We start from the raw sequence: 72,089 nt of genomic DNA, 5'->3' as shown, positions 1-72,089 counted from the left end.
TTAGCGTGTACTTCGCAGTTGTATGTGCCCTGCATACATATACATTCACAAGTTAAGTACGTAGTGATGTGTAAAACTGGTTCATAGTCAGCAAATCCATGCTGCTCAGTTTTTCGTACAATTTCGGTCATCTCCGTACTGCGGGCAAAGGAGTGAATTTCTGCACGAAAACGGAAAAATACGGAAGGTTGGCAGCACTGTGTTATGATGAGCATGACATAAATATGATCTGAATAGCTTGATTTCGATGATAAAGTCAATACGGTGCAGCACTGCCGGAAATGCGCGTTCCAGGCAGGAGTGAATTATTCACACCTTCTTGCTGGATGTCTGCAATGTTGTAGCATTTTCGCACCTCGTACCTCTGCAACGCAATGTAAAGAGTAGCTTTAGCTTCAGGTGGGTGGAGAACAGAGAGGTTGGGCGGCTTTTTCTTTTTTTCTTTTTTCTCCGCGCCCCTTGTCAGTATTGTGCCATTTTATCCCAGTCGCTGACTGTATATTACCGGTATGATCTGTTTGCATTGGTGGACAGTTAACCCTTTCACTGCTGGCCTAGTTTCCCCCTGCCGGCTAAGCTTTCAGCGCACTTACTTTCATTTTGAACCCTGCATGAACGTTGCCGAGCAAAATCTTTCGCAACTTTTGATTTCATTGATAGATTTCCAATCTATGGCTTGTTGGAAAGGCCTGAGCCAAGCGAGGACTCCATGGTAGTTCCCAGCTCCTTATGCATGCCAGGGTCTCTTCTATGTGCTCTAGAAGATGCCCTTACATGTCTCAGAATCGCTAAACAACTTCATAATGCATTTTTGTTCGCCATCTCGATCAAACTAAACCAAACTTCACGATTCAAACTGCGCTGCAAAGCTGGGATCCAAGCGCTTTGTTTGATGTCCAACACGCATGCGCTGCAACAAAGGGAAATCCCCTAAAAAAAGCGAGTCGCGTGCAAAAAGTTTGAAAAGATGGCCAGAAAGCGTATTTTTGACTTTTTGCAACTCTAGTCGTCACCGCTCACTCAAATCTAGTCATATCACAAATAATGTTATATCACTGGAAAGCTGAGCTCAATACCTTTCCAACGGTATTATCGTGTGTGAAAATCGGCCGCCGTTGACAAAGGTTACGATAGTTTGTACAGTGATATATGCACTTGGTACTATTGCGTGGGCAGTGGAGCGAAATATCTCGTCATCTGCCGTTCAGGTACACTTTACAGAGCGAGATATCTCGTCATTAGCACTGAAAGGGTTAATTATAACTCGTAACATTTTTACTTGTTTTACTAGTACAGTGGAGATCGGATATAACGACCTTGCGTAGAATGACAGATTGAGTTTAGCGACACAATTCTGTTGCCCCAGTCGTTTAGTAAGTCCTTTGTAAAGATCGGGTTTAGTGACAGATCGAATATAGTGACATGTTTGTTCTCTCCCGAAGGAGTGTCGTTATATCCAATCTCCACTGTACCACACTCCAACAAATCGTAATTTTATACTGTCCAGTAGATAGCTTGATGTCGAAGGGCAGAACTACATACACTAGATTGAAGAAGGTGAACATTGCCGTGGAAGTCTGATTTCCATGCACAATGCACGATGCGCCGCCCAGCTCAGGTCTCCTCTAGATTTCCCATTGCTGTTCATTTTTGGAATACTAAAATCAAAACACCATCAGCGCGCAGACAAAAAAGAGATCAGACCAACAGGGATAGTAGTAACAAATAAACAAGGATGTGAGAAGCACGACAGTGGCGAGCGAACATCACACCAAGGGACAAGCATGCAATTGCAAGTAGAAAGACGCAGAATTGCGCACTCGCTGTACAAACGCTGTGAAAAGATATCTGATAGCGTACCCGTGCTACAAACAAAAACAACCAAACTCTTTACCCGATCAAACCCATACCAGTTGAAACCCTATCCCGTAGATTTAGTGGTTGATAGGATTTACTCCAATGATGTCAACCGGCAATGCTAACAAGGAGCCTACTCCGTCGAAATGATTCTCTGACATGTTTACGCGTTGCTCTGCGTCCAGATGTTGATGAATGTTCTAGCAACAGGACGTCGGTTTGTGGCTCAAATCTCGTCTGCTCCAACACAATGGGAAGTTTCTATTGTACTTGCAATGCTGGATACCTGTTGGACAAAGGGGCTTGTATTGGTAAGTGCACTATATCTATACAGTAGAACTCACTTATTGTGGTTGTTTGTAAATTTTAAAGTTGGGCTTCACATCCATTGTTTTACAGGGTGTCTTTTTAAGAGAGCATGTCTGAGGAAACCAGAACATTTTTGCAAGTCTATCTCTCAGATTTCGCTCAAATTTTGCAGTTAGGTTTAGTTTGGGGTGTAGATCGACATTCCAAAGCCCGGGCAAAATCTTTTGAAGGAAACCATGAAAATAGCATACCCGTCAGTATTGGCCCAATATTGGCACAATGTATAGGTCTAGAAACGAGCCACGGCACAGCGTACAAGATCAAAGCTACGAACAAAACTCCATCAAGCCAACATTACATAACCTAAGAAGAGTTTTTGGGGCAGCACCGCTTAGCTACGCAAGCATCCCAGAAGACGAGGGCAATCACCCCTCGATGCCACAAATGATCGTCTTGAAAAAAGCCAAATTACAAGCGCTGATAAAACTGCGAGCTACGTCCTCAATTAGCAAACACTATACACCGGCAGATAGTAGAACACCTCTTCTAGCATTGAGGACATGTCCCCCATCATCCTTTTTGGGTTTTATTGAAATAAACAATTTTGAATTTTTCCACCCGACCATTCTGAAATACGTCCAAACTCATACCTGCGCAAGAAAGCACACCCCTCAGCGACGTCTAGTCAGCAATTCTACTCCAACACCACTCCCAATGCTGCAGAACCAAGTGTATTGTTGACTCTGACAAGGAAAAGCAGCGGTGATTACTTGTCACTAGTCCAAACGACAAGCTTCACCTTGCTCCACCAACATTTTTCGGAGCAAAAGTTGTGGCAAAAGTGACTGAATCTTTGCGTGAAGTTTTTGGATTTTACTGCAAGAGGAATGATGAAATCACGTGCCTTGTGACACAAGAATGCCAGGTCCCATGCCACATTTTTCGGAACAAAAATTGTTGCAAAAGTGAATGAATCTTTGCGTGTAGTTTTTGGATTTTACTGCAAGAGGAATGATGAAATCACGTGCCTTGTGACACAAGAATGCCGGGTCTCAAAGATCACGGTTCAGCAGTTGTTCCGAGTCACCTTTATCAAGCGCACCTGCACTTACATGGATCACCCGTTCATCTAGATCGGATCAAGTGCATCTTGATGTCCAGCTCAAGAGCACCCATGTCGTGTTGTAGGCCTTCCAACCGGTACTTTCCCTCAACATGCAGCACAGAGACTAGGGCGAATAGGGTCAAATCAGGTTGTTCATGACGTAAGAAATCTGCCATGTGGGCGCGCCACATACCCCATGTAACCAGTGTAGGCCGCACGCTGGTCAACTCCAAGCGACCTTGATGGCATGGACCACGGTCATTCTGCGCTGTTGCAGATCTACGTCGATCATCAGCATGTAAACTAGCCGTATTTCCTGTTGAACCATGTTCTGGATGAGCGAGGTTAGTGTGAGAAATGTATTCTTACTGCAGGAGGAAATATCTCAAAGAATTCTTACCAATGCAATACTATAATGATAGTTTTTGCATGTTCTGAGCAGAGCATGCAAGAAAAATAATGCATCTTACCTCCTCCATGCATGATCCGTTTCGAATAGCGCCTCAGGAACGATCGTGATCGTGTGCATTGTGTCGTGCACCAGAAAGCAATATTCTATGTCAAGAGTCACGTGCTTTCATCATTCCTCTTGCAGTAAAATCCAAAAACCTACTGCGTTCCTCAACATCTGACAGTACTGCAACAAGTGTTTTTGCACTGCTGTGTGTTCAGACGTTGATGAATGTTCTAGCAACAGGACTTCGGTTTGTGGCTCGAATCAAGTCTGCGCAAACACAATTGGAAGTTTCTATTGTACTTGCAATGTTGGATACCTGTTGGAAAAAGGGATTTGTGTTGGTAAGTGCACTATATCTATACAGTAGAACTGCTCGCTTAGGACGAGTGGAAATGTTTCGGGTTTAACATGTTTGTTTCTGTGTTCATTTTATTTTGTACTTCACCAAGTGAACAGGCATCACTGCCTTCTCACCAGGTCCGGAGACCTAGTTCCGACAAAATGATGGAAGATTAAAGAAAATGTGTGTATAAAATGATTAAAATCATGCAGAAGATTGTAATTATGAAAGCGGATAAAAATGATATAATAAAAAGACGTGGAGCATGAATTTTATGGAGTATGGTCACAGCCCATTCAGAAGATTAAATGAAAAATGATGGGTAAGAGGATTAATGACTGTAGACATAGTAGTTAATAAGTGTGGAATGAGTGAAAATCAGCCTTGGGTCGTAGATATAATATGACAGAGAGAACAAAAGAAGAAAGGGATAAAACGAGGGGAAAGTGAGTGAGAGAGAGAGTGAGAGTGAGAGAGGGGGGGGGGGGGGGAGAGAGAGAGAGAGATCGAGAAAGACAACGATCAGTATGTGAGAGTAGCTGGTCCCTGTATTGCTCCGCTGAAATCAACTCTAGATCTGGTGCAGGTGTTAGAGCCTGGAAAGTCCGCTTTTTGATCCTCAGTTCTGACGCTGACAGGAAGAGCATTCCACCCTACACTTGCCCCGAACCGGATGGAACGTCTGCCGAAGGGATAACGGAGAAAAGGCACCCGTAGCAGATTGGACTGCTGCCTTCGACTTGCCCGGATGTTGCTTGGGACACCAACTGGAACGGTGCGTGTGAACATCTTCTGAAGCAGGGAGCTAGCTTTGTGGCGGACGCACCGATGGACTAGGACCAGAAGCTTTTGATTTAGCAGTTGCAGTAGGCTGAGGACACTGAGCAGATGCATTGTATTACTCGGTTTGCATTTTTTATAATATTTTGTACTGCATTTCCTCCATTGCACAGTCAGCACTCTGTGCACTGTGGAGTCACTGTTAATGGTGGACTGAGCTCAGTGAAATTCTAGAATGTTCCTTCCTCAACACCGGACAGGACTGCAACAGGTGTTTGTGCATTGCTGTGTGTTCAGATGAGGATGAATGTTCTAGCAACGGGACACAGGTTTGCAGCTCCAATCTCACCTGCTCCAACACAATGGGAAGTTTCAATTGCAATTGCAATGTTGGATACCTGTTGGAAAATGGGACTTGTGTTGGTGAGTGCACTATAGCTTTGCAGTAGAACTACTCACTTAAGGTGGCTTATACCTAAATCGCAAACAAGTCCTTTGAGTATCCTTCTGCATAGGTTTTTGAACCGTAGCAAATTTGAGGGAAATCCATAAAGCAGTTACAATTTTCTTTTTCTTTTACCGAGTTGACGGTTCGATGGACTTCTCGTGTGCTCTGGATGGCAGTCGTGAGTCAGTCAAGGGAGAATTCAAGCCGGCAGGAAAACCACGAGCTTCCATCTAGGGAGCAACACATTCTTCCCCTACTATCGCCGAAGTCGCGCCAACCTCTTCTACAATTTTCTTGATGGCAGTAATTTGGAGATTTGCCACAAAATCGACGAATTGAGAGCACTTGACAAAGTATGCTTCTGGTAGCTTCCGCTGGGATATACGTCTGCAGACTCTTCTCATTACTATCTAAAGTTCGTTCCTAAATCCTCTCGGAAAAGTTGGAGACTCCGAAAAGTTCGAGAGCTGTTCTTATATCCTCTCCGACTTTTCGGAGGCTTTTCAAAGCGCTCCAATCTCTCTAAGCTTCAGAGGTGGTTGGAACTGGGAGATTCCCGCAGTCTGGGATTAGAGCATGTGAGCTACGGCTAAAAGCCACGTGTTGAACATGAGTGTATGCATTTCCCTTCTCGCATGCGCAGTTTATTAGGCACCGTGAATACTACATTCGTGGCACTCAATATCGCGGCCTCTTTGGCACTTCATATTGCTTGACATGTGCAAAATATCTCCGAATTCTTCGACGCCTGTTCTTAAACTGCTGGGAACATCTTATGGAATCAGCTCCCCGCTGCGGTCAGTCAAGAAAGAAAACGCAATCGCTTTAAGTCAATGGCTCTTGCCTTTTTGCTTACCAGATAAATACGCCTCTTTACAAATGCTGTATGCACTGCTCTTTCCGTTATTTTCTTCCTATGCAAGTCGCAACTCCTGTTTTGAGTTGTTGTTAACATCCAACAGTACTGCAGCAAGTGTTTGTGCCCTGCTGTGTGTTTAGATGAGGATGAATGTTCTAGCAATGGGACATCAGTTTGTGGCTCAAATCTCGTCTGCTCCAACACAATGGGAAGTTTCAAATGTACTTGCAATGCTGGATACCTGTTGGAAAAAGGGACCTGTATTGGTGAGCGCAATATATATATATATATATACAGGGGGAAGTGGTCCCGTCCACCGCAAAGAGGGCTCAACAGCGCTGGGGTGCACTGGAGCTAGTACACAATGGAAGCGGTCCTCACCAAGAAAACACAATCCGTTGCTACTCCGAGTTTCTTGAGTTTTTCAATCGTCAGGCAACTTTTCTAACTTTTTTAGCAGAAAAGTTGCCTGACGATTGAAAAACTCAAGAAACTCGGAGTAGCAACGGATTGTGTTTTCTTGGTGAGGACCGCTTCCATTGTATATATATATACAATAGAACTCGCTTAGGACGTGTGGAAATGCTTTGGGTTTAACATTTTAGCGTTGTTTTTTACGTTTTTTATATTTTGTACTGCATTTCCTCCATTGCACAGTCAGCACTCTGTGCACTGTGGAGTCACTGTTAATGGTGGACTGAGCTTAGTGAAATTCTAGAATGTTCCTTCCTCAACACCCGACAGGACTGCAACAAGTGTTTGTGCCCTGCTGTGTGTTTAGATGAGGATGAATGTTCTAGCAATGCGAGGCCAGTTTGCAGCTCAAATCTCTTCTGCTTCAACACAATGGGAAGTTTCAAATGTACTTGCAATGTTGGATACCTGTTGGACAAAGGGACTTGTGTTGGTGAGTGCACAATATCTTCACCGTAGAACTACTTACTTAGGATATTTGAAATTTTTAATTTGAGTTCATGGCAGCACGCTCAGCAATTTGCAAAGTGGCAAGTGGAGTAGTCGGATACACACCGAGTAGAAACAAGCTACCTTACGGTGCGGATAAGGTGGACAAACTCTCAGAGTTGCAGAGGAAGCTGCGTATGGATCTTAATAGCACGCCAAACATGAATAGAAGAAAAGAGCTGCGAGTGCAGCGCATCAGAGTGCAGAGAGAAATCCGAACCCTGTCTCAACAGCTGGCGTTGCAGCATCTTGACAGCCGCATCAGAGAAGTGGAGTAGCTCAAGAACGGGCAAATGAAATTTGTTGCAATAAAGCAGCTGAAAGCAAAGTAATTCTTTGTTGCCATCTTCCAAAGCAAAGTGCCTGCGAGACTTAATCCTTGACACAACAACGGCAAGGCTGTGCTTGGGCGAGGAGAGCAAGCGGATATACTCACAGCTGGTTAGTACGGTACTTTTTCGGCACATGAATTGACCTGTCATAAGCAGTGCATATGAACACGCCATGCATGGGTACAACACACAGTTATAGGACATTGCACTAGTGCATGACGGGGGGGGGGGGGGATGTTTCAGCATTTCCCAATATTGATAAGCTGTGGGCCACTGGTGACAGGAGAGGTTTCTACCTCTGCGGGTCCTCGAAGATGCTACGTGAATAGGGAGAAGTGTGAATTACGTTGCAAACCATTAATCCAGTTACGATACTACACGACTCATCCGAATCGACTTGAGTCAACATATTACCACTCATTGAGAACATTGCCGTAGAAGCGAGTCAGCATAATTTCTTTCCCATTGACACCGCTATGGACATGATCTCTTTCCCATTGTCACCGCTATGGGCATGATCTCTTTCCCATTGACACCGCTTTGGACATGGTCTCTTTCCCATTGACACCGCTATAGACATGATCTCTTTCCCATTGACACCGCTATGGGCATGATCTATTTCTAGGGCTGAAAGTTGGCACTGAGATCCCGAGTTCGAGTACTCTGATTTTCTCCGATCGAATATTCGAGTATTCGAGTATTCTTGATATCCTAAAAATCAGACACCAACCGCCTTAAAAATCACATGATCCAACCCTGATTGAACCGAATGGCAGTTCTTTTTGTCGGGTGTATTGGTTGGTGGGTCATTTGGGCTCTCTTGACTCGTGTACAAATGTTCATTACACAGTCTGCACATCAATATCTGCTGACTGCTGCTCTGAAACTGCAGACTTCTCTGGTAAATGCATGTACCATGTATGAGCGAGTACTCTGATCTATTCCGAGTACAATTATATTTGAAAAATCCAAACGAGTATTCGAATATTCGGTATAATTGTTTCACCCCTATGACTCTTTCCCATTGACACCGCTATGGACATGATCTCTTTCCCATTGACACCGCTATGGACATGATCTCTTTCCCATTGACACCGCTGTGTACATGATGATCTCCCTTCACCACTGTGTACATGATGATCTCCCTTCACCACTGTGTACATGATGTCCCTTCACAACGGTGTACATGATCTCCCTTCACTGCTGTAGTACCAGCGTACAGTATAGTCAGCACTACCAGGAACGCTGGGCTGAAGAACAAACAGGCTGGAATCTCACCAAGCATAGCATGCCGTGCGTGACATACGCAGGGATGCCACTGTGCATATAGACCCCTGTACATAAAATATAAGAATGGTCTAGGCTACGATTTGTTGTGCTGCTCACGTCACCAAGCATTGGGAACTCCTGCAGTACAAGGCAATCATTGTCGACGCCAATCAGGATTTCCAGACTGAGCAACTCTAGCATACCATACCACCGCTTTCCATCAACATACCATGACATTGCCCTCATACTCATACCGCAACATGAAATGTTTCCCCAATGTCTTAGAGCTTGCATGAACGAGAAGGCAAGGTACGCGTATGGAATTTTCGTGTTGTGCAGTTTTCAAAATAGCTCGTGAGTTTGCTTGTCTTTCTTCTTTTGCATGTTGATGCAGTGATTCCAGTAACAAAGAAACAACTTGGCCAGAAATCAAGCATCACAGCTTATACGACTGGCATAAACAAGAACCCGAGGTTGTCAGTGACTGATGTTGTTAGCAGCCCTCCAGGAGACGACAATTCTCCCTCCGACAATGGTGGTAGGTGCTAATAGTGCACTGCCGTAATCTCTGTTAACATGTCCACCATGATCTCCTACCTTGATCAATCTCATACAATTTTGTTCTGCAAGCTTAGCAAGCCGTGCGTGTGATTAAATGCGTGCTGAACGGTGTGATGAAAGGTGTGACGAAAGTGTGGTGACAGGTAGGATGAAAGGTGGAATGGAATGTTCAATGAAAGGTGTGATGAATGATGATATGAAACGTGGGATGGAATTTAGGATGAAATGTGGGATGAAAGATGGGATGAAATGTGGGATGGAAGTTGGGATGAAATGTGAGATGAAAGGTGGGATGAAATGTGGGATGGAAGTTGGGATGAAATGTGGGATGAAAGGTGAAATGATGAAAGGTGTGATGACAAATACGATGAACAGTGTGTACAATGAAAGGTATGATGAAAGGTTCTTTGAAAGGTTCGAAGAAAGGTGCGATGAATTGTGGGATGAATCTGAAAGGTGGGGTGAAAGATCGGATGAATTGTGGGATGAAAGGTTGAATGAAAGGTGTGATGAAATGTGTGATGAAACATGTCATGAGAAGGGTTTAAAGACATGTGCGATGAAAAGGTGTGATGAAAGGTGCAATAAAAAATTTGATGAAAGGTTTGATGAAAGCAAGAGTACATGAAAACCAAAGTGTGCAGCTTGGGGCCTTTTCTGCTATGGGTGTCTGTCACGGCGGAATTCCGTGATTACATTATATGGCGCAGATCTGAGGCGGGAAATGGCGTAGTGCGTACAACTGAGCTGCAGTTGTGCAGAAAGAGACCTGCTTGAATCCTGCTTGTACGCACTACATCACTAAAATGATGTAATCACTGAATTCCGCCGTGACAGCACCCATCCGAGCTGCACACTCTGGTTTTCATGTACTCTTGATGAAAGGTGGGATGAAAGGTGTGCTGAAAGATGGTGTGAAAGCTGTGATGAAAGGTGTGCTGAAAGGTGCGATGAAAGGTTGGTTAAAAGGTGTGATGAAAGGTGTAAAGAAAGTGGAAATGAAAGATGAGATGAAGGTTGCATGCGATTAAAGGTATGATGAGAGCTGAGATGAAGGGTGGGATGAAAGTGTGCTGAAAGCTGCGATGACAGATAGAATGAAAGGTGTGATGAAAGGTTCGATGAAGGATTCGATGAAAGGTTCGATGAAGGATTCGATGAAAGGTTGGATGAAAGGTTCAAAAAAGGATGAGAGGAAATGTGTAATGAAAGGTATGATTAAAAAAAGCTCTCTCTCACTCTTTCTCTCTCTCTCTCTCTCTCTCTCTCTCTCTCTCTCTCTCTCTCTCTCTCTCTCTCTCTCTCTCTCTCTGTCTGTCTGTCTCTCTCTCTCTCTCTCTCTCTCTCTCTCTCTCTCTCTCTCTCTCTCTCTCTCTCTCTGTCTCTCTCTTTGTCTCTCTCTCTCTCTTTCCCTCTCGCTTTCTCTCTTTCTCTCTCTCTCTCTCTCTCTCACTCATTTTCTCCCTTTCTTCGTTTGTTCTCTCTGTCATAATTATTATTTCTACGACCCAAATTTGATTTGTCACCCTTCCGCACATCTACTGCTATGTCCATAATCATTAATTAATCATCTTACCCATCATTTTTTTTTCATTTAATTGTTTGCATGCTCTGTGTCCATACTCCATGAGTTCATGCTCCACGTCTCGTGATTCAATCATTTTTATCCGCTTTCATAATTAAAACCTTCTGCATGATTTTAATCATTTCGTACACACATTTTCATTGACTCTTTATCATTTTGTCGGAACTAGGTCTCCGGACCTGGTGAGAAGGCAGAAATGCCTGTTCACTTGGTGAAGTAAAAAATAAAATAAACAGCACAACACATCATAAAATGTGGGTGGGAAGGTGGAATGAAAGATGAAATGAAATGTGGGACGAAAGGTTGGAGGAAAGTTCGGATGAAAGGCAGGATGCAAGGTGCGTTGAAAGGTGTGTTGCAAGGTATGAGCAAAGGTGTGATGAAAGATGTGATGAAAGGTGGAATGAAAGGTGGGATGAAAACGGGATGACAGTGGGATGAAAGTGGGATGAAAGGTGCGATGAACGATGCAATGAAAGTATGGGTGAAACGAAGATGTCAAAGGTTCGAAGAACCTTCATTTTCATTTGAAACAAACCTTCGTTTTCAATTCGAAAGAAGGTCAACACACGATTTCTGCACACACACACATGCACTAATCTTACTTGTATACAGGACGTACTGTACTGTAGTTTATACAATCGACTAGCTTTGTGTCCACTTGGCTCCCGGTAGGTGCCACTGCAAGTCCATAGTAGGCCACGGACTGCGCTTGAGCGTGGCCATTCACGGCCAAGGTGTGCAGAAGTAGTCTTGGGCAGTTTGGGGTGCAAACTCAGCGGCGCAGTGCAAAAGCTATGGGCGTGCCAATTGTGGTGACTGCACAGCACACCTGTGCTCATTCATGTACTTTGTAGGGCACATGCACAGAGTGTGCTTCAACAGGAACTGTGAACAGGTAAAAGAATCCTTCAACACCTTTGTTCGTTTTCATGAAGAAAGTTCATTTGGCAAATTGAGACCTTCGTTTCACCCCTGAATGAAAGATGTGATTGAATGTGTGATTGAAGGTGTTATGAATGGCGTGATGAAATGTGTGATGACACCTGGGATGAAAGGTGGGATGAAAGTGTGATAAAAGCTGTCTTGAAAGATGATATGAAAAGTGATCAAAGGCTCGATGAAATGTGTGATGATGAAAGTTGGGATGAAAGGTGAGAAGAAAGGTGAGAAGACAGGTCCGGTGATATGTGGAATAGCAGGTGTGATGGAAGGTGCGATGAAAGGTGGTTGAAAGGTGAGATCAAGGGTGGTTTGCCAAGTGTGATGAAAAGTGTGATGAAAAATGTGATGACAGGGGTAATTAAATGTGTGGTGGGAGATGTGGTCAAAGGTGGGATGAATGGCGTGAGGAAAGGTGTCATGACAGGAGTAATGAAAGATGTAATGATGGGGGGGGGGGGGGGTGAAAGGTTGGATAAAGGGTGAGAGAAGGGTTGGGTGGAAGTTAGAACGAAATATGGGATTTAATGTGTAATGAACGTTTGGATTCAATGTATGATGAATGGTCGGATGGAAGGTTGACTGAAAGTTGGGATTCAATGTGTGAGTAAAGGTGTGACGTAAGGTGTGACGAAAGTTGGATGAAAGGCGGGATGAAATGTGTGAACAACGGTCTTGTGAACGGAATAATGAAGTGTGGGATGGAAGGTGTGACGTAAAGTGTGATGACAGCTGTGTTGAAGGTGGGATGAAAGTTGGATCCCCTCTATTCGAGACGGCTTTGGCCGCTTTCATCGCCAGCTGCTCCAATCTTAAACTTCTGTACACACTGTATATTTTGGAAAAATTGCAGCCTGGTGATTATTTCGACTTTCAGTGCTTGCGTACATTTTCATTGTATTTGTGTGTGTGTGTACGTGTGTTTTGTGTGTATGACGGTGCCCGTGTCAGAGACTGTGCCTATTTGTGCGTATGTGTGTGTGTGTGTTTTGTGTGTGTCGGTGCGTGAGTCAGTAACTGTGCCTGTTTGTGTTTGTGCATCTTCATGTGCGTGTCTTCGTGTATGTGTGCGTGTCTGCGTGTGTGTGTGTGTGTGTGTGTGTGTGGGTGTGTTTAACTCTGCAGAGAGGTCCAACCCACGTAAACTGTCCAGTGGGCATATATGGCTGATAGGTACGCTTGGCGCATTCATTGCCGCTGTACTCACCATCGCCAGTCTACTAGTCTTTTGTCGTCACAAACCAGCGCGGACACAAGCAGGGTAAGAAGTTTTCGTTTTTGCTTTAAAGGATAGCCATAAGCCATCATGGCGCAAACACCAACAAAAACGGCATGTGGAAACATGTACCGGCAAGAGTCCATAACCCAAGAGTATGCATCTGTGATCTCTTTTCTATGGGCCAGATGCGCGGCGCGCTGCCTTCGTTACATCACTCAGCTGCAGTCCGCGCACTGCGGAAAATCAAACACCGCACTTTCCCCCCAGTTTGAAATGAACTTTCGTACGGAACTGGAGTTCACGCGCCAGAATTCAGAGATTGTGTAGGTACTGGAACGAATCGAGCAAAAACGGATGGGCTCGTGCGAGAAATTGAGAGTTTGAATGCATGCTTTCAGTGCGTGATGAAGGCAAGTTACGTAATGAAGGCAGCGCACCACGCATGCACCCATAATCACAGTTGCATACTCTTGGGTTATGGACTCTTGGTACCGGTGGTAGCTAAAGGGAGAAACGACCTCCGTATCAACATTGCTCACTCAGCTGCACCAAACAGAATAGTACAAATGTAGGCCATCGATGTCTGAAGACACCGCTTAACGACCACCCGTAGGTGCTTGGCCTAATGTTGACAAACAAAAGTCGCGTCACCGGCACTCGTCGTGTTTCCAGCAGCATGCAGTGAACGCAGCTACAGCATCACGAGGAGCGCGCAAGCGAGATTGTTTATTTCAGAGAAACTTCTACTTGTTGCCGAGTGTGTAGTTTTCACTTTGTAGAGAAGTCAGATGGAGAAGCCGTAGCTGCTTTTGTGCTTGGCCACTGATGTGTCTGAACTATCGTTCGGCTTTTTTTCTTCTCTACAACATCCAAATATCTCCAAGCACTGGGATGAATAACCATGTGTTTACATGTGGTCACCGCCAACGAAGCAATGATGGGTGTCTCCGTTCTTTTCTATCAATCTATACGTCTTGAAGCAAAACAAAATTTGAACTCGCTATCTTGCACGAGCCCGTCCAAGTCGAAGTGTTGCCGTGCCCGTTGGAAACACAAGCGCAGGTGACGCGACCTTTGTTTGTCACCACTTGGCCTTGTAACGACGTGTAGCTACTAGTTTTCAGGCAGCGTGACGCCGGCACTTAGACAGCCTATTAATCTGGACATGCTGGACCTGCCACTGTGTAGCCAATGTCAATTGGCTGACAAATTGGCTGACAAATTGGCTGACAAAATTAATAGCATTTTATAACAGTGGGGGGCACTTCTCCAAAAAGCAAACCCTAAGCAAAACAGGAAGTTTTGCTCCAAAGGCTCTGAATTGGGAAAATCCAGGCCGTTCACTCTACTTGGAGCAGTACATTTTGCGGTTCGAACCCCATTGATGTACTTTAATAGTTAGACCTTTTCAATCCAATACACCACACCACCACATTGCGCTCTTGGTCGATCCACACTCTGCCCTCACACCACCATCACCACAGCGAGGACAATTCCGGTATATAGGTTGAGAATGACCATGACCCTCTAGACAGCTGTTTCGCTCCTCCTGAGCTCATCAGTGGAAGCATATGATGTTTAATGAAATAATACAGTACATCTTTTCAAGTTTCAACTTTCGGGTCACTGTCCTACAAAATCACCAAAAACAGGAGTTCGCCAGAGCCAGGGCCCATCTTTTTATTAATGAACTGTTGTGTAATATATCAGTTCTATACCTCATCTTCCATGCTGCTGCCATTGGTGGTGCTGGTGATGCTGTTGGTGCTGGTGTTCGTGTTGTTGCTCATGATGTTGGTGAGGTTGGCGAGGTTCGTGATATCCGTGTTGTGCTTTTCTTGTGTGCCCAGGCCGATGAATACGATATCAAGTGATTTGCAACAGTCCACTACTCGCACCACACTAGCTGATGACTCGTCTCTTCTGAACGAGACAGGACATCGAGAGTCTGTAGAACAGTTCAGTCAGCCCATCAGTATCACTAGCAGTGCAGTGGATGACATTAGCGAATTCGCCGTGGCACGCAAGAAGAATCGCACGAACAGCATTGACTCATCGCATCCGTTTATTCAGTCTGACAGCATGGCCAGCATCGGCTGTGCGACGTCCGTAGCTAGCAAGTGCGGCAGTGCATCCACATTCCACACTCTAGCACTCGCCGATGAGCTTTCCGAAGAACAACACTCACCGCCTGATTGCTTGAATCTGTCAAGCCGCAAACGACTTTCCACCGTGGCCGCAAACACCAACAGATCCGGCAGTACCAACAGCATGACCAGCACTAGTGAGAGCCACGCAACCTGCTCGACATTAGGCGATAGTGTTGTGACTGACCAGCGCCATCCCACTGCATCCACTCCAAGGAAACAAACTACCAAAGAACTTCGAAATGGCAAGGCAGGTACAATTGGCCAAATCGGCGGTGATGACATGCACGGTATGCAGAATGAGATCAGTGAAGTTGTTGGTGACAGACTATTTCACGATTTACAGTGCTCAAATCCAACCTGCCAGACTGTGAAAAGTATGAATGACACTAGCTATTGCTACATATCCACAGATGTTACTAGTTGTCCCGGCATATTGATTTCCACCTCCGATGTCAACAGCTCACATGCCTCATGCCCTGACACTGGACCCACATCAGTGGGAGGTGGGTGCACGCCTGGCCACTGTGTGGAATGCGAGGAGGACTTGCAGCCGGATGAATTTGTTAGCGGTGTTGCTTGGCAGAACACGGCTGTGGAGTGTGCCGATGGTGACCCAGGTTTAGAGTCGTTCTCAGGCCAAAATGACACACAGTCGTCGACTAAGTGGTACAACAAAGGGGATACTGAGGTCACTCATCCACCTGACAATCATCGCATGACGATCTTTAGCAACATGGCAAGGAAGATATGGGCAAGGCGACCGTCACGCGCATCAACCTTCGGGCCGCAGATTCTTAGTCGTAGCGACACCATTGACAGCACCATCGACGCGAGTGGCTGGAACCTGGAAGACAAAAGTGGTGACGTGGGAATGATCCCTGAAGCAGAAAGGGGAGGTGAAACCACTGATGGTGAGCCGGGGCTGTATTACTCGTGTGTGGATTCAGCACTCGCTAACAATGGTGGTCAACAATCCAAAGCAGGAGACCATGCCTCATCAGCGGATTTCTATGGAGAAATTCCAGACAAACCCTCGCAGCAGCAGCAGCAACAGCTAGACTGCACTGCTGGAGACTTTGCTTACAGCACAAGATTTAACTTAGATGGCCTCGCCTGCTCAGTTCAAAGTGATAATGAATACGAGATAGGAAGCAGAAGAGGACTGGACCTCTACAATGCTGTGCCCACAAAGAATGGTGGTCAACAATACAAAGCAGGAGACCATGCCACATCCTCTGATTGCTATGGAGAAATTCCAGGCGAATTCTCGCAGCAGCAAAATTGCTCTGCTAATGACTTTGTCGACAGGGTAAAATGTAACTGTGTTGCCCTCGTTGGTGATAACGAGTACGAGACGGGAAACAGTAGAGGACTGGACCTATATGACGCCGCATCATTTCACCCCTCGCGGTTGGGGTTGCTCAGGCCTGGAGAGCCGCTAGCGACGGGCTCCGACGATGGTGTTTATCTCCCACTGCACGGCTCAGGCCAGGGCAGGAGTGACTATGATCATATCCAGACTCAGGTAAACAGTGTAGCGACGGTAGTTAGTGGTAAAGCACTTTCCGCATGCCAGGTCAATAGTGACGCGGTGTATTCTGAGCTGCCGGATGTCCTGCAGTCTTCAGTGTATTCTGCGGTGGCCACTTGCAGCCCCATTTGTCAGTCCTCTCCATCATCAGTCCTGACCACCCGCAAGGAAGCAGTCGTTGATGTGACCAAGCCTCTCACTACCGCTGGATGCTTACAGTCATGCGATAGTCCTGATTCTGCAATGTCTCCCGAAACCCTGACTACATGCTCCGCAAAGACTGCGGGCCAAATTAACGACGGCAGTTTACGCAGTGATCAATATTAGCAAGGTACTTCATGCAAACACAAAGTAACCGGCAAGTCCTCATCGCATATATTACTGGAAGCGCCTGACAATGGCACTGGACTGGAGTATTCCCACACCAACAATGACACTGGACTCGAGTATTCCCACACCAACAATGACACTGGACTCGAGTATTCCCACACCAACAATGACACTGGACTCGAGTATTCCCACACCAACAATGGCACTGGACTCGAGTATTCCCACACCAACAATGACACTGGACTCGAGTATTCCCACACCAACAATGGCACTGGACTCGAGTATTCCTACACCAACAATGGCACTGGACTCGAGTCTTCCCACACCAACAATGGCATGTCATCAGAGTAGATCATGAGCACCCCGGCCAATGGTGGACTGCATAGGTCATTGAAAACGATTACCAAAGCCCCTTACACAAACCACGAAATAGAATCAAACGGAGGCTGATGTAAGCAGAACGTCACATCGTCTATGCATTGTTCCCACCCGACGTATGTGAATGACAGCAGCAACGAAGACGAGGGGATTAACAGCGTTGCTGATGGGCCCCTGCCATCCCAAGATCTGTCAACATAGGACACATATGACTGGAGAGGGTCTAATCTGCAGCAGCAGCAGCAGCAGCAGCACACACTCACTAGAAAAACCACACATGGCAAATGGTGTTTGCTGCCACAAACCGATGATTCCAGACACGATAGGATCAGCGACATAGCAGCAGCAGTGCAGAACCTTTCTACAAGATTACTATTGGCCAAACAAGTGAGTTCAAGTCCCAGCAATGCTTTGCAGAGACTTGAACCCAGCGTTACGTCCATCATACAAATGTTCCCTCCCCTGGCCAAAATTGAATACCACAATACTGTCCAAGTCCGCAATGTCAACAAATCTTTATCTTTTCTGAACTACCGTAAATCGTTTTATCTGATGCTACCTTACAATGCGTGGTCTCACAATGACTCTGAGATCTGTTTTGCTGTCTATTATTATATGACACTATTAATTAAATTTTATACATGACACTATCTATACATGACACTATCTATACATGGCACTATCTATACATGGCACTATCTATACATGACACAATCTATACATGACACTATCTATACATGACACTATCTATACATGACACTATCTATACATGGCACTCTATGCATGACACTATCTATACATGGCACTATCTATACATGGCACTATCTATACATGGCACTATCTATACATGACACTATCATGACACTATCTATACATGACACTAACGCATGCACACACCGCTACACACCCTGGTACGAATATTATTATTATGCAAACCTGGACAATGCTCACATGTACACAGAATCAAGCACATGCGTGCACACACACACACACACACACACACACACACACACACACACACACACACACACACACACACACACACACACACACACACACTCTCTCTCTCTCTCTCTCTCTCTCTCTCTCTCTCTCTCTCTCTCCTTGCGGCTGGGGTTGCACGAGGCTGTGCACTACACTCGCACATTCAGTCTGTGGAATTTTTCCTCCATATCAATATCACACTGCTTTCTTTCAGCTCCATTATCAGTAGCAGGGTCAATGCAAAAACTCCTGGAATCTAGCGTCCTCTCCTGTCCAGGTAATACTGCCCTGTCATTCAGCCCTAGCCTCTCCCTGGAAAACATATTTCTGTATCGTGACCTCCGTACCCTACTTTTTCACATTCATGTACTTTTTTTCTCTTCTTCTCCAATGATAGGGTATCATGCCCTCCCCTAGGGTATTATGCCCTCCCCTAGGGTACTATGCCCCTCTGGAGCCTCCGCTGCCATTTCGCTGTTTCGCATTGTTTTGCATCATTACAGCTTTGAAGTTCTTTGTTGGAGAATCTTCACAGCAGCATGGCTTTCTTCCCCTCTCAAGAGCTACACACTGGAAAGTTAGGGGTTAGTTAAAGTGACTCCGATGTTTCATCTTTCAAGGTGCTCAAGCTCCAGTTCAGACGGTTTCTTGGTCTAACAACCAATCATCAGGTGACAGTGGATGAGGTTGGAAGCAGTGCAGCTATAATTATATAGCTAAGCAGAGGAGATTGGAGCGGGGATCGATTACGTGCAACATCAAAACAAATGTGTCTTTGTACTTGTAGTCACTAAATGCAAAACTGCTATACGTTAGCAGTGCACGGTTCAACATCTCCGAGTGCTGGCCCTGCTGGGTGCTGAGTAGCGCCCAGTAGAGCTCCCAGCTATGTGTAAAATTTATTGTTTTATTTTTTTGAAAAACGAAAAATGTTTGGCACCTATGAAATCAGGGGCTGGCCCACGCCTGGTAGAAAAAAACAAAAACAATGAGGAGCTACAGTGAAAAAAAGACAGTGATAAAGGACCATCAGTGAAAAGGTGTATAATTAGAAAAGTAGAGCCCTGTTGGGTGCATGGCAGACTACAGTAAAGCGTGACATTTTCGCGGCGTTTTTAGTTTGCGTTTTCAGAATCCGGACAGGTTTGCGAGGTTTTAATTTTGCGATTGCAGAAGGGAATTCTTGCTGAAACCTGTGGCATTCTTGCTAAACCTTTCAAGGATCTCCTTTTCGCGCTGTCTAAATTTCGCGATTTCAACGCGGTCGCGAATTTCGCAGAAATTAGACCATACGGCAATAATCATTTTTACGGTTTACACTAGTAGAATGTAGTTTCTCAGCAAGAGTACTAGTACATTACTTTCCGTAAGTGGAGTGCAAACTCGCGAATTCACGGGTTTTCCCCGCCCACTAACGTAAAGTTGCTCAACTTTACGTAGTGCGGAACCTCTCTATTGGTATTTCGCGAGTTCGCATCGCACGCGTCCGTCGCAGATCGAGTCGCATCGCGTGTCGCATCGCAAAAAAAGCTTCTGTGAATCCCGCTTTACTCTTGATCAGAGTGATTTTTTTACTATTAACACAGCCTTATGGGTCACTCACACGCACTACACCCAACGTGTTTCCTGCGTGATGTTTTCGTCCGGATAGCCATGACAACATGGAACGTTGGCGGAAAATCGTACCCCTGATACAAAAACGTATACGACGTATCCAGACCCCTGTACCGAGTTTCGTTCTGTCGTTCCTGGCAGTTTGTGTCCTAATGGGCCATTCCCACCTTGCCCAAAACGTGGCGTACGTGACGTTCTCGTCCGGATAGCCATGACAACATGGTACGTGGCGGGAAAATCGTACCACTGATTCGAAAACGTAGACGACGTATCCAGACCCCTGTACCGAGTTTCGTTCTGTCGTTCCCAGCAGTTCAAAAAAGAAAAGAAGCTGGACACACAGCTGTTCGAGCACCATGTACGTTCCTGTGTGAATGCACCTGCATGAAAACGACGTCTGCCAGTAAGTCGTATTCCAAAACGTGACGCGCATTGTAACGTAGTATGAATAGCCTTACTGGAAAATAGGTGGAAAACAAAAAGAAATATAGGGGATATAGGGACGACGTGCTGTTGTGCTGGGAGAAACTCAACCGACCGTGCCGAATGCGAACTGGGCCTTAGGTCCGTCCGGGGTCACCGATTTTTTGTGCAACACGAAACGTTTTAGTATTATTCAACCCCCACACACCCGCCCACCCTTTCTGCAGGTAAAACGCAATCCAACAAAATAAAGATTTCAATCTTCAGCGCCCAGAAATAACTGGGCATTTTTCATGTACTTCAAAGTACATTCAACACCGTGAATATTTTCAAAACGAAATTCCTAAAACCCACTGAGTTTACAAGAAGACAGTTGACCAGGGTCAATGGAGCTTTTTCGCCTGTCACGCTTCTGAACTATCCCTAAATACAAAATATGACATGAGATCTTATGTTGCTAAAATTCAACTCAAGTCGTGCTAGCCATTCTGTGAGTTATCATGGGAAGCGCAGTGTTCGAAATGCTAAAAATTTCCAAGTACGAATCGGGAGCAGTCGGCGCACGACGCCGTCTCCTGTTCACACTCGAATTTCAGCCGTTTTGTACGCTTGCGTCCCCGTCTACGCCCGTCTACGGTATGAAAAGTTGGATCGATCCAACTCTTCCCGTCGCTTCCCGATCTGTACGGTAGTACGGTTGCGTTCCCGTTCCTGGTGTTCACATTGGACGCCGTCTGACCAACCCGTCGCTTCCCGTCGATCCTTACATAGCATCGCCGTTGGCGGTGGTCCGGCCAGGGGGGGGGGGGGGTGTCCGGGGGATGTGCGCCCGTATATTTTTGAAAAGGGTGCAAAATCCTGCATTCTGGGCACTTTTGGCATTGTTTTACTATGGTGGTCGTGGTCGAGCGAAAAAGTGGTCCGGCCAAAGCCGGACATGCCGGAGCGGCTGCTACGCCCCTACAACAACAACATTCATTCCCATACAAAGTGAACTGAAATGGATTTGCCTGTTCACCGGCGAATCACAAAGTTACCGCACGTAACCCCAAAAAGTGAACCAACAGCAGGCGCTAGCTAATATGCGGGCACTAAATCAAGCATTTTAGGGTGCAAAAATCACATCAGCATTATCGGTGGTTTTGCGGGAATATTTGGCGCGATGGGTGATTTTTTGAGCATATTTGCCCGGTGCCTATTGATGACCATTCCTTGCCGAGGAAAAGTACTGGTAGTCCTTGTGGTAGTTTGCTCATAGTGTGGTGTGGCAGCTGAATGCGGACTTAGGCTACGGATATCGTAGAACACGTGGTGTTTTAGGAGCAGCAGACATCTAAATTTCCTATAAAAGATTTTAGACGCGAGCTTATTTTTCAAATTCCCCACGGACATGTGTTGGGATACGAAGAGAAAGCTGAATTTCAAGCCGTAAGTTAAATTTATGAGCATTTCCGGGAATTATCGGCATGGTTTCAGGCATAATCGGCTGTATTGTTTGAATTACGAGAAAGAATGATGCAGTGTTACCAACTGCCCGTATTTGTCCGTATTTTTACGGAAAAACGATGTTTTGTCCGCAGTACGGATTTCAATCGAATTATCCCGGAAAAGCGAAAAAAATACGGTGTTTTCGAAAGGAGGGAAAATGGTGCAGAAGACGCCCATCCACGTGCCATCGATCGATTTACCCAAAATCAGATCGCAGAGTGCATGCAGCTAGCCTGCATGCAGTGCGCTGTGCATGTGTACATGTACATGTACATGTACATGCGCATCATGCGACTCTTTGAAGCAAGCGGTAGCTTTTTCGGCTTTTTCTTCAATCCAGCTTCTTGCCTGGTTCCTTGTGAGAAATTTGCGCAGGTAATAAAAACTATACAGGTGAGAAATGATAGGAAATTCAGCAAGTGCAGTGTGACAATGGACATGCATGTGCAAGTGTGTGTGTATTGGTTCTTTTCCAAATTACACTAGTGAGAATGTTGACCTGAAAAAATCGAGTACGGAAAACGCTGAAAAATTCCGCAAAATGGCACTGAGCAATACGGATGGGGGGAGATACTTTGTAACACTGATGATGGGTGATTTTTCGAGCATATTCGCCTTGCTGCGTTCGAGTGTCATGTGTCTGCGTGGGGCTCGCCGAGTTTGGCAGCCTCCAATGGATGGCTGTGCTCCCCGGGCTGTCGTGGAGGCTAGGGTGTTTGTTGGTTTGTTTGTTTGTTTAGCTTTATTTTACTTCACCAGAAGCACAGGAAAAATCTGCCTTCTCACTGGGCGTATTGCCACAGTTCTCGCAAAATGATGAAGGTGGTGATATAAGAAAAGGAGGAAGAGGAAAATACAATCATGAACAAGGCACAAAGAGAAGAACAAATCAATGAGGGAGTACTACAAGTAACGAATTGGAATTTGATGAATTTTTCATGAAAATAGTGCAACGGAGGCAAAGGTTCCAGGGTTGAAATGTTAACAGACAGTGATCTCAAAGACGGTCTTTGAGATCTTAGGAGAGGGGAAGAGAGGTGTCCCGTTGAGCCTTGGCCCCTGATTGTGCGGACTATGCTATACTTCTCTTGCTCTCTGATCACATGTAACGTCATCATTATGTGATTTGTTTTCAATCCTGCGCCGTGCCATGCCATGGCAAATTGTGTCACAGTTTGTGCGCCCGTAAAGAGGCTTTAATTATTGTAAAAAATAAATAAATAAATTTGTTTTTGCCCGGTGCATGTAGGCGTTTGTACGTACCATACTATGTATACGTACTAGTGGACTTTTGGCGGCAATATGCCATAATTAAAAATAAATGGAGATCCGGGACCTAACCGCCAGGACATTGAAGCAAGTCGCCCATCAAGCTGCTGTGGAGCCCCACCTTCAACCACTGACAGGGGAACAGCTACGGTACCGGTCTGCCAACACCGATGACCACGCCCGGCTAGATGTGGCAGCAAGTGGCATTTGGGGTGGGCGATTCGAGCGCACCTTTGTTGATGTTCGGGTGTTCAACCCACATGCGTCCTCGAATCGCTCCAACTCGATTGCCGCTTGCTATGTCAAACATGAGCGGGAGAAGAAGAGGGCATATGAGCAGCGGGTGCGCAATATCGAACATGCCTCCTTCGTCCCAGCCGTCCTGTCCACCACTGGGGGCATGAGCAGATGCGCCACTGCATTCTACAAGAGAATTGCTAGTCTGCTAGCTCAGAAGACCGCCGAGCCCTACAGCAACGTGATGGCCAACCTCCGCTGCCGCTTGAGCTTTGCATTATTGCGTGCCAGCGTCATGTGCCTCCGTGGGGCTCGCAGCACATTCACAGCTCACCTCACTGCTGATCCTGTCTCTGCTGAGGTTGTTGTTGCAGAAGCTGGCGTTGCCCGTTTTTGATATTATGGGCATGTGTTCCTGTGGAGAAGGCGGAGAGCCGGAACGCAAACAATAATTATAGCAATAAAACTGCTTTATGGCAGTTTTCTAAAAAACGTTATTGTGTTCTAGTCCATGGACCTCGTCTAAAAAATAAGAAATTAACGAAATGTGATAGCTGAAAATTAAAATTTCACACAAAACCTCACGATAATCACAACACTTGAAATGCTGCTTTCAACCAGGGAATAGTACAATACTACTCCCTGCTTTCAACACTAAACTTGTACTGCACCAACAATTGGCAACATGCATGCATAGGAAAGAGGATCGCGAGGGGAAAAGCAGTCCGTGCGCCAGATTCAAAATATCGCACTCTATCCGTGTTTTTTATTTTCCAGAGTCAGTGGACTTTGAACTTTTTGAGCTATTTCTTGAGAATTGTTAGTTTCTAGTCATTGCAAGGTGGGCCTTACAAGGCCCTTTTTCGTTCGAGTTCAGACCTGACACGCCGTCCATCGCCGGATAAGGCAAACTTCTATCCTCAGTTTCGAACGTTTTCTCGCGGGGTGCTTCTGTCCCATGCAGCATCACGTCTTCTCCGACTGTCGAAATTTGAATTTTTCTTTACGCAGGACTTTAGCTTAGTGCCGTCAAGTATTCCAGGCACGCGTAGTAACACCCACTACAACATCCAGAAGAACAAGCCTTAGTCTTTTAGTATGTGGTCTCTCGCCGGTGTCCAAGACCAAATAACACCACAACGACCAATTTTCTAACCTCTGTTTTTCTCGCTATTTACATGTATATGGAGGACAGCTGGAAACATGTAGCACTCACAATGCACACATCAGGACGGTGTAATAATGCCACTCAGCTACACCCTGGGCGTGTATGCATTCCTGTCTGCGAGTTATGCCAAGAAACTCGTCTGGACACCAGTGCACACATCCAACAAATGCAGAATATTGGAATATTTTGGTAAAATAGTGAACGGCGAAAGACAAAAACACAAATTGCAGCCACCTACAGACTAATATCCACATACGCTGGCTGTGTAAAGGAGTGTCAATGAGAATCTTCATTGCGTTACTACAGAAGTGTATGAAACGGAACGTAGCGGACAAGCTCATTAGTGCACGCCGAGCCAATATAGGCGGCATTGAAGCACATGTAAGACAGTTATGGACAAACAGGCACAGATGAAGTGTTCCTACTATGAAACGGTCTCAGCAGTTCCAAGGAGTAAGAACATGACAATAGCATAGAATGATGTCTTTTGCAAGAAGTGCTACGAGGCACAGCTAGAATAGATAATAGTTGACAGCAGTGCAAGCATTCACAACAAAGCTATTACAGCTGATCGCTTGCCACACTCAGATCTGCGATAATCCTCTGGCTGAGCTAACAGCAGTACTGGGAGAACACATGGATGTTTGCACACTAGCACAAAGAAGCGAGTCATTCCCCTTCTGCGGAAAGGCTGCAATACCCAAGGTCCTCTTCGTGCTGTTCTCACACAATGCCAAGACGCGTTAATACCCAAGGTCCTCTTCGTGCTGTTCTCACACAATGCCAAGACGCGTTGGAGCACGATCTACCTGAGAAGACACACAGATCGCACAAGATAAGGCAGCATTTTAACGACAGTAGGAATAATGCATGAAACACAGAAGGTAATTCAATGGAAAAAGTGCTCCGCTCTTTATATACTACACTTTTCCCGTGAATGTTATACAGATAATACACTGAACTCCATGGAAGTGGATTTGGTTGTCCCTATTAGTATAATTACAGTGGGTGCTGCTTCACTTGAACCATATTTTGGTTCCAGTGAAGCAGCACTCACTGCAATAATTTGCAGAAAAATTTCTCAATCGCATCGTCGCGCATCGCGTCGCAGAAGTGATATCATGCATCGCGCTTTAGAATGTTGGCATGGCTGGGCATCACTGCCGGTAGTTCTGCCAAGAGGACGTAACCCGGATTAACCCCTGGTGGATCGGTTACACACAGAAACGCAGCAGGTTCGAGGCAGTGTCTGCATGCGATACACCATGCACACAAACCTTCATAAGGCTCTTATGAGAAAAAGCACGCTTTCAATCTGAAAACCACAGCAGATCGTTGCGCACTGCCCCAGCCGGTACCCCAGTTTGTCGCTACGTAATGTGGGCAGCAAGCCCCTTCAGACGCCTCGTGCAAAGTTGCATGCTCTTGGGGCTATGGACTCTTGGTTCAGCCACCAAAATATGAATGCAGTGGAGCTGCGTCAGCGGCGTACATGAAACGAGACAGCATTCGGTTCGTTTTAATCGATAATATCGACAGAGAATATATTATTACAATGACACCAAGAGAAGCTTTGATGGCAATTAAGGCCAGCATGTCCATCCGCAGCCATGCAGCAGCAGCAACGAGGGTACATCTCAAGAGAATACAACTACAAGTCCATACCCACTAAAATGTCATGCAAATTTTACAATATACAGAGTGTCAAGACATACAAATTTCGCACTTTCGGATTCCTCAACAGTACCATCCTAAGCACAGACACACTAAACGGGAAGAGAACACATTTATTTATGACATCGTATTCCTTTGGATGCTTCTTTCTTCTTGTTGTGCTATTTTCAACAAGGCAACACTTCTGCTCGTAAAAATACTAAAAAACAATTTTGAGATTCCACTTAGTGCCATCGGTTATTCCAGGCAGGAATGCTCAAACCATTATCATCTCACTACACAACAATATGTACTTACTAAGATCCGCCATGAGAGCTTGGTGTCCGCAGCTCTTGGAAAGCTCAGCTCGTCTACTTCTCGATGCCAGTCGGCGAAACCAGCAAATCGTGGAGAGCAGTTTCTTCCTTAAATAAAGCCCAAGATGGCGTTTGCGATTCAAATTTTCTACTCGGCGTCAAAGCACAACATTGAACTCATCATCTTCCATTGCTGCAAAGGCAAAGGAGCGAAGACAGGCCGCGAGAAAGGCCAAAACAATTGCCAAATTTCTCCCCCAACTGCCATTGTCGTCATCATCTTCACCAACACAGTTTTGTGCAGACTTTTTCCCGCGGGATCGGACCCAGGAAAATGAAAACGGCCCACTCAGTGGCCTGGCGCACGGACTGAAAGGTCTTCTGCATGTAGCTTTTCATTCTGTGTGTGATTATTGTGAGGGGTTTTGTGTGAAATTTTAATTTTCAGCTATCACATTTCGTTAATTTCTTATTTTTTAGACGAGGTCCATGGACTAGAACACAATAACGTTTTTTAGAAAACTGCCATAAAGCAGTTTTTATTGCTATAATTTCTTTTGTTTTTTTTCTGTCACCAATCAATGGAATTATTATTATTATTATTATTATTAACTTTTATTTTACTAGGGTATGCCCTTTATCAATATGTAAATGATGGCCTTCACATCATATCAATACCATATTATACGCATTGATGTGCAAGCCTTTTCTTGCAGAAAATGGCACTAGCATAATGCATGTTCTTCTGCGGGGAAACATGTGAGCAGTGGTGGTGATACTTTTTTATACGGAGGTCATTCTGTGCATGTTGCTGTTGCAGAATTTCATGACTCTGTCATAAAATTGTCTTGCCTTTCAGATATTTCAGATTACTCCACCCTCGATCAGATTTATTTGAGAAATGTAGCCATGCGGCAGGTGCGTGTCGCAGATGTTTTTGTTGATTCTGTGTTTATAATGGTTAATAGTCATGGGTTATCGTGATAAGGTCATCCAGCAAAACATTGAAACTGAAATCGTAATCCTGTTGATGTCGATACAACTTTTGGAAGTAGTTCAATGACTTCAAACTGTTAGTCCACGATTGTCTAAAACAACACAGCAAAGGAGGAACAATAAACATGTATTAAAATGTAAACGAATACATTGCTGAGTCCAAAACCTCGTTCCAACAACTACACTAATCCCGAGGAGAAAAGGGGCAAGGCTATGGTTGGAGGTGCTGAGAGATATACAAGGCACTCGACAATAATAAAATTTTACAACTCTTTTGGTGAGTATGAATGATATCCAGTCGAACCTCTTTAGGACGAACACCAAGGGACCGATGGTATTTATTCTGTAAGCTTAACCTATTTTATAACCAGAGAATACAATTATATCTCAAATAGACACACGAAAAGATTTCTTCTACAGCGAAAGATTCTAAGCCACACCGACTCATTGACTCGTCTCGTATGAAACAATTGAGTCACTAGAGATATTCTGCAAAACGAAAATGCGTACAAACTTTCGCTCTACATCATGAAGTGCGAAACTTCGCACCTTTGGACGCGAAACTTGCAGGGAACGCGAAATGAACTGTCGTAGGAAATTTCGTGAGATCGGGTCATGGCGTAAGTGCACTTGGCCCGCGCAAACTACGAAAATGTGCAGAACGCAAAGTTCGTGCAAAAATTCGCACACACTTTCGCAAGGACTGTCGCGAAACTTCGTTCGAATTTTCGTTTTGCAGAACCTCTCTACTGAACATTTCTTTAGCAACATGACGGCAACTGAAACAGCAACAGAGAAAGTACGATACATGTACTCCACATTCTTACAGGTACTACAAACAGATTGCAGATCGTAATTCTTGCTTTGGCGGCACGAAACTTTATTTGAGGCAGTGCAATCTCGGCGGTACTCACAAATCGAACAGCCCAGACTTGAGTAAACAAATCTAATCATACAAGTACGAGATTTTCACGAGACGAAACTGCACCCATTGGCTTGTTTCGTATGAAACAAACAAGTTACTGAACCTCTCCACAATAGAGATTTCCCCTGATATGCGAATATATTTTGCAAACTCGGTCAATTGGTACTTGAACCTTTCCCTCCAGATTGGGAACTGCCAACGATAGTATGCCACTGACCAGTGCCTTACTTGTAACGTACCAATGTACAATGAATATGAGTATTTCGACAACACATCTAACATAAGCCTTACCGTCAAAAAGTTGAACTCGCGTTCTTCGCACACTGTAGACAAGGGCAAAGAGATAAAAATGGATCTAAATCCGAATAAAATCAGCACACGTTTCCGTAAATGAAAGGTGAACATAAGCAAATGAATCGAAGGAAACCGGTGAACTTAGAGATCACCTGTCATCGAGTATTCCGTAAAAGGAGGCCTCGCAGCTCGGCAGCAGAAAAGCAAAATTTAGAAAAGAGATCCTGTCAACTTTTCCATTATTTATTGCATTCCGCCCCAAAATCAGCACACTTTTCCTCAATGAAAGAGTCAACACAAGCAAATGAATCAAAGGCAACTGGTCAACTCACCTGTCATTGAGTAATATTCCGCGAAAGGAGGTCTCAGCAGCGCCGAAACGAAATAAGCCAGGCCATGAGACGAAATATCCGAAACAGCTCATGCAAGAAGCAGTTTCAAAGAAGGAAGTTCCTCGCGCATGCATATCCGAACACGGATCCGCGGACTGCATGCACTGAACACAATGTCTGCCGTGCACGTGCACAGCACACGGCTACCACGCGTTGGTAGATCTAATACCGAGCACCTTACGTAGAGACTTACGTAGCCTAAGTGAAATACCGAGCACCTTACGTAGAAACTTACGTAGCATAGCGATGTCGTTTTTTCTGCCATGTGAACACAATAATAGAAAAGCTGACAGGATCGCTTTTCTAAATATTATTACTTTATCATTTTGGTCATCTTTTGTATTTTCATGACATGATTGTATGGGTTTATTAATTTTGCCCGTACAAGAGGCTTCGTAGCGGAAAAAAAAAAAAAAAATGCCATAATTTCAAGGTTGTACCGTACAACCCTGAACTATGGCATAATGCCGCCAAAATTCTACTTCCTGGCGCGCATGCACGCGCATGTATTGTCACGGGCCGCGGGAATGTTTCCGCGCGAAATTTGTCTGTAGTGAGTACGTGGTACGGAAGCACTGTAGTACGATTTCTCGATTTCAACCGGAACCCACAGGTTTAAAAGGTTCTCACGCGGATCACCTCTCTCCTGGCTCAGAAAGAGTAAGGAGCCATACGGGCAGATTATCTCCTTGCTGCGCTGCCGCCTTGGGTTTGCCCTGGTGCGTTGTGGTGCTATGTGCCTGCGTGGCTCAAGGAGCATGTTTGCTCCTGCTGTAACAGTATAGACTTGATTGATTGGAGAATTCCCCGAATGATGTTCAAACCAGAGGTTATAAAGCAAAAGAAAGGCGAGAACCGCAGGAGTGAGAATAGTAGGAACACAAGGTGTTACAATAAGACAAGCAAGAAGTGTCAAGGTAAAACTATTACACTCTCCCGGCCCCATAGGAAGCCCAAGGTTCTATTAGATAACACAATCCAGTTAGGAGATGCAATTGTGGAAAGGGGAATATTAAATAATCACTCATGCCCATGCATAACCACATTGAAGTGTAATCCAACTCAACTTCATCACTCTCACAAGGAGATGACGCAAAACTATATCAGTCTATAACATATTATTAACTACTGTATCTCAGTAAGAGATGCATATGGCTCAGGAGGTATATTATGCTCCGCAGGCCGCGAAAGAGAGCCCGTTACCTGGACCCCTACTCGCGCGGGTAGAGCGAAACTGAGCACCCTGGGATGCGAGCAGCTTTTTAGTACTCCCGGGTCCAAAATCTCACCACCAGGCCGGGATGATCAAAACGTCTGCCGGGTCTGCAGCCTACAAACGTGGATCTGCCGACACTGTGCTGTCGACGACATGTCCGGCAAGGAGGTATATTATGGCACCGCAGGCCGCGCACCTGAGGGCCTTTCTGGAAGCCTTACTCGATCGGATAGAGCGAAACTGAGCACCCTGGCCTGCGAGCAGTTTTTAGTACTCCCGGGTCCAAAATCTCACCACCAGGCCGGGCTGATCAAAACGTCTGCCGGGTCTGCAGCCTACAAACGTGGATGTGCCGACACTGTGCTGTCGACGATATGTCCGGCAAGGCACCTTGCGTGAAAGCAAGGAACGCTTTTTTTTTAGAAAGGAAGCTTCTTCTCCAAAATTTAAAAAATTTTGAAAATTATTCCTTCTGAAAAATCATCGCGTTCTTGACCTCGAAGCTGACTGCTGAATGCGATTAGGAAAGAAGATTCCTGAAGATGCACCAGACTGATTCTGGCAAGCCGTCTGTCGTCTGGATATGCACTGTTGTTCGTCATGGTCAGCAATCTTCTACGTTCGTCCTTTCGTTTTCCTGACCACGATGATGACAAGCAGCCCTCATGCTCAGGTTAGTGCTACTTGTATGTCTGGGCAAACAGCACATCTGAGATGCACCCACTGACGTTATCGTACTGAAGAATGCAGCAAGGGTTCCTCGGATTCTCTTGATTTCGGAACAAATTTCCTTCACTTTCACCCTCTCCGTCTCTTCCCCATGCCCTCCATGCATGCACAATGGAGCTTGCATTTTAAAGACTTGAAATGTTGTTTTTATACTTTGGCAGTGCCTCTGCTACACTTTCATATAGAGTGAGGTCCTGTAAATAGGATCCAACATTGTTGGTGGTGTGCGTGGGGGGGGGGGGGGGGTAGGTTTGCAGCCAGGATGTAGGAATGACACTTCTGCGCAGCAGGTGGCAATAGTCAGAACTGGTCGCTCTACAAATCCCATACCTGCCAACCTTTGCAAACCTGAGATCGAATGACATACCTAGGCATGAAAATGTATACAAATGTAGCTCGCGGTGAGGCATGGAACTAATGCACTTTTGGGTGCCTATTACCGCCCTCGATGTCGGGACGATCCCGGCCAAATCGGGATGGTTGTCAGGTATGAAATCCCAACCGAGAAAACCATTGAATTAAAAGATAAACTCGGCTGGAACGCCGCTTTTCTGGGAATAGAAAATATGTAATGCCACTTTCGGCTAGTCCTTTTTGCAAAAGTGATTCAGTGCCTCCCCAATGCTGTATGAGGGCCAGGACATAGCAACTTTCTGTATGCCGGGGGGGGGGGGGTCATTGTCTGCAACATTGGTAGAGTTACGGTTACATTGTATATGTAGATACATGTGCATCAGGGATTCATAGCACCTGGGGAGACGACATGAGACCAAAGTACCCAAAACGTTGTGAGTTTTGACCCCATATTGAGTAGTTTTACGTGATCTGTGTTCTGTGCAGCTCTTAATCACAGGCTTGCTCTGTTAAACCCAAACGTCTAGATCAACAATTCTATAGACCTTATTCGATAACATGATTTTTGGACTCGCCTCCAGGGATTTGTCGTAAGCTGGGGCAAGCGTACGTGAAACAAGTGGCAAGAAAGGCCCAGTTCGTACAAGGGAGTAGTAAATTACCGGTATTTTTCTACTCCTATGTTCCCACGCCAAGTCCTCTGTGCACTGAGTGCAGGTCTCTTGCCGCTCCCTGGTTCCCGGGACCCCGGTTCACGTGATTGTGACGTTTATCGAATAAGGTCTATATGCAGACATGCATAAATCAACCCTTCCACAAGGACGGCTCAAACAGGCAGCCAAGGAGTGAAAATTTCACTCCTGTGGCTAGGGGTGAAACGAAGGCCTCAATTTGCCAAATGAACCTTCTCCATCGAAACGAATGAAGGTGTCGAATGATTCTTTTACCAGTTCACAGTTCCTGTTCACGCGCACTCCCGGAGGGGGGCTACTATGCACTTGTAGTGACACTTACCTTAAGCCAAGTTGCACCTATGGAAGCCAAGTGGAACATGACTAGTTGACTGTCCAGACTACAGTACAGTATACATGCACATGTATACAGTGAAGATCAGTGCATGCATGCCTGCCGTAATCGTATGTTGACCTTCGTTCGAATTGAATAGAGAGGGTCGTTTCGAAAAAGAAAAAAAAAAGCTCAATGGAAGTATGATGCTGCTGACAATTCAAGACTCACTGAAGTCGCCTTTCTGTATTGGATCATGCGCTCTAGGTTCATCCAATTGGATATAGACTCAAATCATTGTTACACCATTCTTGTTTGGTTAGTTATTCTACATCCCATAGCATGTACAATCCACCTTGTGAATAATGTACCTCGGGTTTACAAAACAACTCGCAAATAACGATACAATCTTCAGATCTAGACACCATTTGATTGCATACTTCCAGCCTCACGAGTAACAACAATACACCAATAACGACACTTTTCTCATTCACAATCGAGGGTCAATATTGCAATCAAACAGGAGGGGCGAAAATCGACCACGGCTGAAAAGGCGTAAAGAAAATGTATGTCATGAGCTACATGGCAGAAGGAGGAAGTAGGTTTTCTAAAGCAAGAAACAGAGGTAAATGAAGCACCAGGTCTGTCCATGCAGTGGAAAGAATTATTGTATTGAAAGCCTGGACAGGCTCTTTACGTCAGCTTGCTACTAATATACCTACATTTGCTTTCTGCCTTTTTCATGCAGGATTCTGAAAGCTGGAGCAGCTCTGCTTACCTCGACCACTGAACTTCCAACTAACTTCCAACCAAGTTCAAGGCAGTATTATGATGAATCAAGCATGCTTGCCATCATTTCGTCATTGCAAAGGACATCGACAATATAGATTTGGTGCTAACTACTTCGTATGTATGATGTAGAGTGTGCTCTATGTATCTATACTACTGATTGGCCTACATTGTACTTATGTGGGCTGAGAGTAATTGATTGTGCTGTATGGCAGTTTACTTGCATGTCATAGATGTTCACATTGCACTCAGCTACTGAATTGCTTTCTGTTGCACTGGCCTACTGCGGCCCACTGCAAATAGATTGTAGTGGCATGGGCCATGCCATAATTATAGTAGTATACCGGTACTACACCAACAATTTCACTGGTGCACTGTACTTACTGGTACGAGTAGATCTACATCATGCACAGCCTTGTCACTGCTTTTCTCACTTTTTATTAATTTACTGTACTGCACACATTTTGGCACAGCTCTTCCACAGAGAGTTACTAGTATTTTCTTCTGCATACCTACTGTATACAGTGACGTGACTAGTAACATCTATGGCTGTGAAATCACAAATTTCTGGGTTGACAGCCTCGAACCTATACGATTTGTTTCTAAGAACGTGCTATAACTATTATTCTATTAAAGTATTCTACTGTGCAATTACGTAAAGTTTGGAACATCACTCTTCTGTGATCTGTATGTCAAATTATGAAATTCAGTGTGTGAGGTAAGCCCATGCATGGCATTCACTGCTATAGTATGACTCGGGGTAAAGTGTTCCAACGCATACTCATTATAGTGAATAGGTGTGTGTCAGTTAATCGGTGCCCAACGTTGTTGCTGCTGGATAACATATTCCGAGATAACCGAGGCTACACAGCCATCTAATGTTCAAACATGCATCGAAGGGGCCGTAACGAGATCTGCAAGACATGATTCTATACCTGTACTGTTAGACATGTATATAATTATAACGAGGAAGTAAATCTAATGGATGACATTTCTTCGTTATAATAAGATCCGTTGAGGCCATACTGCTTTTAAACATATCTTCTCGTTAACCTATGAATTTTGGACAATCGTTAAATTTGCGACTCGTTATAATAACATGTCTTGCAGTATTCGATGCTCTCTAGCAGGACATTCATCTGCCTCATTTTCTCTGTGCTGCATTGATGAGCGAAACAGCATGTTGTCCTCGGATTGAGTATTGTGTATGACAGACGTGTATGTAGTGGTAAAGTTCAAATACATGTGCAACATAACAATCAATAACAATCCCCGTGTTTTACAACAGCACAAACCCAGCACCGCAATTCTTAATTTTGGGCTGTGGTGTTCTTAGTATTTCAGGCTGGATGTTCTAGGCTTCCACGCTCTTGGGCGCACGACTTTACTGTGCCGATGAATATTTTCAGCCAATGAACCCAGTGCTTGGTGGCAGATTAGTGTCATGGAACAGCATTTTGCATGTGGCTTTCACTACATGCACATGTACAACGTTCAATTGATTCGGAAAAATCAGGCGAGGACTTTTGCAGTTATGAGCAAGGTCCCCACGAATGGTCATGTCACTTCACAGAATACATGAACTGATAGAGTAGACCGAGGTCCCCTCAGAGAACGCTTGGGGAAGTCGGTTTCAACTGAGGACATGTCCAAAACCATGCTAAGTACTTGAGCTGCTCATGACCCCCACAATGATCAGGCCCGCCGGAACCGGTCTGGTTGGTCAGGTTATCACCGGACCAACTTGTTGGCCACCAACAAATGTTTCCTGCTGTGGAGGACGTGTGTACCCGCCATATCACACACAAAGTATAAAAGGCCATGAAACTACCGGACCAATCAAAAACTGCTTCCGGCGGTACTGATTATAGTACAGGTTTAAAAAGCGGCTCCATTTTTGTCATACATCAAACCAACTCTGTCATTGCTATGCTACTCAAAAAGAGTAGTGATGTTTATTCACAAATGAATCACAATGCTATCAGAGAACTTCGATATTCTCCAATTTTAGGGGCACTGCAGTACTATGCAAAAATTAATGCTGCTTGGTCATTGTTATGAAGCAGTCACCTCAGTACAGCAATTAAACAGGCTGATTATGTGAACGAGATTCACGGCAAATCTTCTTCCATCAGTGCTGTTTAGTCTTGAGTGGTCCACTGAGGCAGGAAAACAACCTGTTCGGTCCTTCCATACGAGAAACAGAAATTGAACATGTTCCAGGGTGGAGGTGGCGAGTATCGGCATTGTAATGCACCTTTAGGCCAACACGACCATCATTCCGATATGGATTCTCAAACGCCTTCGCTCGTGAGTGTGCCTCAGAGTGGTTTTCATCAACAGATGGCAATCCTGTAAAACACATGAAAAGACATAGCAGCAACACAAAGAAACCTAATGTTATAGAAACGAATTCGAAAAACAAAGTCTACTGAACCAAGGTACAACCACACTCCAGGAGGCAAGCAAAAGTGCATAATCCGAAGGTTGCGATGCTTGTATGTATTGTATTTATGGATTCTCCACAGGCCCTAGCCTAAATCGAGGGAGTCTCTGTCATGCCACACTGGATACAACATGCTACCAGAATCACTTTCCCCAGTATTGATGATCTCTTCTTAGGGTGTTATATAAAACACATCTGTAGCCACTTCATCTTGCTCACGAAATCATACATCACCACACAAACGAGCCCTTCGGCTATTATACTTAGGGTGGTGATGTATGATATTGATAATCTATTGATACTAGGGCTGAAACAATAATATCGATTATCCGTCTAATCGATCATTACAAGGAAACGATTTCGATTATGCGATTCTAAAAAAAGAAACGTCTGCAAGAATCAAAAAGATGTCATGTACAGCACTACTAGATACTGTACTTTGTCCTTTTCCTCGTTTCTTTTTGTTGGCCATATGTTTTCCAAGAGGGCTGTGAAAAAAATAAAAAAATAAAAAACTGACTGTCTGCACCTGCACGTGATGTGCTACTGCATTGTGTAGAGTACCCGGTTTATCTGCATGTGTGTATGTACATGTATACGTGTATATGTCAACACGCCATGCTTTGTGCTGGTCTGGCGCGACAATTTCTAGGACACAGTAATTGATATCATAAACGATAATCGAATCGATGCAAGGGTAGGTTAACCGATAGTTGAAATTCAGAACAGTGTAATCGTTTAACCCGTAATTGATACCATATCCAAGTCTGACTCTCACCGTGAGATCCTGGCAACAATATTACCTGGTACATGACATATTCAGACACTGACATAAGCATCTTTTTGGAACAACACGTGTGCCTATCTGCTAGAGTAATGTGACACACATGCAGAATCAGTCATAGCTAATTTTACCCCTCACTGTTGTATGCGCAGACTCCACTTCTCGGTGTCAAGTACTCTTCTTTCGGTGGGCTACTCTGCTCAGGCGCTTATTTTAGAGGACTCACATTCATCCTACAAACCTACACGACTTGCATAGTTTTCACTGTCGGCCGAAGTGCATGCATTGCACACATTGCGATTCACTCCCTCCGTACAGGCCAGTACAGAGCTGCCCACCAATTGAGTCTGTTTTGCGTACTCAGACTTCTGATTTTCCGTATCTTGCAGTGTGTTGCGTACTGCCGTGTACATTGCATGCAACTTGCACTACAAAGTTTTTTGACACGCACATGCATGTCGGTGGCTGCATTTGGTAGTGTAAAACATGTGTGACTTGCACTCACGACATTATTTTTTGTGCTACATGTACATGTTGTCGTGGTACGGCATGCACTCGCTTTGGTACAAGACTATTCATCGCTCAGCTTACACTTGCAATGCTTCTACACAGCTGCTTGATCCTCTTCGATTTTCTATACCATTTGCTCAAATTCTGTAGTGCGGACAAGGAGTGATTTTCCGTACAAATACAGAAAAATATGGAGGGCTGGTACTTGGTAGCACTGCTAGTATGGTAGTGCCAGGCTAAGCTGGCTGGAAGATCAGATACTTTTTTGGTTCTTTCAGTCATTTTCACGACCTATATTTTCTTTATCATGATCCCTGGGGTGTGACGTTCTTACGAATGCAGAAACTCAGTCTTTCTAACCGAGTCTCACGTGCACTTTGAATTTGCTCTTCTTTTATTCACACTGCCATGTATCGATTCATCGCTTCTTCCCACCCGAGATCCTGTGCAACAGCGATTTAAAGATTGGCTTTATCAAATAGTGATCAGAGAGAGAGGGAGGATCAGTTGTGGCTGCTGTGACAGCTGCATAGAGTGTAGATTGGTGCAAACATCATTGCCCAGCAGAACCGTATTCATAGGGACCTGCGTTTAGCATTTGGAAGCTATTTTTTAGAATTTTTACAGGCCCAATAAGCCTGAAGAAAAGAACACCTAACTTAGACTGTCCTAACGTTATCGAACGCACTGCCAAAGTAAAAACAACATTTGAAATGCAAACTCGATTGTGCATGCATGGAGGCAAGGGTTATGTACTCTTGATGGAGGGCATGGGGAAGAGACGGAGAGGGTGAAAGTGAAGGAAATTTGGTCCGAAATCAAGAGAATCCTAGGAACCCTTGCTGCATTCTTCAGTACGATAACGTCAATGGGTGCATCTCAGATGTGCTGTGTGCCCAGACATACAAGTAGCACTAACCTGAGCATGAGAGCTGCTTGTCATCATCGTGGTCAGGAAAACGAAAGGACGAACGTAGAAGATTGCTGACCATGACGAACAACAGTACATATCCAGACGACAGACGGCTTGCCAGAATCAGTCTGGTGCATCTTCAGGAATCTTCTTTCCTAATCGCATTCAGCAGTCAGCTTCGAGGTCAAGAACGCGATGATTTTTCAGAAGGAATAATTTTCAAAATATTTTAAATTTTGGAGAAGAAGCTTCCTTTCTAAAAAAAAGCGTTCCTCTGTCCTTGCTTTCACGCAAGGTGCCTTGCCGGACATGTCGTCGACAGCACAGTGTCGGCAGATCCACGTTTGTAGGCTGCAGACCCGGCAGACGTTTTGATCAGCCCGGCCTGGTGGTGAGATTTCGGACCCGGGAGTACTAAAAACTGCTCGCATCCCAGGGTGCTCAGTTTCGCTCTATCCGATCGAGTAAGGCTTCCAGAAAGGCCCTCAGGTGCGCGGCCTGCGGTGCCATAATATACCTCCGGCAAGGCACCTCCTTGCGTGAAAGCAAGGAACGCTTTTTTTTTAGAAAGGAAGCTTCTTCTCCAAAATTTAAAATGTTTAATATCATCGCGTTCTTGACCTCGAAGCTGACTGCTGAATGCGATTAGGAAAGAAGATTCCTGAAGATACACCAGACTGATTCTGGCAAGCCGTCTGTCGTCTAGATATGCAGTTGTTCGTCATGCATGGTCAGCCGCGTGAATCTTCCTCGTTCGTCCTTTCGTTTTCCTGACCACGGTGATGACAAGCAGCTCTCATGCTCAGGTTAGTGCTGTACTTGTATGTCTGGGCACACAACACATCTGAGATTCACCCACTGACGTTATCGAGCTGAAGAATGCAGCAAGGGTTCCTCGGATTCTCTTGATTTCGGAACAAATTTCCTTCACTTTCACCCTCTCAGTCTCTTCCCCATGCCCTCCATGCATGCACAATCGAGTTTGCATTTCAAATGTTGTTTTTACTTTGGCAGTGCGTTCGATAACGTTAGGACAGTCTAAGTTAGGTGTTCTTCTCTTCAGGCTTATTGGACGTGTACAAATTCTAAAAAATAGCTTCCATATGCTAAACGCAGATCCCTGTGAATACGGTTCTGCTGGGCAATGATGTTTACACCAATCTACACTCTATGCTGTCACAGCATCCACAACTGATCCTCTCTCTCTGAATTAACTATTTGATAAAGCCAATCTTTAAATCGCTGTTGCATAGGATCTCGGGTGGGAAGAAGCGATGAATCGATACATGGCATTGTGAAGAAAAGAAGAACAAATTCACATTGCACGTGAGACTCGGTTAGAAAGACTGAGTTTCTGCATTCATAAGAATGTCACACCCCGGGGATCATGATAAAGAAAACATATGTCGTGAAAATGACTGAAAGAACCAAAGAAGTATTTGATCTTCCAGCCAGCTTAGCCTGGTACTACCATACTAGCAGTGCTACCAAGTACCAGCCCTCCATATTTTCTGTATTTGTACGGAAAATCACTCCTTGTGCGCACTACAGAAATTGAGCAAATGGTATAGAAAATCGGAGAGGATCAATCAGCTGTGTAGAAGCATTGCAAGTGTAAGCTGAGTGATGAATAGTCTTGTACCAAAGCGAGTGCATGCCGTACCACAACAACATGTACATGTAGCACAAAAATAATAATGTCGTGAGTGCAAGTCACACATGTTTTACACTACCAAATGCAGCCACCGACATGCATATGTGCGTGTCAAAAAACATTACAGTGCAAGTATGCATGCAATCAAGAGTACATAACCTCCCAGAGTGTGCAACGCCGATCCAGCTCTGCATAGGGTCTTGGTCGAGCGGAATCGGATCTTCTGATGTCATGCGTACACTCCACACCAGCGCAAGGCCGGTCTCGAGGCAGGGCACCATTGTTTTTGATCCAAGAGTACCCGCGACTCCCCGGGTTCCCCTCAGATGTGTACGGTATTATGACGCAAAGATCCGATTCCGCTCGACCAAAACCCTATGCAGAGCTGGATCAGGCGTTGCACACTCTGGGGGGTTATGTACTCTTGATGCAATGTACACGGCAGTACGCAAAACACTGCAAGATACGGAAAATCAGAAGTCTGAGTACGCAAAACAGACTCAATTGGTGGGCAGCTCTGTACTGGCCTGTACGGAGGGAGTGAATCTCAATGTGTGCAATGCACGCACTTTGACCGACAGTGAAAACTATGCAAGTCGTGTTGGTTTGCAGGATGAATGTGAGTCCTTTTAGACAAGCGCCTTAGTGGAGTAGCCCACCGAAAGAAGAGTACTTGACACCGCGAAGTGGAGTCTGCGCATACAACAGTGAGGGGGTAAAATTAGCTATGACTGATTCTGCATGTGTTCTGCATGTGTGTCACATTACACTAGCAGATAGGCACACCTGTTGTTCCAAAAAGATGCTTATGTCAGTGTCTGAATATGTCGTGTACCAGGTAATATTGTTGCCAGGATCTCACGGTGAGAGTCAGACTTGAATATGGTATCAATAGATTATCAATATCATACATCACCATGTACCACCCAAAGTATAATAGCCGAAGGACCCGTTTGTGTGGTGGTGTATGATTTCGTGAGCAAGATGAAGTGGCTACAGATGTGTCTTATATAACACCCTAAGAAAAGATCATCAATTCTGGGGAAAGTGATTCTGGTAGCATGTTGTATCCAGTGTGGCATGACAAAGACTCCCTCGATTTAGCCTGTGGAGAATCCGTAAATACATAAATACAATACATCCAGGCATCGCAACCTTCGGATTATATGCTCTTTTGCTTGCCTCCTGGAGTGTGGTTGTACCTTGGTTCACTGTATTAGAATAATAGTAGACTTTTTTTTTCGAATTCGTTTCTATAACATTAGGTTTCTTTCTGTTGCTGCTATGTCTTTTCATGTGTTTTACAGGATTGCCATCTGTTGATGAATACCACTCTGAGGCACTCTCACGAGCGAAGGTGTTTGAAAATCCATGTCGGAATGATGGTCATGTTGGCCTAAAGGTGCATTACATTGCCGATACTCGCCACCTCCACCCTGGAACATGTTCAATTTCTGTTTCTCGTATGGAAGGACCGAACAGGTTGTTTTCCTGTCTCAGTGGACCACTCAAGACTGAACAGCACTGATTGAAGAAGATTTGCCGTGAATCTCGTTCACATAATCAGCCTGTTTAATTGCTGTACTGAGGTGACTGCTTCATAACAATGACCATGCAGCATTAATTTTGGATAGTATTGCAGTGCCCCTAAAATTGGAGAATATCGAATTTCTCTGATAGCATTGTGATTCATTTGTGAATAAACATCACTACTCTTTTTGAGTAGCATAGCAATGACAGAGTTGGTTTAATGTATGACAAAATGGAGCCGCTTTTTAACTTAAACCTGTACTATAATCAGTACCGCCGGAAGCAGTTTTTGATTGGTCCGGTAGTTTCATGGCGGGTACACACGTCCTCCACGGTAGGAAACGTTTGTTGGTGGCCAACAAGTTGGTCTGGTGATAACCTGACCAACCAGACCGGCGGGCCTGATAATTGTGGGGCTCATGAGCAGCTCAAGTACTTAGTATGGTTTTGGACATGTCCCCAGTTAACCAATGAGAATAACCGGAAAACAAGGGCGGCTTTAGATACCGGGCTGACTTAACAAGAGGCAGGATAAGCGCGTTACGGGTTGAGCTTGTCGAAAACCAATTGTACTTCATTATGTGTGAAGGGTTTTATGAAGAAATATTTTATGAACCAGTGTACAGAGATGGTGCTTATGACGAAAGGAGAGAGGAGAAGTGTGTGAAAGTCGATAAAGGGCATCCGAAGGAACACATCGATCCTTGTTGTAAAGAATATTAAGTATAAATCTATGGTTGAAACCTACTTCCCCAAGCGTTCTCTGTTAAGTATAAATCTATGGTTGAACCCGACTTCCCCAAGCGTTCTCTGAGGGGACCGAGGTCTACTCTATCAGTTCATGTATTCTGTGAAGTGACATGACCATTCGTGGGGACCTTGCTCATAACTGCAAAAGTCCTCGTCTGATTTTTCCGCATCAATTGAACGTTATACATGTGCATGTAGTGAAAGCCACATGCAAAAGGCTGTTCCATGGCACTCATCTGCCACCAAGCTCTGGGTTCATTGGCTGAAAATATTCTTCGGCACAGTAAAGTCGTGCGCCCAAGAACGTGGAAGCCTACAGAACATCCAACCTGGAATACTAAGAACACCACAGCCCAAAATTAAGAATTGCGGTGTAGGTTTGTGCTGTTGTCAAACACCGGGATTGTTATGTTGCACATGTATCTGAGCTTTACCACTACATACACGTCTGTCTTTACACAATTACCAATCTGCAGACAGCATGCTGTTTCGTCCTTTAGTTACTAATGGACTCATCAATGCAGCACAGAGAAAATGAGGCAGGTGAATGTCCTAGGCTAGAGAGCATCAAATACAGGTATAGAATCATGCCTTGCAGATCTCGTTACGGCCCCTTCGATGCATGTCTGAACATTAGATGGCTGTGTAGCTTCAGTTATCTCAGAATATGTACTATTTATCCAGCAGCAACAACGTTGGTCACACAACTATTCACTATAATGAGTATGCGTTGGAACACTTTACCCCGAGTCATACTATAGCAGTGTGTGCCATGCATGGGTTTACCTCACACACTGAATTTCATAATTTGACATCCAAATCACAGAAGAGTGGTGTTCCAAACTTTACGTAATTGCACTCCATGTCCTGCGAGCTACAGTAGAATACTTCAATAGAAAATTTCTTATAGCACGTTCTTAGAATCAAATCGTATAGGTTCGAGGCTGTCAACCCAGAAATTTGTGATTTCACAGCCATAGATGTTACCAGTCAGGTCACTGTATACAGTAGGTATGCAGAAGAAAATACTAGTAACTCTTTGTGGAAGAGCTGTGCCAAAATGTGTACAGTACAGTAAATTAATAAAAAATGAGAAAAGCAGTGACAAGGCTGTGCATGATGTAGATCTACTCGTACCAGTAAGTACAGTGCACCAGTGAAATTGTTGGTGTAGTACCGGTATACTACTATAATTATGGCATGGCCCATGCCACTACAATCTATTTGCAGTGGGCCGCAGTAGGCCAGTGCAACAGAAAGCATTTCAGAAGCTGTGTGCAATGTTAACATCTATGACATACAAGTAAACTGCCATATAGCACAATCGATTACTCTCAGCCCACATAAGTACAATGTAGGCCAATCAGTAGTATAGATACATAGAGCACACTCTACATCATACATAGTCGGCACCAAATCTATGTTGTCGATGTACTTTGCAATGATGACATGATGGCAAGCGTGCTTGATTCATCATAATATTGCCTTGTACTTGGTTGGAAGTTAGTTGTAAGTTCAGTGGTCGAGGTAAGCAGAGCTGCTCCAGCTTTCAGAATCCTGCATGAAAAAGGCAGAAAGCAAATGTAGGTATAATAGTAGCAAGCTGATGTAAAGAGCCTGTCTTTCAATGCAATAATTCTATCCACTGCATGGACAGACCTGGTGCTTCATTCACCTCTGTTTCTTGCTTTCTCAGAAAACCTACTTCCTCCTTCAGCCATCTAGCTCATGATATACATTAATTTTTCTTTATGCCTTTTCAGCCGTGGTCGACTTTCGCCCCTCCTGTTTGATTGGCAATTGCAGTCAACCTGGGGAATACTGACCCTCGATTGTGAATGAGAAAAGTGTCGCTATTCGCATTGTTGTTACTCATGAGGTTGGAAGTATGCAATCAAATGTTCACTAGATCTGAAGATTGTGTCGTTATTTGCGAGTTGTTTTGTAAACCCGAGGTAGATTATTCACAAGGTTGATTGTACATGCTATGGGATGTACAATAACTAACCAAACAATAATGGTGTAACAATGATTTGAGTCCATATCCAATTGGATGAACCTAGAGTGCATGATCCATTCCAGAAAGGCGACTTCAGTGAGTCTTGAATTGTCAGCAGCATCATACTTCCATCGAGCTTTTTTTCTTTTTCGAAACGACCCTCTCTTTTCAATTCGAACGAAGGTCAACATACGATTATGGCAGGCATGCACGCACTGATCTTCACTGTATACATGTGCATGTATACTGTACTGTAGTCTGTGCAGTCAACTAGTCGTGTTCCACTTGGCTTACGGTAAGTATCACTACAAGTGCATAGTAGCCCCCCCCCCCCCACCCCGGGGAGTGCGCGTGAACGGCAACTGTGAACTGGTAAAAGAATTATTCGACACCTTCGTTCGTTTCGATGGAGAAGGTTCATCTGGCAAATTGAGGCCTTCGTTTCACTCCTAGCCCCAGGAGCGAAATTTTCACCCGCATGCCCGCATATACATGTAGACCTTATTCAATAAACGTCACAATCACGTGAACCAGGGTCCCGGGAACCAGGGAGCGGCAAGAGACCTGCACTCAGTGCACAGTGGACTCGGCGTGGGAACATAGGAGTAGAAAAATACCGGTATTTTACTACTCTCTTGTACGAACTGGGCCTTTCTTGCCACTCGTTTCACGTACGCGTGCCCCAGCTTACAACAAATCCCTGGAGGCGAGTCCAAAAATCACGTTATCGAATAAGGTCTATAGAAACACAGATCACGTAGAACTACCCCATCCGGGGTCACAACTCACAACGTTTTGGGTACTTAGGTCTCATGTCGTGTCCCCAGGTGCTATGAATCCCTGATGCACATGTATCTACATATACAATGTAACCGTAACTCTACCAATATTGCGGACGATGACCCTCCCCCCCCCCCCGGCAAACAGAAAGTCGCTATGTCCTGGCCGAGTTTATCTTTTAATTAAATGGTTTTTTCGGTTGGGATTTCATACCTGACAACCATCCCGATTTGGCCGGGACCGTCCCGATATCGAGGGCGGTAATAGGCACCCAAAAGTGCACTAGTTCCATGCCTCACCGCGAGCTTCTTTTGTATACATTTTCATGCCTAGGTATGTCATTGGATCTCAGGTTTGCAAAGGTTGGCAGGTATGGGATTTGTAGAGTGACCAGTTTTGACTATTGCCACCTGCTGTGCAGAAGTGTCATTCCTACATCCTGGCTGCAAACGTACCCCCCCCCCCCCCCACACACACACCACCACCAACAATGTTCGATCCTATTTACAGGACCTCACTCTATATGAAAGTGTAGCAGAGGCACTGCCAAAGTATAAAAAACAGCAATTGAAATGCAAGCTGCACTGTGCATGCATGGAGGGCATGGGGAAGAGACTGAGAGGGTGAAAGTGAAGGAAATTTGTTCCGAAATCAAGAGAATCCGAGGAACCCTTGCTGCATTCTTCAGTTCGATAACGTCAGTGGGTGAATCTCAGATGTGTTGTGTGCCCAGACATACAAGTACAGCACTAACCTGAGCATGAGAGCTGCTTGTCATCATCGTGGTCAGGAAAACGAAAGGACGAACGAGGAAGATTGCTGACCATGCATGACGAACAACTGCATATCTAGACGACAGACGGCTTGCCAGAATCAGTCTGGTGTATCTTCAGGAATCTTCTTTCCTAATCGCATTCAGCAGTCAGCTTCGAGGTCAAGAACGCGATGATATTTTCAGAAGGAATAATTTTCAAAAATTTTAAATTTTGGAGAAGAAGCTTCCTTTCTAAAAAAAAGCGTTCCTTGCTTTCACGCAAGGAGGTGCCTTGCCGGACATGTCGTCGACAGCACAGTGTCGGCAGATCCACGTTTGTAGGCTGCAGACCCGGCAGACGTTTTGATCATCCCGGCCTGGTGGTGAGATTTTGGACCCGGGAGTACTAAAAAGCTGCTCGCATCCCAGGGTGCTCAGTTTCGCTCTACCCGCGCGAGTAGGGGTCCAGGTAACGGGCTCTCTTTCGCGGCCTGCCGAGCATAATATACCTCGGCTCAGCCCAGTTAGATCAAGGCTGCTGTCGTTGTGAGGCGAGATAGTTCTGCAGCGGTTTAATATTCCGACCAGACTCATCACATAGGTTGCCAGCGGGCTCCCATGTAGCTTCGCTGCTGGGGTAACCCTTCCAATGCACCAGGAAGTGTTGCTCACCACTGCGGTATCGGTGATTCAAAACGGCTTCGACAACATAGCGTGTGTGTCCATCTAGATCTGTGAAGGGCGGAGGCGGGGGTTGGTGTCTTCCAGGAATCATGTTCTCTTCGTAGCGTTTAAGAGCAGTGACATTAAACACGGGATGGCAGCGAAGTTCACGGGGTAGTTCCAAGCGAAAAGCATTCGCTCCAATCTTAGCCTGGATACGATACGGACCAAACCACTTGGGTTGCAATTTCCGAGAGGGCTGGCCACGAGCTTCCGGGGTCAGTAGAAAGTCTCTGTAGACAAGAACGCTATCACCAACCTTCAAATCACTGGGCGTTCTCGTCTGGTCTGCGTATAGAGCTTGCCTTGCCTGGGCGTCGAGCATTGCATCTCGAGCTATCCTTAGTGCGGCTTCCTGCTCATGAAGCCAATCGACCGAATCACTCCTTTCCCCTCCCGTAAGAATGAATTCGGGCGGGGACTTAGGGTCAAACCCATAGTTCAGATAGAACGGTGTATTAGCTACAGATGACTGTTGTGAACTATGTATTGCAAACTCGCAGAGTGGTAGAAGCGAATCCCAATTGTCCTGTCTCAAGTTCACAAATGCTCTTAGAACATCTCCCACTTGCCGATTAACTCTCTCTGTCAAACCATCCGTTTGAGGGTGGTTAGCAGTGCTGAATGCCAATTTAGTTCCTAGCTGAGAGAATACTTCTTTGAAAAAAGCTGCAGTGAATCGTGGATCGCGATCGGAAACAATGGTCGAGCTCAGCCCGTGCAGACGAAACACGTTTTGAATGTACAGTTGAGCGCTGCCCTCAGCATCAATCTTCGAGTTTGTTGGAACAAGATGTACGCATTTCGTAAGTCGGTCCACAATGGTGTAAATTGCGTCGAAGCCACGAGAAGTAAGGGGCAATCCAACAATAAAATCCATTGAGATATCCTGCCAAGGACTATTAGGTATTGGAAGTGACTGGAGAAGCCCTGTTCGTGGCTGACCTCCCTTCGTTCGCTGGCAGAGATCACAGGTTTTGACAAATCTCTTTATATCGAGACCCATTCGGGGCCAGTAGAAAAAACGTGCTAGGCGGAAGTACGTTCGATCACGACCCGGGTGGCCAGCCGTTGCACACTCATGGTGTTCTTGAATGAGCTTTAACCGGACACCGCACTGTGGTATGCACAACCGGTTATTGGGGAATGCCTTGAGGTACAAGCGATCAGTGGATTCGTCCCAATAATAGCGATCATGCAAATTATCTCGGAGAGAATGCTTCAATCTTTCTATGATGGGATTTAGCTCTTTGTCTCTCTGGTAGGCATCTGATATTGTATTGGACACGTCATCATTCATTGCTAAAGCATACTCAATAGCAATCAAACGTGGTACTGCATTCTCCACGAGGTTACTCTCATGGAGATCTGGGCGACGCGAAAGGGGATCTGCAGGGTTCTCTCTGCCGGGTCTGTGACGGACTGTGTAGTCATAGTCAGCTAGGAATTCAACCCATCGCGCCTCTCTCTTTGTAATGCTTGGTTTTGTTTTCAGATAAACTACCGCCATGTTGTCTGTAATGACCTCAAAGTGTTGAAAGAGGTAGATGCGCCAGGTCTTTAGCGCAAACACTACGGCCAATGTTTCTCTTTCTGTAGCTGTATAATTCTGTTCAGCAGCAGACAATTTTCGGCTAGCATAAGCCACTGGATGCCAGGCATCTTCCTCTAGTTCTTGGAGAAGAACACATGCCAAGGCGAAATCGCTTGCATCTGTTACCACTCTGAATGGTCGGTTCACATCAGCCAGCCGCAATAGGGGCGCATTCAACAAGGCATGCTTTAGCGATTCAAAGGCATGTTGCCGAGAGCTGTTCCACTCGAATCGTGCATGTTTTCCCGTTATCTCCTCTAAGTTCTTAGAGAGCGATGAGTATTGATCTATGAATCGCCTAAAATAATTCGTAAATCCAAGAAATTGCCTCACCTCTGTGACGGAAGTCGGAGCGGGCCAGACCTTTACTGCGGCAATCTTGTCTGGGTCAGGGGCGATGTGCAGTCCATCGATGCAATGTCCCAGGAACCGCACACTCTCCACGCCAAATTCACATTTTGACCGTTTGCAAAATAACTGGTTGTCCCGGAGCACGCTCAATACCGACCAGACATGCTGCATATGCTCCGACCACGTTTTGCTGAAGATGAGTATGTCATCTAGGAACACGACTACGAACTCCCTCAGATATGGTTGAAGAATCGTATTCATCATGGATTGAAATGTTGCCGGTGCATTGGTGAGACCAAATCCCATGACCCTAAATTGGTAATGCCCAAAGGGAGTGTTAATCGTTTTGGGCACGTCCTCAGCTTGAATGGGAATCTGATTATACCCTGATCGGAGGTCTAGTTTCGTGAAGTACCTAGCGCCCTGTACGGTATCGAATAAATCATCCACATTGGGCAAGCACGCCTTGTTCTTAACAGTTATCATGTTTAGCTCCCTCCAATCGCAGACCATGCGTAACGAACCATCAGCTTTCTTGACAAAAAACACCGGTGCACCAAAGGGGGACTTACTTGGTTCTACGAAACCCTTTTTCAAGAGTTCTGTGAGCTGTTTCTTCAATTCCTCCATTTCTGGCCTGGGCAGGCGATAGGCAGGTCGCGATGGGGGTGATGAGCCTTCCTCCAGGCGGATTTCGTGGTCTACAGACCTCTCTGGTGGGAGTCTAGCTGGCAGATCATCCGGGAAAAGATCGTCATAGTCACGGAACATGGCCTTGAGATCTGGGTGCTCGTTCTGAGTGGATTTGTCGGGAGGTTCCTTGCCAATGCCGTCTTTTACGCTGACCCACGCCAGAACACCTTCGTCTCCACTCCTAAGAGCATGCCTAGTCTGACGACCAGATATGAACATCGCCTCCACAGGAGCGGTCGGTTCGCTTTGACTGGGCGACGCACAAGGCAAAACATTCGAGTTCAACCTGACTTCATTCGTCCGGAAGTTTATGTCTGGATTGTTACGCGTTAACCAAGGTTTCCCCAATATAGCGTCATAGCGATGAAGGGGGAACACCGTGAAGGTTTGGTTATCGCTGAAGTCGCCTACGATAACCTTCAATTCATGGGTCGTCTCCATGGGAAACGAGCTTGATGCTCCATCAGCCAGCGTGACATTCAGGTTTTCCGAGCCAATTTCGGTTGGCAGGTTAACTCTCCTGGCAAACTGTTCGGCAATGAAATCATGGGTCGAGCCCGAATCTATTAACATAAGCACGCGACGACCGTTGATTTTGCCTTCTACTCGCAGGAGCTCATGTTCTGTTTCCACATTGACGCTGGTAACCTGGGCCTCAATAGTTGGTGTAACATCTCGCTTGAAATTGGCTTCGGAGCATTCAGCATCATCGTCAACATCCTCCACAGCGAGGCTACTGAATCGGTTACGGGTAGAGACGGAGCACACACTACACGCAGGTGATGCCTTTTCTTGATGCGTCAGTAATCGCATCGGCCTTACTGACGTCCACCGTTTGGGTGATCTCGATGCTGCGGGCAATTCTGGGCCATATGGCCTGGTCGACGACATGCGAAGCAGCCCCCCTGGGCTCGTAATGTCTCACGTTCCTCGGGGCTTAGTTTTGTTAGCTTTCTGCTACCTGATGGTGGTGCGAATCCCGGCGCGGTCGCCAGTGGTGGTCTGCGCTGAAATCGGCTGTCTGAGGCGACTGCTAGCGCTGCCTGAACGGCGGCTGACAGTGTAGTGGGGTGTTCCTTCACTACCAAGGTCCGCATGTTACCGTGCAGGCCGTTGACAAATAGCAAGGCTCTGGAGAGTTCGTCAAGTTCCGGCACCTGTAAACTAAGCCGAGAAAACTCCGTTACGTACGATTCAATTGACCCGCGCTGTTGGATAGAGAACATATCCAACCGCACTCTTTCCCCGTCATAGTGCGGGCCATATACTCGCGCTAGGGCGCTTTTCAAAGAATGCCAATCCGAAAATTGCTCACGTGCTTCCATGGAAAAAATTAGCCAAAGACGCGCATTCCCAGCGAGGTAGCTAGCCGCAAAGTTAACTTGGCTCTCCGGGTCACCTTGAGGTGAGCACTTCAAGGCTAACTCGACCGTAAATACCCACTCTTTAAACTCGGAAGGGTTGCCATGGAAAACATTCGGTTCTCTGGTAACGCGTTTGACGCTCGGGCTTGTCTGGGAGAGAGAACGCGATCGACACGGGGCTAGATCCGGAGGACTTGAGCTTGATGTAGCAGGTAATTGATGTCGTCCAACTGTAGCAGCCACGTTGTCCCGAGCGCGGCGGATCTCACGGAAAGCGGCGTATAGCAGAGCAGTAGCAGCCAGGAGCACAAGGCACGTCAAAGGGCAACCGATGATCTCAACCATCCTCAAGCTACCAGTGTAACAGTATAGACTTGATTGATTGGAGAATTCCCCGAATGATGTTCAAACCAGAGGTTATAAAGCAAAAGAAAGGCGAGAACCGCAGGAGTGAGAATAGTAGGAACACAAGGTGTTACCATAAGACAAGCAAGAAGTGTCAAGGTAAAACTATTACACCTGCCGTGCCTCAGTCCCCTGCTGTGCTAGTGGCGGCATGCTCTGGTACATGGTATACGGTACCTGGAAACAGCCTGTCCAAAAATGGCAACATGAAAAGTGTCGACATATCGTGGTCATTTTTCAACTCAACTTCTTGTTGTCGTGAGTGGAGAAGACATTATTTTTTACGATAGTTGTGAATAAGCGAAAGAGCTTGCACCTATCTATCTGCTAAGAAACAAGCTGAAATAAGTGGCAAACATCGCGATCAGTTTTCCACTTTCTGTTCTACATGTACTAAAAAAGGAGTTGACGAGTTGCCGAACCTTTCTGATAATTTTGAGGAAGCGAAAGGTCATTGTAACAGTTTTCCCCTGTTCTCTATAACTTTACACTCCCTCGCACCTCATGCGTCTTACGCCTGTCTATTAGCACCTTCATTGGCGCCATTGCCACATGTATACTATCACATTTTGCATATAACTGGTCGAGGCACGCTCAACCAGGCTCTCTTACTTTTCAAGTTTGATTAAACCTGTTACACTGGTAGCAGAGGATGGTTACTACTCTGCTTTTGGCAGGTGTTCTGGTCGCTCTGCTTACGCTCCTCGTACTCGTCGTTCGGCTGATAAACGATATCAAGACCGCTCAGCGCGTTAGCCAAGGAAACCGAACGATACATCCGAACTCGGAACCGTGGGAGCCAACACCCCGCCTTACGAAAGAGCCGCCTGTGTTTGGAGGAGATTCCGCTACATTCAAAGAATGGACGTTTGCAATGGACATGGCCCTACGGTCGTTGGCACTCCCAAATGCGGCACAGAGGGTCGACTACGCGGCAGGATTTTTGACTGGAAACGCTCGTCTTTGGTTGATAGCGGCATTGGAAGCTAACCAAGTGTTTTCCGACTGGCCTGCTCTGAAAGCGGCACTTGGCGATGTGTACGGACCACGGCACAACGAGGAAACATCGCGTATGGGACTAATTTCCGCAGCGCAGCGCGGGTCGCTGGACGCATACATTGCTGCTTTCACTCGCCTCAGCCTGCAAGTGCCGGAAATCGACCACCACACCAGAGCGCTGCTGTTCGTCAGGGGTCTAGTGCCGCACATCCAGCGACAGGTCATGCGTGAGCATCCACGTACCCTGGAGCAAGCTGTCATGGCAGCAAACACCGTGGAGCAGTCGTCAGGGCCACCGGCGTCGGGGCCACCAGCCAGTAGAGAGTCGCGTTCCGTGCCCAGCTTCCGTGGTCAGGGCCTCCGCAAGCTGACGGACCAAGAGCGTGTCCAACTGCGAGCAATGGGACACTGCTTTGCTTGCAGGAAGCCAGGCCACCTCGCTAAAGACTGTACTGAGGGTGGACAGCGCTACCCAAACGCTGGTCGCCAGTAAGAAAGGGGGTGCGCTTACTGGCGACGACCCAAGCACCCACGCCGGTACCAGTCGCTAACCGGTTCGGAGCTCTGGAGGTTGAAGACGTTGCTCTCCAGGAACCTACGGAGCCGGAGACACCCATAGCTGTAGGAAATTGTCCCGTTGCAGAAAGGTGTCATGTCAGCAACGTCAGCGTCGGCAATGAACCTGAACACGACCTACTGCGCATACAGGGAAAGATCGGCGGTCGCCGTGCAGTGATGCTGATAGATTCCGGTTCGACGCATGACTTCATTGCAGACAGTTTTGTTCGAAAGCATCATCTTGACACGGATGCAAGCTCAGCAGTGCTGAGCGTAACATTGGCGGACGGCTCGACCAGCGAGGTCCCGCAGATTTCCACACGCACGCTAAGGGTGACAGTCGGGGGCTTCAGTGAGGAACAGCACTTTACTGTGTATCCCCTGACTCGCTACGACGCTATTCTTGGCAAGCCGTGGCTTACAAGGAACAACCCCAGCATCAACTTCCGTACGAACGAAGTTCAGTTGGACGGTGAGCCCTTTGTTGCCAAATTGCCTTCAGCTAACCCGCCGACAGCCGACCGGCCATCTGTGGAAAGCATGTTTATCAGTGGCCGACAAGCTCGTCATGCCCTGAGGAGTGGAGCCGAGGGGTTTCTTGCATGGGTCACTGCTGCAAACGAGGAGAATCGTTCCGGGCCACAACTCCAGGAATCAGAGCAACAAGACATCCAGAACCTGCTCAAGAGGTACCAGGATTTATTTCCAGACGAGCTGCCGAATGAGCTTCCACCGAAGAGACCAGTCGACCATGAAATCCAGATAGAAGATGGAGCCAGACCACCGTCTCGACCCGCCTACCGCCTGCCGAAACCAGAGATGGACGAGCTCCAGTCACAGCTGTCAGAATTACTTGAGAAGGGATTCATTGAGCCAAGTAAGTCGCCATACGGTGCACCTGTGTTTTTTGTGAAAAAGTCGGATGGTACTCTGAGAATGGTGTGCGATTGGCGAGAATTGAATAGAATTACGATCAAAAACAAAGCTTGTCTTCCTAATATTGATGACTTATTCGACACGATCCAGGGCAGTGCATATTTCTCCAAGTTGGACTTGCGGTCGGGGTACAATCAAATCAGAATTCAAGACTCGGATGTTTCTAAGACGGCTATTAATACGCCGTTCGGCCACTTCCAATTTAGAGTCATGGGATTCGGGCTGACTAATGCCCCGGCCACCTTTCAGTCACTCATGAACTCTATTCTGCAACCGCATCTCCGAAAATTCGTTGTAGTATTCTTGGATGACATTCTAGTTTTCAGCAAGACCTGGGAAGATCATCAGCATCATCTTCAAACAGTTCTAGAAACACTTAGAAATAGTGAGCTGTATTGTAAACAGTCTAAATGCGAATTCGGCGTGAGAGAAGTTCTCTTCTTGGGGCATAAAATCAACGGCACATCAATTTCCCCTGATCCCAAGAAGATAAGTGCTGTGGAAACATGGCCAACTCCGTCGTCAGTAACTGATGTGAGGAAGTTTCTTGGCTTTGCTAACTATTTCCGAAGGTTCATAGATCGACACTCGACCATCTCTCGTCCATTAGAAGAAATCACCGGAAAAAATTCACGCTTTGAATGGAGCGCTGCTAGACAGAAGGCATTCGAGTCTCTAAAATCAGCATTACTCGAGGCGCCAGTGTTGCAACTGGCCGATGTTGAGAAAAGCTTCACGGTAGAAACTGACGCAAGTGACTTTGCCGTGGCGGGTGTGCTCCTGCAGCAGGGAGAAGATATGGATTTGCATCCCGTAGCCTATTGTAGTCGGAAACTGTCAGCTGCAGAACGCAACTATACTGCGGCCGAGAGGGAAACGTTGGCTGTGGTATTTGCATTAAAGTGCTGGAGAATCTATCTATTCCGCCACTTTGACCTGATGACTGATAATATGGGTGTTGTCTATTTACGAACCAAACCGACTCTCACCAAGCGTGAGGCAAGATGGGTAGAGTTTTTAGCTGACTATGACTTTACGGTCTTTCACAAACCAGGAAAGAAAAACATTGCCGACCCGCTTTCACGCCGTCCAGATCTGTTCAGTGATTCTGAAATAGGCGGGTCATCCTATCCTCCTAACATTCAGTTGAATGCCATAGAGCATACCCTAGAGATTAATCCAGCGCAGTTAATTGTCAGCGGTTACAAGTGCGACAAGGATCTTGCTCCCATTATCAGGAGACTGAAAAATTCAAGCTATGACAATCTGCACGACCGTTACCTTCTAAATGAAACACCCGGTTATCTTTATCTCAGATCTTCACCACAGAACAGGTTATGCATTCCAAAGAGTAGCAAACTCCGACTCGCCCTGCTTCAAGAATACCATGACTGTGTGACTGCGGGGCATCCCGGTCGAGATCGCACCTATTTCAGACTCGCTAGATATTTCTATTGGCCCAGAATGGGACTGGATGTAAAGGCGTTTGTCAAGTCATGTGACGTCTGCCAACGAGTTAAAGGCGGCCAGCTAAAAACTGGTCTCTTGCAGAATTTACCAGTGCCCAGTCAGCCGTGGGCGGATATCTCGATGGATTTTATCATGGGTTTGCCTAGGACCGATACAGGTCATGATGCTATATATGTATTTGTAGACCGCTTGACAAAGTGTGTACATTTAGCACCTACTTCCTCTACTATTGACGCTAAAGGAAGTGCTGATCTGTATATTCAACATGTATTTCGACTTCATGGTTTGAGTTCTAGTATTGTATGTGATCGTGATCCAAGATTTACGGCAGCATTCTTTCAGGAATTGTTTGATCGCTTAGGAACGAAACTAGCATTTAGTACTGCCAATCACCCTCAGACAGATGGCCTAACTGAACGAGTAAACAGAATAGTAGAGGATGTGCTGAGGGCTTTTGTAAATCATAAACAAGATAACTGGGATATGCTCCTACCTCTCTGTGAGTTTTCTATCAACAGCGCTACTCAATCATCTACAGGAAACACACCGTTCTTCTTAAATTACGGTCTAAATCCCAGAGCGCCACCCGACTTCCTCAACCCTATTCAGGGAGGCAGAGATTCAGCTGATTGGTTGCAAGCAAGACAAGACGCGGTCAAGATCTCACAAGATGCGCTAGTGGCAGCTCAAGCTCGTCAGGCCTTCTATGCAGATCGGACAAGGGTCGAGGGAAAGCTGAAGGTGGGAGATTTGGTAATGGTCTACCGGGATTTCCTCCTGACTCCTGAAGCTCGGGACCGACCATCCCATAAATTACGCCCCAAGTGGTTTGGCCCCTTTCCTATAACCCATGTGGTCGGCCCGAATGCCTACAAGCTCAAGTTGCCTCATACCAGCCGCTGTCACCCGGTATTTAATGTGTCGGCACTCCGTGCCTACGAGAAGAACGCTATTCCTAATAGGAGACAGCCTACGCCTCCGCCTATCACGGACCTTGATGGTCATGCCCGCTATGTGGTGGAGAACATTCTCAGTCACCGCCGCCGGCAGAATCAGCTTCAGTACCTAGTCAAGTGGCAAGGCTACTCTGATGCCACTTGGGAGCCTGAACATTATTTGTTGGATGAATCTGGTAATGACATTGTCCCACTTCAGAAGTACAAAACCTTGGCTTCTGCCCGCTGAGTTTTTCAGTTGAACTTCTAGTTTCACCTTACACATTTGTTGAGCTTATTACACTTTATTTGCATGGAGTTTCAGTCGTCTTATTGTGTTACTTCAGTGCGAAGCCTTTTTTCGTCTCGCACGTGTTTGCGCTTATTGTACTCTATTCCACTTGAGCATTTGGGTTATAAGCTCCTTCCTCTCCATAGGAGGGGGATGATGTAACAGTTTTCCCCTGTTCTCTATAACTTTACACTCCCTCGCACCTCATGCGTCTTACGCCTGTCTATTAGCACCTTCATTGGCGCCATTGCCACATGTATACTATCACATTTTGCATATAACTGGTCGAGGCACGCTCAACCAGGCTCTCTTACTTTTCAAGTTTGATTAAACCTGTTACAGTCATGGACCAAGGATCATCCCATCAAATTTGAAACACACAACAGCAACTTGATCTGACTACAAACTACAAAGCACGAGAATGACAGACCACACGCGCGCGCGCATGTAACCGAGCGGACAATAACTTACTTTTTCCAGCCACCTGAACCAGCCGCCTCAGCAGGTGAATGCAACCTTGACATCGATATCGATGCGTTGATGAGCAGCCGACGAACTACTTGACGAACTGAAAGCGTTCGAGACGAAGTCGTGGAGCCCATCACAGTTTCAGTTCCTACACGCAGTGCTCAATCACGAACAACAACACCATCGATATCGTAAAGAAATAGAGAATTTCAAATCCACAAACGACGTTTACCGCTGAACAAGTGTGTCGGGAGACTGAGAAAGTCGGAAAGGTTTCTCTCCATTTTCTGGAATGTTTGAGTGAAGCATGCAATAAATGATTTACTACGCCTCGTACGCACTCGTACACGGCCAATACCGGCTTGATACATGACCTCACGGCTGGCGCCATTCGGTCATGTATCAGCCGGTATTGCCCTTGTAGTCGTTTGTACTCGTGCAGTAAATCATACTTATGTACTAACCGGACTCGTATTAACGGGGGACGACCTGTATGACCACAATGTATATTGATGTGCTATCATTATCAAAACAGGACATATGAAGATATTTCTCCTACACCCTAACAAAAAGTCTGTTACAGGCCGACACGCCATCGTCATTGCAATAGACATGGCAACCACAATAAAACACAGCAGAATCATAATTTCAGTTGAAAATTTAAGAGTGCTACCACAAAGAGTTTCTTCATGTTTACATGTGTATCAGGAAGTTAGTAGAACATCGAGCAGAACTGAATCTTATCCTCAAGCTTACCGACGGTCACGCTGCCAACATGACTGAACAAATGATCCCTGCAAGCACCACACGGCAGACAACCGAGGCCATATCCATTGGCGGGACGTCCATCTCCAAAAAGAATTCCATCTTCGTCTCAATGCTACACTGCGACTCGTCGTCGAGTCGTACAGTCTACAGAGTCGTCGTGTACGCGTAGTCACGCGATCACTGAAATAAACTATTTGTTTGCGGGCAAATAAACTATTTTTTGCAGGCAATATCGCATAGTATTGCCCGCGGCGCGAAAGGTACTGATTCGCTGGAGTACGGGCAACAATCACGTGCCATGTGATAATAATAAGTATACAATAAATGACGAGGCCGAGGGTTTATGACCAATAAAAACTATTATAAAAACCGAGGTCCCCCGAGGCCGAGGTTTTTATAATTAGTTTTTATTGGTCATAAACAGGCGAAGCGCCAGCACCGAAAAAGAGCCCTACGTAGAAGTTGCACTTTTATTTTCCAAATCCGACCCCAGGCCCGGGAAATTTGAAACTCAGCTCAATATCGCCAAAAAAAGACTATTTTATCCCTTGCTCACAAGAGCTTCCCTGGTGGTATCGTCTTGTTCCGAGGCAATGTTTGGGAAGGTGCGGGCATTAGCTGCCCTAAGTTTCGCGGAAAGCTCCAAGCGACATCATTTTCCTGGCTTTCTCGCCAGAGTTTTCAAGACCGACGCAACTCGTCGTCAAAAAGTACTCCGCGTGGATTTCTTGCCGAATTCCGCCCCAAACAATTTAGGTTGACCTCTCGCCACCAATCGAACCCACTGATATGTATCTACCTATACACGAGCAATGGTTTGAGCCCAAAGAAGGACAACTTCACAACGAGCACACTTTCTGAGGGTAATATTTTCTATGTATATCAGTATTAGAACACCATCAAGACGACAAATTGACCAGCAGAAAACATAAAGTTGCACTACAAATACAGCAGCTGTATAAACATAAATAATTGAACAGAAAACTATGTAACTGGATCCCACCAAAAACAGTAAAGCATCCCAAATAGTATGCGCATACACATATACATGAAGGAAGGCTATGTTGCCACCATACACTGGCTACGCACACGGACATAATTCTGGAGAGCTGAGCATCAGCGTGCGCACACCCCCACACACACATCTGCATGCACGCGCGCACACCCACACATGCGCATGCACACGCGCACGCGCGCACACACACACACACACACCCACATATACACATGCACGCGCGCACACTCCTGTGCTGTCGAGTCACTGCCACAAGGGTTGCGTGGGCCTCGAAGGCACCGGAGAGAGAATAGGAGAACGCAGTCCCATAGATACACACACACACACACATGTACACAACACGTGCAAGTACACATGTGGCAGCTTACTACAAGAGAACCACACAAGTTCACATGTGGGCATGAACTGTATTCACAGTTGGTCATACTACGGAGCATCAGCAAATCGAATTTTCGATTTGATTATTCGAATGGCAAAAAGAAAATCAGAGAGAAAATTCGAATGAAAAAGAGGTTCAGCATGTAGCGCAGTCCAGTATTTTCGAATCGAGTTTTTTTTAGCTTGAGCAGTTGAGGACTGGGATTTTGAGATGTGCAATGAACGGAGTTGCTGTTGTTTCTCATTGCCTTTGGGGATGACGCGAAGCGGCGGATGCTTCATCCGATTCAGGCTATTGACGATAGGATCTCTCTTGGAGACCCCTTGAAAAGGCGGATCTCGGCCGAGCTCCTCCGCTAACCCTTGCATATCAGGAGACCCGCGGACGAATAGGTGAGGGTGGGCCCTACACTGCCTCAGCAGAATGAGATCCATGGTAAGGTCGACCCTCAAATATTTGGCACACTTTGAGTTGCCCTCTCCCTGCGGGGAACTCACCATAGACGCAGATGCCGAGACAACGCCAGCAGGGCTACTGCAGTACTGGGAGCAGGAGGCATACCGGGGCTAGTAGTTGGTGACAAAGCCATGATTCCAGGATACTTGAAATGAAACAAAATGTTTGATATGTCAGAATATTCGTCCGAAGACGATCGACCCACGACCATAGAAGACTGTATTAGAATATAATTTATTACTACGACATTGTCACAATGTGGTGACAGGAAACACAACAACTGGACTCTCCAGTCAAAGGGAAAAGAACCAGGCCAAAACCGTTTGGCTGCACCCACAAATAAAAGGGATAAAAAACGCGCAAATATGAATGCTCGAAAAGACGCAAACAATCACAATCCGGAGTGGAATAATTACAACTCGTCACATATCTGACACTCCCCCCGATTGACCACAAGTCTAATAACATTATAATTAACAGATTACTCAACGCGATACAACACGTTCAATAAATAATTACATGTCCAGAACATTATGAGCATTGAATGATAGCTGCATAAGCTCATAGCGGTGGTCAATCAGACCTGTGGGGTAACTCATAATTATTCTGACTTCAAATTAGTCCACGGTTTCTTAACTGCATCGGCAACGCAGCCGCTTGTACTGCCGCCGCTCGCTGTGGCCTGACGGATTGCAATGGCTCATTCTCAGGTGCTTGACGATTCGGAACCGTGACTGCTTCCTCGGCACAGACTTCGAGTGGGTAGAGACGCTGGATGGGCCTCTTCAGGTGCGTAACGCTACCTTTCTTCGGTGTTGCGGTTTTGACCTTCGCTGCACGAGCAATGCCATCATGACCCGGGATTAACTCGACTACTAGGCCAAGAGGCCACTGTTGGCGCTTTGCGTTCTCGTCTTCGATGAGCACCACATCCCCGACGCGAATAGGTGTGGCGTTGGCATTGAATTGTTGGCGGTGGGCATTCCTTAGTTCCAGCAGGTACTCACGACGCCAACGAGTCCAGCTATGTCGTATGAGTTGTTGTAGGTGCTCCGCTCGCTCTCGTACGACTTCAGCTGTGGCTGCACGTGGGATATGCTCCGCATCTGGCATGGACCTAAGTCGACGGCCGAGTAGCAGATGCGATGGCGTCAACGGCTCCGTCCATTCTTCCGTAGAGAGGAAGGTCAATGGCCTGGAGTTGAGGGTACATTCGACCTCTGCCAGCACCGTCACCAGCTCCTCACCAGACACATATGCATTGCCCAACACTTTGCGGAGGCAACGCTTGACGCTTTGCACAAGTCGCTCGAAGAAGCCTCCCCACCAAGGGGCCTTCTCCACATTGAACTGCCACTGAATGTGGTGTTCAGCGGAGAACTGCTGACATTCAGCAGATTGGGCGATACTGCACAGCTCACGCGCTGCTGCCTCGAACGTCTTGCCGTGGTCACTGATGACAAAACACGGGAACCCACGACGTGCCACAAATCGCCGAAAGCATCGCATGAAGGCTTCCGTTGTCAGGTCACTGACCAGCTCCAGGTGGACAGCACGACTCACAGCGCAGGTGAACAGAGCTACATATGCCTTGACTTTGCTGCCGCCTTCATTGACATACAGAGGGCCAGCAAAGTCAACACCCACGTTCCGGAATGCCTCCTCGCCACTTACGCGCTCAGAAGGCAGCTGGGCACTGGTTGATGCAGCGTACGGCTTCGTGTTCACCCTCTTGCAGTGCTGACAGCCACGTACGATGGTGCGCACAAACTGGCGGCCTCTGACAATCCAGTAGGTAGACCGGAGCTCCGTGAGTGTCTCGTTGACACCGCTGTGCAGGACGGCAGCATGACAGCGTCTCACGATCATGGCCGTGATTGGATGGTCGCGTGGCAAAAGTGCTGGATGTTTCTGCGCTGTGGTGAGGGCGGCATTGCGCAATCTCCCCCCGCATCTTCGAATACCTTGATCGTCGACGAAGATACCAAACTCGTGTGACAACTTCTCAAAGTTGGAATCAGCAACTAACTGTGCTTGGCAAGTACGAATCCACAGTGCCTCTGCCTCCTTCAGATCAACTGCAGAGATGACAGGCTGGCATGCTGTGTTGGTTCGACGCAGCTGCAAGATGGTGACGAACTTCCGGACATACGCTGTCACTCGGACCAGTCGACTGAATGTGCTGAAGCGTTCGATGTCAATGATTTGATGAATTGAGGGGTGACTGGCTGTGGTGGTCGCAAGTGTGGCTGTTGTTGGCTGCCGCTTCAACTCCTGATGGGCTTCTTGTATCACCACATCATCGTCCCGACTCTCAGTTGCTACCAGCTCCTTTTCAGCCAGCCAAGGAGGACCATTGAGCCACAGCTTCGCGTCGAAGCTGGATGGCTGGACTCCCCGCGAGGGTAGATCGGCTGGGTTCAGCGTTCCTGGGCAGTGCGACCACGCTGAGCTGGGTACAAGGGATCGCACTTCCACCACTCTGTTCTGTACAAAGGTCTTCCACTCTCGCGTGTCCCCACGGATCCAGTGTAGAGCGATCATGGAATCTGTCCAGCATGCGATTCGACTGACAGAGACGTAACGTGCCAGTGCCTTGCGAACACGGACAATCAGACGGGCGAGGACGAGCGCAGACAGCAGCTCAAGCCGAGGAATAGTCTGCGATGCAAGTGGAGCCACTCTGCTCTTCGAAGTGACAAACTGGACATGGGTCCCAGACTCGGTGTGGATAGCCAGATAGACAACAGCAGCATAAGCATCGGCGGATGCATCACAGAAGCCGTGCAGCTCCACGGCGTGAATATCACCCTGGACAGCAGCAAAGTAACATCGAGGGATTCGTATTGGTTGGCACGACTGAAGCTCTTGAAGTAAAGACGACCACAGTTCCTGCAATGATGGAGTTAGCTGCTCATCCCAGGCAATCTTGATGCGGCATATCTGTTGGAAGAATTTCTTCAGGGGAAGAACGAGGGGTGAGAGGAAGCCGACAGGGTCGAAGACTTGTGACGCCAATGCAATAACTTGTCTCTTGGTCAGCGGCTTATCAGCTACTTCCTGGAAAACTTGGCTGATGTTGATTACTAGCTCATCTTGCTGACGGTCCCAGGGAATTCCAAGTACCTTATCCAACAACCCAGCTTCTTCAGCTCCCAGTGAAGACTTAGCGTAGGACTGGTCGTCTGTTGACACAGGTTCAGCTGCTTGCTCGACTGCTGGTGGTGTTAGCGATTGTAGCGACCGTTCATTTTCATCAATACGCGCAATGAGAGCCGTTGAGTTTGACTGGAACTTTCTTGCATTGAATCCACCGACTGCCAGGCGACTCTTCATCTTGCTGTACAGCAGATAGGCCGTATCATCATCATCAGCTCCGTTGATCAGATCATCAACGTAGGTGTTCTCAAGGAACGAGGCTACGAAGTCGGGATCATCGGCGTACAGGTTGATATGATGGCGGAGCGTAGCGTTCAGCAAGAAGGGACTGCATGTCAGACCGAAAACCACTCTCGTGAAGCGGTACGTCAACACTTGTGGTGATTCGCTGAACGGGTCGTCCACCCACAGAAACCGGACGGCGTTGCGGTCGGACTCAGCAAGCTCGACCATGAGAAATGCCTTCTCAATATCACCAACTACTGCCACCCGATGGTGCCGGAATCTGATGATAATGTCCAGAATGTTTTCGGTCATTGCTGGACCTGAGTACAAACACTCATTCAGGCTTGGCCCCTGACAAGTCTTCGCCGATGCGTCGAATACCACCCGGACCTTTGTGGTCTTCTTGTCGTTCCTAACGACGGGATGATGTGGCAGATAATGAGCCTTTCCCATGGCGTTAGGGTCAGACTGTGCAACAGGCTCGATGATGCCTAAAGTCAGCTGCTCGGCAAAGACTGCTTGGTACGCTGTACATACCAATGGCTCTTTCTTGAGGCGCTCGAGCAGTGACCGCAGCCGACGCTCACTTAGCCGATGGTTGTCAGGTAGAGCTGCATGGCACTCTTTCCACGGCAAATCGACCACATAGCGGGTGTTGGCAAACCGTATGCGCTGCTCAAACTGCTCGTACACGGACAGTTCCTTGGGAAGAATGCCGATCGACTCCAACGTCTAGAACTTCTCTAAGGTCGACGTGAGCTGGGGCGTGTTACTCGGTGTAGTACAGGTTAACACATGAAGATGCATGAGATTCACAGCTGCTGGTGATGGTAGCACTGACATTGGCATGGGCCCTGAGAGCACCCATCCCAGTCTAGTGCTGAGCGCAACAGGCCCGGCATCACCACGGACAACCTTGCCAGACACTACTTGCCAGTAGAAGTCCGCGCCAATCAGGATGTCAACTGTGGCATCACCTGCACAGTCGTCGGCAAGTTCAAGTCCTTTGAACTGAGGAAATGCTGCAGCAGCCTTGCTAGGGTACTGTGTTTGGACTGGTGGGCTGATGTGTGGCACGGAGAGCATTGGGACCGTGAGTTGGCCATCTCTGAGCTTCAGGCAGACCATCACCACGGCACGAACTTGGGACGCTTCCACCTGTGGACCCAAATGGTTGTACTACCACTGTCTCTTGGCACTTGGACTGCAGTTTCAATTGGGTGCAGATGTCTTCTCGAACAAATGACCGTTGACTGCCACTGTCAAGGATCACACGGGCAGTGATGCACTGCTTGGGCTTGTCCGGTCGACAGATAGTGGCCTTAGCAGTTTGCAGCAAGACAACCTGCGTACTATCTCCACAGAAGAGCGCAACATCATGCCTCTCATGGTTCTGTCTGGCACCGCTCATATCCCTCTGTGAGTCGCAGATGCTGGAGTGGTGCTTGCCCTCACAGAATGTACACCGTGCCTTCGAACTGCATGCACGTGATAAATGGTTTGGCTTAGCGCAATTAAAGGGATAAAAAACGCGCAAATATGAATGCTCGAAAAGACGCAAACAATCACAATCCGGAGTGGAATAATTACAACTCGTCACATATCTGACACAAAATGCACACTTGATAAAACTTTTCACAGTTCGAGAGAGAGGAAAGCGTCAAGATTGACAAGAAGTCCGGACTAGTACTTTAGTAAGAACTAGTAGTAGTAGCTACATGCGCAAGAATGAGTACTCGTAGTGCGCCGTGTACTAGAGCACGCGCGGAGCATTCGAAAAGTATTCGAAAAGTATTTTCTGTTTGCGGGCATTTTTCAGTCGAACAAAGCCCTAGTTTCGACTGATTGAGTGCTTTTCGTGACGATTCTCGAATTTCATTCGAATATTCGATTTGCTGATGCTCCGTACTGTCTTGGGCAATCTCAATCTCCAACAACAAAATTAGTGCACAGCTGTTATTTGTGTTGCTATGACAACTCGTGTGCTGGACGAGTATTTGCTGTCATTGGTTCAATTTCCTTTACTCTTCATAGGCTATCAGATCATTTTCCTTATTCGGTCTATTTATAACATTTATCTATAGTGAGAGTGTGGTCTGTCTCCATGGTTACCGGTGTTCATTTCATAACTATAGCCACTGCTCCTTGTTAGACCTTATCTGGAAGGCTTGCATATTCCAACAGCAGCCAAAGGAGCTAGCTCTCTTGGTTATGCGGACTGGGTCCGATCCAAAAAAGCTGTTTTTATGAACTGTTTTTATGAACTGTTTTTATGAACTGTTTTTAGGAACTGTTTTTATTGGATAGGATGATTGTGTTGAATAAACGAGGTTTGTGTCAATGGGAGATTGAGTTGGAGTTTTTACGAGTTGATTCTAATGTTAGGTTCACGATTTCACATATGCACGCACGATACTTTGACGCCGACGTTCTGCCACCGCACCGCCTTACTATGCGGACCATGCCCCGCCACGCGCCGTACCGTCACTGGACTGGCCCTCCACCCAATCGTCGTCTTCGTCATGTGTTTCCTCGTCGGGGTCCGGTTTATGACCACTCCCCCCGTTGGTTTGTTTGGTGATGTCCTGGTCCTGATTGTCTGTCTAATGTTGTCCTAATCGTTTTTTGTGCCGACTTGTAGCCATTGTGTTTCCCTTGCCATGTTGTGTGTGCGTTGTTGTTGTTGTTTTGTGGGTGCGTTTCTTTTTCTTCTTTTTTCTATTTTTGAACTTGCGGGTTGTATCATTTGCGCGTGCGGTTTTTTGTGTCTTGCGGGTCTAAAGCGGGATTCACAGAAGCTTTTTTGCGATGCGACACGCGATGCGACAGACGCGAAACCGGGAAAACCCCAAATCGCAGCCATGTCGCACCCCACGCAACTGCCGCAACTGGGCCATCGCAGGCCATCGCAGAAGTTGAGCTTGGCTCAACTTTTGTGATGCGATGCGATGCGACAAGCGATTTGGTGTACGATTTTGACCTTTTCTACAGCAAAGTTGTACAAAGGTGCAAGAGTTGCCTATAAATTTTTACAAGTTGTGTCAAACCGCGCGAATATCATGGTGACGTACCCAAATCAGCAAAACTTTGTCGCATCGCTGACTTCTTCTGTGAATGGTATTTCGCGAGTTCGCATCGCACGCATCCATCGCAGATCGCGTCGCATCGCGTGTCGCATCGCAAAAAAGCTTCTGTGAATCCCGCGTTTTTTTTAGTACGTTTGTCCCGATGATGTTGCTCGCGCGTTTACTCTTTTCTGAGCGAATGTGCAACTGAGGATTGTCTTGTGTACGAATAATTCTTTGTCGCTTCCTCGCAGATCGACGGAGTTCGCCTCGCCATGCGTTTGCTTGTTCCCTTAAGCTGTGTTCACAACTGGCGCGTGGACGCGGTACGCTTGCGGTTCATGCGCCCCCAAACGCGCGCTCAGCCTTTCACAAAAAACAGCAATCCGAGTCGTATTTAGCGCGTGCGACACCTTCGAGTACTAATTTTTTGACCCCGCCAGTCAAAGTGACTGGCATGTACGCTGATACGCGCCTGATACGCGCTGAAAATTCCAACATGTTGGAAGTTCCATTTCGGCGCGTTTCCGTACGCATGGCGCCCCAAAAGCCAGCTAATATACGCACAAACGCGTGGTTTCACGCGTACACGCGCCAGTTGTGAACACAGCTTTACTGTTCAACGCCTACTGACATTCCTGTTTTTGTTTCTAGTATACAGCCCGCATTTCGACAGATTTCGCCACGCCATGCGCTCGCCTGTACCTTTGTTGTCCACCGTTATGCCTGTGTTTTGTTTGTGTATATGTGTGTGGACGTGTTGAATGTGCGGACAGGCGCTTCGGAAGTTGTCTTCCGGGGTGCCTGTCGTTTCTTCGTCGTTGTCTTTTTCCTTGGTGTTGCGTGAGCGGGCAGGCGCTTCGGAAGTTGTCTTCTTCCGGGGTGCCTGTCGTTTCGTTGTCGTCGTCCTTTTCCTTGGTGTTGCGTGTGCGGGCAGGCGCTTCGGAAGTTGTCTTCCGGGGTGCCTGTCGTTTCCTCGTCTTCGTCCTTTTCGTTATTCTTAAGCTGTGTTCACAACTGGCGCGTGTACGCGTGAAACCACTCGTTTGTGCGTATTTTTGCTGGCTTTTGGGGCGCCATGCGTACGGAAACGCGCCGAAATGGAACTTCCAACATGTTGGAAGTTTCAGCGCGTATCAGGCGCGTATCAGCGTACATGCCAGTCACTTTGACTGGCGGAGTCAAAAAATTAGTACTCGAAGGTGTCGCACGCGCCAAATACGACTCGGATCGCTGTTTTTTGTGAAAGGCTGAGCGCGCGTTTGGGGGCGCATGAACCGCAAGCGTACAGCGTCCACGCGCCAGTTGTGAACACAGCTTAAGGGTGCGTTCTTCAATTCTCTAGCTTCTAGGAGAAGATGAAAAGAGAAGTCGAAGAAACTGGGATTCTTCAAGAACGGGTCTCGAAGAATTCGGAGATATTTTGCAGATGTCAAGCAAAATGAAGCCCCAAATGAGTGCCACGAATATACTGTAGTATGCGCTGTGCGTATCTGAAAAGGGAAATGCGTACACTCATGATCAACACGTGGCTTTTAGCCTAGTTCGCATGCGCTGATCCCAAACCGCGGGAATCTCCAAGTTTCAACCACCTCTGAAGCTTGGAGAGCTTAGCCCCATCTCCAGCCTCTCTCGGGGGAACACTTCCCCTTGAGATCTACCATCACCGACGACAACGCGCGCCTTGATATCGCAGTCAGTGGATTGTATGGTGGACGGTTTGAGAGGACATTCCTTGATGTCCGGGTTTTCAACCCATTTGCCCCCTCAAACCAGAAGTCATCAATCCCGGCAGTGTACCGCAAGCACGAAAAGGAAAAGAGAAGAAGTTATGAGAGAAGAGTCGTTGAGGTAGAGCATGGATCATTCATCCCGGTCGTGCTCAGCACTACAGGTGGTCATGGCAAGGCAGCTGGCAATCTCTACGCTCGGATTGCATCCATGTTGGCCGATAGGAGGTCCGAGCCTTTCTCTATCGTCATGGCATACATCCGCACTCAACTGTCTTTTGCACTGGTCAATGCCGCAGTCACAGCCCTGAGAGGTCATCGGCACAAAGCGTCAAGAATCAACGGCAGCCCTTCTATCACTTTAGCAGTGGCAGAATGCAACATGTAATGGTCAATCCTTGACTTAGTTTGGTAATCGTTTTAGTACCTCGAACCCCGTGCTGAGTTTGATACGGTTTCTGGTATCTTGGCCGTAGACTACTACGCATACTGCTTCTAGCGGTTTCTTTGCATTTTACTGATTGATTACGTATACTAGTATACTGGTTTTGTAAAATATTTTTTCAGAGCTTGGAGAGCTTGGAGAGCTTTGAAAAGCCTCCGAAAAGTCTGAGAGGATATAAGAACAGCTCTCGAACTTTTCGGAGTCTCCAACTTTTCCGAGAGGATTTAGGAACGAACTTTAGATAGTAATGAGAAGAGTGTCTCGGAAAAGTTGGAGACTGTCTGTATATTCGAGCTATTTGCAATTTTCCCCCTATCTTTTCTCCACGTGGACGCGGAGTCTTTTTCAAGCAGGGGTGGTATGTTAGGTTCACGATTTCACATATGCACGCACTCGCACACTCGTACGCACTCGCACCCTCGAACTCACCTTTACAGGCGCGCACTCACTTTCACTCTCGTACTCACCTTTTCGGGCGCGCACTCACTTTCACTCTCGATCTCGTACTCACCTTTTCAGGCGCGAACTCACCTTTTTCGGGCGCGCAATCACTCGACGTACTCACCTTCACAGCCTCGTACTCACCCTTGTTGCTTTTCCTATTCTTTTCTTTCTTTGGCCTGGGTAGCTGGACTCGCGCTTTCGCACATTTATCTCCATAGCTACCCAGGCCCAAGATAAGCTCTTGCTGGAACATTTGCTCGCCCCCCTTCTAGCCTTGTCTAGCCTTGTCTTGCCTTGTCTTGCTTGCCTTGCCTGGTCTTTGTCTTGCTTGCCTTACCTTATCCTATACCGAACCTCTGAGATTCCTTGTCGTTGTCGACTTGATCCGATCGTCCCATTAATAATAATAATAAGGCCAAACTAAAGAAGGTGTGTGGTTCGACTCACCCGACCGACCGTACAATTTCAGCCCGACCGTAACTTTTTTTCGGCGGGCTGTCGTGTGACTGACGTACGTGGACTGAACACGTCCACGTCTACGTGCTGTGCGGCGTGAGTCTGCTGCGGACGCAGGCGGCTCCTTTTGGACTTGACTTGTAGTTGTACTGCAGTGCACTGTGCAGTGCAGTGAGTGGTACGACTGCTGCCTTGTGCTGGTAGTAGAGTCTACTCGATACGCGTATACAGTGTATTTACATGTACTAAAAAATATATTAAAAAAAAAAAATCCGCCCGCCCGCCCGTAAAAAAAATGTCCATGTTAGTCGAACCACACACCTTCTTTAGTTTGGCCTAATATCTTTATTAGGATGACCCAGAGGCATTGTGACTGTGCCTGTCCTAACACTAATAATAAATAATAATTGTGCTACACTAATGTTCGGTCCGCTGCTGTCTCTTGATGAATCTTTCCGTTGTTCTAGTTCAGTATCATTAGTTGTAGACCATCGCTCTGAGGAGATTTTACGGTAATAATAATAATGTTCATGTGATATGTATAGGATATTGACCAAGACGAGGTCTATATGTGCGGACCTCGGTCTTTTACTCGGCCTATATTTCCCATATAGACCGAAGTCGAGGTCAATATCCTATTTATCACTATTCCTTTGCCATAACCCCAAAATTCGAAACTTTAGGAGCTATATTAACCTTTTTAGTATAGCATTTGTACTATAGTGTACATAGGATGTTGCCTATTTTGGGTACGAGGTGAATAGCAATTTCTGGACATGAAAATAAAATAGAGCCCCACAGGCTGTGTGTTTTACATTTTTCATATCTTTTTGTATCTATTGCATGGCCTAATCCTTCATCTTTCCAAATATGTGACAATTGCTCATGCTGTGATCCCAGAGACTTTATAGCAGGACGTTTTCGACAGGCCAATTTTTTGGCCTAAATTTCAGTGTATGGAATTCTGGACATGAAAGTAAAATAGCGTCAAAAGGCATCCTATACTGTACCATTTTTGTTATTTTTTCTATTGCTGGACTGCAGTTGGCCTCTTCACACTTCCAGCCAACAGGTCCAAGACTATACAGCGTCTGAAGTGGAGTGCACATGGGGAAGCCAACGATTCGTCCATTACTTTTTATTTTACTCAAAATTCAAAATTCTCATGCGACATAGTACCACAAAACTCGTTGAAATGCCTCACAAGCAAAGGCTATCAACAAGGCATCGACACGAGGAGAAACTACAACAACCCAGCTGTCAACTACGGCAAGAAAAAACTTCATCAACTTGACTGACTTGACTCTACACGCGACGAAAAATTATTTTACTCGAAATGTCCAGAAATGTACAATGTCCAGAAATAGCAATTCACCTCGTACAAGACTGTAAGAACAACAGGGTTCCGCATCTGCAGCACAGTGGCTGGGTGGTATAAGGGGTTGCTTGAGATTCATACCGTTGTGGGTTCGAATCCTGCCTGTTCTCTTCCTTTGTCTTCTTTCTTTCAAATTTTCTTTTTGAAGTGGAGAGAAAAATTCTAAGTCCCTCCAAAGTCGAAAGATTACAATGCCTAAGTGGTCGATACAAGCGGTCTATACAAGCGGTCAATATTACGGCGATATGGGTAATATCAAGAGTACATAACCCCCCAGAGTGTGCAACGCCTGATCCAGCTCTGTGTAGGGTCTTGGTCGAGCGGAATCGGATCTTCTGATGTCATGCGTACACTTCACACCAGCGCAAGGCCGGTCTCGAGGCAGGGCACCATTGTTTTTGATCCAAGAGTACCCGCGACTCCCCGGGTTCCCCTCAGATGTGTACGGTATTATGACGCAAAGATCCGATTCCGCTCGACCAAGACCCTACACAGAGCTGGATCAGGCGTTGCACACTCTGGGGGGTTATGTACTCTTGGTAATATCAAGAGTACATAACCCCCCAGAGTGTGCAACGCCGATCCAGCTCTGTGTAGGGTCTTGGTCGAGCGGAATCGGATCTTCTGATGTCATGCGTACACTTCACACCAGCGCAAGGCCGGTCTCGAGGCAGGGCACCATTGTTTTTGATCCAAGAGTACCCGCGACTCCCCGGGTTCCCCTCAGATGTGTACGGTATTATGACGCAAAGATCCGATTCCGCTCGACCAAGACCCTATGCAGAGCTGGATCAGGCGTTGCACACTCTGGGGGGTTATGTACTCTTGGTAATATAGGACCAGTCAAGGATCACGAGAATTAGTGGAGGTCGATATAGAAGAGTAGTAGTAGTAGTAGTAGTAGATTTTAATATTTTACTAGGGGAGTCCCAACAGGCGTTGCCTTTTTACTGGGAACCCTAGGTGAATTTTTACCATGTTTACATACAGAGTAAGAGACGGGGCCTGACGGCAGTCAGTGGGAAGAGCATTCCATCTGTCTGCCGCCAGGAAAGAAATAGAACGCATGCCATATTGCGTAGAAACAGGCGGAAGAACTAATGCGCGTTGTGCCTGGCCGCGCGTGCGAGCCTGGTGTCCAGGCACAGCAGCCCTAAGCTGGAACAAGGATTGGAGAAGGGGACTAGCAAGATGTGGGGTCAAGCAGCGGTACACGAAAACATGGAGTTTAGGGGCATGATCGATTGGGCGAATCCCGAGCAAGTGTGCTCCGAGTGAGCGTGATCGTTTGGTCGAATCCGATCGAATCCGGAGTAGGTGTACTTGGAGTGGAATCCGACCACTCCGGCCCCCACACCAGGAGTGGCTGGAGTGGAAATGGACTTTGCCGTTTTTGGACAGCTTTCCTAGAATCTTTTGTACGATATGCGTACATTTTGCGTACTACAGCCTTGTTTTGTTCGATTGGGCCAGCGTTGCTCGGACCACACCGCCTGCTCGCACTCAATCCAGATTCGCCAATCGATGACACCCTAAGATTTGTGCGCTGTTCAAAAGAGTGATAATGGACATTATTATTATTACCGTAAAATCTTCTCCTATCCGCCCCTCCCTGACTTCTTGTCAGGAACGTGATTTCTCGTATCTCTGTCGCAGTCTGTGATGCCGTACTGTACTGCGGACGCGTGCTCGACCCCGTTGGAAATGTACGCAACAGTGCCCACCGCGGTGCACCCTCTTGACCAGGGATCTCACAAACCCTGAGTTTTGACGGGTCTGCACGACTCGTAGCACTGAATGCGGCAAGTAGGACTCGCCCATCCGCCCCTCCTCACCTGAAGCGTCGAGGAGGTTGGGGTGCTCTGGCGGGATTTTACGGTATTATTATTTGAGGGATTCCTCAAAGGCCGAAGCCTTATAATCAATTATAGCGTAACTTGTAGTTCCTTGGTCGTTTCTCCCTACTCTTCCTGTACCTGTACAAGTATAAAAATCACTCCTTGGCTGTCCTCCCTGCCCCATCTCCCTAGTAAAATAAAAGTTAATAATAATAATGTAGAAAAGAGAAGGACATAATATGGATACGAGTATTTCACCTGATGAGAAGGCTTGAAAGTATACTTGTGAAGACAAAAACTTTCAAGATGTTTGTAATGAGCCTGAAGTGTGTCCTTTTTATGAGTATTATCGCATTTTTGTCTTAGAGGAAACAGTTATTCAAAGAGTAACTGTTTTTGTTTCGCTCTGTAAAGAGCACTTAGGGTTCCCTGTAACAAGACGGCAACGTCTGTAGGGCCTTCTCTATCAAAATAATAAATTCTACTACTACTACTACTACTACTACTACTAACTCTCCATCACTGTAACTGGATACTATCAAGAGTACATAACCT

The 72,089-nt window shown here is 46.4% G+C and overlaps 1 protein-coding gene and 2 long non-coding RNA genes across 3 annotated transcripts; 1 reads left to right on the top strand and 2 right to left on the bottom strand.

Annotated features, from left to right (window-relative positions):
• Window positions 1-38,663: 38,663 nt before the first annotated feature.
• LOC135827568 (uncharacterized) lies at window positions 38,664-41,354 on the top strand. The gene is made up of 2 exons (XR_010555502.1): window positions 38,664-38,727; window positions 40,883-41,354. It is a non-coding gene; the product is annotated as an uncharacterized LOC135827568 (long non-coding RNA).
• A 1,496-nt stretch (window positions 41,355-42,850) lies between these two features.
• Window positions 42,851-45,882, bottom strand: LOC135827373 (uncharacterized). The gene is made up of 2 exons (XR_010555413.1): window positions 45,389-45,882; window positions 42,851-43,412 (listed from the first exon to the last, which is right to left on the bottom strand). It is a non-coding gene; the product is annotated as an uncharacterized LOC135827373 (long non-coding RNA).
• A 13,524-nt stretch (window positions 45,883-59,406) lies between these two features.
• Window positions 59,407-62,631, bottom strand: LOC135827018 (uncharacterized). Its single transcript, XM_065339541.1, has one exon. It carries the CDS (start codon window positions 62,629-62,631, stop codon window positions 59,407-59,409), a length of 3,225 nt encoding a protein of 1,074 aa, XP_065195613.1.
• Between the last annotated feature and the right edge of the window lie 9,458 nt (window positions 62,632-72,089).

This window comes from Sycon ciliatum, chromosome 11 (assembly GCF_964019385.1).
Source record: "Sycon ciliatum chromosome 11, ocSycCili1.1, whole genome shotgun sequence".
Lineage (NCBI taxonomy): Eukaryota > Metazoa > Porifera > Calcarea > Leucosolenida > Sycettidae > Sycon > Sycon ciliatum.
This window is presented reverse-complemented; position numbering and strand designations above follow the sequence as displayed.

Excerpts from the sequence above, each read along its gene's own strand:
- LOC135827018 (XM_065339541.1), bottom strand. The coding sequence starts at position 62,631 with ATGGGAAAGGCTCATTATCTGCCACATCATCCCGTCGTTAGGAACGAC.